At 41.3% G+C, this 60,000-nt stretch overlaps 1 long non-coding RNA gene across 2 annotated transcripts; it reads left to right on the top strand.

Annotated features, from left to right (window-relative positions):
• Positions 1-17,049: 17,049 nt before the first annotated feature.
• On the top strand, positions 17,050-46,286 carry LOC135101442 (uncharacterized). 2 transcript variants are annotated; one of them, XR_010269284.1, is made up of 3 exons: positions 17,050-17,838; positions 33,937-34,115; positions 45,794-46,286. It is a non-coding gene; the product is annotated as an uncharacterized LOC135101442 (long non-coding RNA). The 2 variants fall into 2 exon arrangements; XR_010269281.1 differs by lacking the exon at positions 45,794-46,286 and adding an exon at positions 39,699-39,859.
• The last annotated feature ends 13,714 nt before the right edge of the window (positions 46,287-60,000 follow it).

The following is a 60,000-nucleotide window of genomic DNA, read 5'->3' as shown; positions in this document are numbered from 1 at the left end:
TAATACAAAACGTTAACTGCAAAGGAAACAAAAATAAATAAGGGAAAAGGGAAAACAGAAAAGCGGGGGAAGAAAACTAATCTAGCAAACAATGTAATACTTTCTTTGTCCGTTCTCTTATACAATTACTTATTTGAACGTGAGTCAGTGGTAGGTGTGAAGAAAAACGAGCGAGAGAGGAGGTCCTTAAGCACGCGGCCATCCCTTTATCCCTCTCCCTGTACTTGAAATGAGTGAGAGAAAAGAGAAACCACTCTTCCAATCGTACATCTTGGAAACAATACATTTCTCTCTCTCTCTCTCTCTCTCTCTCTCTCTCTCTCTCTCTCTCTCTCTCTCTCTCTCTCTCTCTCTCTCTCTCTCTCTCTCTCTCTCTCTCTCTCTCTCTCTCTCTCTCTCTTCTACATCGACTCTGCAACAAATGGCTGACTGAGGAATTCTTGAGTCTTGCTTATGAGTATCTGAACATTGCCACGCTTTTATAAAGGTAAAAAAGTACTTGTCAGATCTACGTGTGTGTGTGTGTGTGTGTGTGTGTGTGTGTGTGTGTGTGTGTGTGTGTGTGTGTGTGTGTGTGTGTGTGTGTGTGTGTGTGTGTGTGTGTGTGTGTGTGTGTGTGTGTGTGTGTGTGTGTGTGTGTGTGTGTGTGTGTATGTGTGTGTGTGTGTGTGTGTGTGTGTGTATGTGTGTGTCTATGTATGTGTGTGTGTGTGTGTGTGTGTGTGTGTGTGTGTGTGTGTGTGTGTGTGTGTGTGTGTGTGTGTGTGTGTGTGTGTGTGTGTGTGTGTGTGTGTGTGTGTGTGTTTCATTTGTCTAGAGTTGGATTTCTATAATTTATGGACTGCGGTTTTGTTTTATGGATTTAAATTACCCTTTACGTAATTTGTGTTTTATACATCATGTTTGTTTTGTAGTTTTATATGAATACTTGTAACCGTGGTCAATAAGTGATGTCTCTATCTATCTGTCTGTCTATTTTATCTCTCAATCTTTATCTATTCATCACTATATCTTTCAACTTCTTTAGGGACTGGCACCTCAGTTTAAATCCTTTTTTTTTGTTGCCCTATGATAATATTCCTCTTACATAAAAAAAAAAAAAAAAAAAAAAATCGGTGACTGTACACATTATGTGAATTGAACACATGAATATACGTGACATTAAATCCAATCCCTGTGAGTGACTGTTCTTTTTAGATGAGTATGTGTGTGTGTCAAAGGGTCATGTTTGCCGCGGGTGTGGAAAACGTATAATAGTTCAAGAGAGGGCGGCCGCAGCATTATTGTGGCGAGCGTGAGTGTGTTCCGGTTCGCTAATGAGCACGGGTAGGTTGTGGAAAATACGTGCGTGTATCTTGCCGGTGTGCGTTACAGGGTGTTGTTTTATGGGGTGCCTTCTACATGACTTACCCTAACGTAACGTAACCTAACCTAACTATGATGATGTCTGCCGTGATGGTGAAGGAAGAGCCATTAGCAGCAGGTAGATGGGTGGATTGGTAAACACGATGACAAGTGATGATGGGTGGACAATAGTCATAGATGTGTATGCAGATAGATAGACAGGTAGATAGATAGATAGATAGATAGATAGATAGATAGATAGATAGATAGATAGATGTACAGATAGATAGATAAACACGTAGACAGATAGACAGAGAAAGAGATAGGCAGACAGAAAGATACATAAATTGATAGATAGATAGATTGACAGATGGGCAGACATGATAACTCACAGTGATAGACATATTATAAGAGGAATTATACAGCTACTTGCAAAATCATATATATACGACATTTTTTTTTGCAACTTACGAGCTACCTTATCTTGAGTGAACCAAATTCTAAACCGAAACTAACATTATCACGTAACTGTTGCGTAATATGTCAACAACAATAACCAAACAGCATTATCAGAAAGTCGTCTTATATTTTGCCTTTTCTTGCCCGTTTAAAGTGACTCCCGCCGGTGCCCCTGTATCGCCACACCTTTCCTGGGGCGAGTCTGTGCAATGCCTCGCTGTGCTGGCCGGTGATTACAAACCCTTAAAGATGAATTGCTGTGATTCGCTTCCTACACATCAAGTCAAACGTAAAATATTTCACACACCAGGCCTCGAAATCTGCTCAAATTGTACATTTCGTCTTTATCAGTAGAGTCCAATAACCTTTATGAACCCAGGTAGGCAGTGGTGAGGTGTGCGGGTGCCTGCCACACAGCAGAGTTAGTCCTCATAAAGCTGTGCACGGCGCAATGGAGCTCTTTCATGCATATTCTCAATACGTAATAATGGCCGAAATGTGATGGCAAATAATTAAATCACCGGGGAGGCTCAGCTGAATGGAAGCAAAACTCGCAACATTTCAAAGCGCCAATTTGTGATGTTTTTTTCCTGCACGCTTTTAACATTTATTCATTTAACTTTACGAAGAGCTTACAGGGTTTCGAATAAAGGAGAGAATGATTTTTTGGATCTGGATCACAAATAATAATGTATTTTTTTTCAGTATCTGAGGCTAAGGAATCTAAAGAAGTTGATATCAAAATGAGCGTGTACTCGATCATATGTTCTTGGTGGGTGAAATAAGATACGCCAGAATGGTCAAGGAGAGCGATGGTTCAACGGCTGCCAGTGCGCGTAACGTGACTAAAAATATCCACTTAAAACGAACTCTCACCATGGTAACTGTACTACGATTAAACAAGCAATCTACTAATTATATACCTGGATCATGTTGACTATCGTAAGGGATAAGTTTTGAAAGTAAGGCTAGAAACTACTAAACTGAGACACACCAGCATAGGGAAGGTAATTATGTAGGATGCTGTGTATGTGGGAGTGCAATACTTCATGATTCCTTTCTTCCTCTTCTTCTTCTTCTTTAAGCAGTAATATGCTGGCGGTGAATATTATTCCTAACTCATGATGTTCTTTAACTGTCACATCTCCGGGATAGTGAAGGTCTTCATTAACCGTTCGTTAGCCTCTGTAATTCCTGATTTATGAAACCAGGAAATGTTGCCTTAATGATGATTGCAGGAAAGTTGGCAATTAATTTTCTGATTAATACGAAGTTCCTCTAAACTTTCCCTTTATTATGCTCACAAGAGGCATTTCAGCAATTCAGTCGGTTCTATATATATATATATATATATATATATATATATATATATATATATATATATATATATATATATATATATATATATATATATATATATATATATATATATATATATATATTTGATCATATATGACAAACCCACATGAAGACAGCAACATTTCCAAAGGAAACATGAACATAGTTTTTGGTAAACAGGAACAGTTAAACTTCTGGTGAAATAAAACTTTATGATTTTTATGTATTCATATGTCCCCATTCTATTATTCATTGACATGGTGTTTTTTCACAGTCAATTTACTGCTCAACATTTTGCAGCGTTGTCAAATATTTACACCTTAGCGTCACCTTGTGCCTCATGTCTTTTTCCTATTCAAAACATTTTAGTGGTTAGGTTTTCGTCATTTTAAGCTGCTCACTGCAAGCCGTAGGGAGCAGGGTGCGGGACGCCTGTAAGCCCGGCGATGACTGCATGCCGCAGCACACTCACAACTTACTCACTTTTTCCGTTGCTATTACTGTTTTGAAATTATTTTAGAGATGTAGCGTTATATTCAATAGATATCTAAATGCGATAAATCTACTTCAAGCTTATAAAAGAAATAAAGAATTAACATCAACATATGCCGCATGAGTTTTGGCAGATAATGCAGGCGAAAATCATGTCATCTACTATTGTTTTGCCTCTTGAAATTGTGGTTTGAGCGTGGCGAGCTGTGCTGCAGCGTCCGCCTTGCCTGGAGTGCGGAGCAGCACTGATGAACTAGGACATGTGGACACGTATGATTGCATTACTTGACAATGAATCAGTTGAGGAAGTTCTGACATGGAAGCAAAGGATCTTTTGTACCCGGCATGCTAGTGTACTGTTGTGGAATTTTATCGGTGTAGGGCATCCGCGGGGCACGCCTCCGCCTCCCCGTGACTGTCAGTCCGTGGGGTCGTACTGATAACAAAGGCAGGTTTTCAGAACGACATCAGGCCGTGATTGGATGGCTGATGTGACCGGCATACTGTGAAAGCAACCTACCCATTACGTGGAAATTGTATTGAGTGGAAGCTTAATTAACTGATTTAATAATGACTTAATGTACCTTCCTGAAATGATGCCGAAATTTCTACGAGCTCAGCCCACCTGCACTATGGAAGGGCAGGTGGTGGTGGTGGTGGTGGTGGTGGTGGTGGTAGGGAGGAGGGGGGGAGGCAGAGAGGTAGGGAGGTGGCTGGGGAGTCTTCTGTCGGGCCCACTCCAAGATTTTCCCATTAAAAGAAGAGTAATTTTGCGCCTCGATCCTGCGTATTGGATGAGGGCAAAGTAAACGAACCCGTCACTTAGCCTGAGACGAAGATATACAAGGTATGAATTAGAAAATCTTTCCCTCTCGTTCCACCTCATGCTCCCTCCAGTGTGTGTGTGCGTGTGTAGCGGCAGAAGAGGGAGAGCAAGTGGATGGTGTGCCCTGAGTGGTTTTTGACACATTACTCAAGAGAGAAACATTCAGCTCGGATTAATGTACCTCCACACACACACACACAAGGTGGTAGTGATGATAGGAAGGTGGAAGACGACGGAAGGAGTTTATGATGCAAATTATTATGATTATCTATAACAGCATCACCACAACTACCACTACCAACAACAACAACAACAACAATTCTATTGTTTACTAAAGCCTCTCTATAAAAAAACTGAAAACCTAACAAAACACATTCGTAATAAAAAAAAATAAATACTAAAGGAGAAACAAACCACAGTAAGAAAATAAAACACACAAAAAAATACGAAAAGAAATTGCCATACAAAAAACACCCAAAGAAGAAAAAAAAAAACATCATAACACACCCATACATAACACACTTATACAAACCCTTACACACACACACACACACAGACACACACACACACACACACACACACACACACAAACACCCACACTCCTATACCTATGTACAGTCACTCGGCGATGTATTTCAATTCACACAAAGAAACCAGCGTCACACAACAAGACTCCCTCCTCCTCCTCCTTCTGCTATAGATCACCAGTACACACCGCTGTCACCGTCCCTAATCACACAGCACCATATAATACATTCCCACCAGAGCGTGACAAAGGAGAGAGAGAAAGAGAGAGAATAAAAAAATAAAAAAATCCTAGGTATTCTAAATCAGACAACCAACCCTTTTCTTATCCTGATGAAAGTCTAAGGGGAGTGGACTGAATGTATGTATAGTGATTCTGGCTTTGACGGACTGGCTGTGGGATCTGTGGCAGCGTGAAGGGGATTGAAGGGTTGGGTGTGGCTACTGGGAAAATGACAGGTTTAGGGTTATTTGCCTTCTTTATTATTGATACACGGCCTACAGGGTTTTGTACAACTCTGTGTTGAATGCCGTGTTGAGTTTGTCAGAGTTGTCTTACGAGTGCTTAGAGAAACATGGAGCGAGAGAGAGAGAGAGAGAGAGAGAGAGAGAGAGAGAGAGAGAGAGAGAGAGAGAGAGAGAGAGAGAGAGAGAGAGAGAGAGAGAACGTTGTGAAGCAGTGAGAAAAAAAAAAGAAAGAAAGGTCTCAAGGAAAGAAAGGCAGGAGGAGGAGGAGGAGGAGGAGGAGGAGGAGGAGGAAGGGACGGCGACGAGGAAGAACCTTGCCGAGCTGAGGCGGAAGGATAATAAGCCTGGAGAAAAGAAAACGGAGGAAGGGGTAGAGGAAGGGAGGGTCTTGAAGGAGAGAGAGAAAAGGAGAGAAGAAAAGAATAAAAAGAAAAAAAAAAGGAAAAGTTCAGAAAAGCTTTAGTGAAGAGACATTATGACAGGTCCACTGAGAAGAAGAGGAGGGAGGGATGTAAGGAGGAGGCTGGGTAGAATGGAAGGGAGAAGGGAGAGGAGTGTGGGGAGAGACAGAGAGAGAGAGAGAGAGCAGTGTGTGGAGAAAGAAGGTGGCGCCGACTGTCAATACTTGTTGCGCCTTCCTCTATGTTGCCTTGATGCTGTGTTGTGTTGTGGTGTGGTGTGGTGTGGTGTGGTGAGGTATGGTGTGGGTTGGCGTGTGTGCGGCAGAGAGAGAGAGAGAGAGAGAGAGAGAGAGAGAGAGAGAGAGAGAGAGAGAGAGAGAGAGAGAGAGAGAGAGAGAGAGAGAGAGACTGACTAGTGAACTTAAAATAAACGGAACGCAACAGGCGCTAGTTAAAAAAAATTGTGAAAAAAAAAATCAAACATGCTTAGAGAGGGAAGAAAACAAAGTGTGATTCTATTTTAAGCCTTTTTTTCTCACTCTTTTTTTTTTCAGCCACAGTGAATACTGAATTTCGTTTGGGTACACTCGTAATTTCGTTCTCACGAGTTAAATGATATTAGGATCTTTCACCAGAGTACCAGACAGGAAGGGAGGGAGGAACAGGGGGACGGGGAAGAGAAAAGGAGACAGAAGAGTAATAGTGCTAAGAGGAGGAGGAGAAGGAGGAGGAGAAATACAAAGGAATACAAAGGAAAGCCAAACAGCAACAGACCTTTTGGTCCTTGCAAGACTTTGGGAGGAGGAGGAGGGAAAGAAATGTAACTACAATGATGATATGTAGCAACACAATCCATTCTACATAATCAGACTCGGCCCTTCCCTGCCTAAGCTCAAACAGACGCCGTTACAGGGGCACCCTACCACTACCTCACATTATTTTATCAGAGACACACCGCACATTCCATTTTTTTCCTTCCTCTACCGTGCAAAAAGAGACAGAGGAAGAGAGCAATAGAATAAGGAGAAACATAAATGTCCTGTCTATCTACTCTCCAACTCTGTCTCTTTCTCCTCTCTTTCTCTCCTTCCAGAACCAGAACATTACTACCCATGCTCGGTACAGAGAACACTGGCGGCCGTAAGAGGCGTCCAAACAGGAGTGGGGAAAGTGGGTATTGGCTGAACAACAGTAAATAAATAAAGATTCTCACTATCTCTGTCTGGGTACGAAAGAACGAAAACGAGAACGAGAACGAGAGAGAGAGAGAGAGAGAGAGAGAGAGAGAGAGAGAGAGAGAGAGAGAGAGAGAGAGAGAGAGAGAGAGAGAGGATTAAAGATTACCGGAAAAGAGAACGAGAAAAGAGGAAGTGTTAGTGTCAGTAATGGACTACAAGGGAAACAAAGAATAACAAAGGAATATGTGAACAAAAAGGGATATAAATAACACAGAACAAAATGAAGTATGAAGTAATGGAAAGAGAGAGAGAGAGAGAGAGAGAGAGAGAGAGAGAGAGAGAGAGAGAGAGAGAGAGAGAGAGAGAGAGAGAGAGAGAGAGAGAGAGAGAGACGAAGAAAAATAAAGGATACATTGGGGGGAAAAGAACCTGGAAAATGGAGAGGGGAAGAGACTAAAAAAAAAAAAGTGGTAGTGAAAAGTGAAGAAAAAAGGCGAAGAAAAGAAATATCGGAAACGGATCTTCTTTATAACTTCGCCGATGGAACACACACACACACACACACACACACACACACACACACACAGAGAGAGAGAGAGAGAGAGAGAGAGAGAGAGAGAGAGAGAGAGAGAGAGAGAGAGAGAGAGAGAGAGAGAGAGAGAGAGAGAGAGAGAGAGAGAGAGAGAGAATTGAAAATGTTGCCCTGATTGAGGGTTAAGATTCTAATCTGAAAAGTATGAATGAATAAACGCAACAGAAACAGAATGAAAAGAAATAAAAGAAAACAGAACATGATAGCAACATATAAACTAAGAGAGAGAGAGAGAGAGAGAGAGAGAGAGAGAGAGAGAGAGAGAGAGAGAGAGAGAGAGAGAGAGAGAGAGAGAGAGAGAGAGAGAGAGAGAGAGAGCGAGAGAACTTATCCACATCGTAACTTAATAGTGCCACAAACACAAACACAAACAACACACACACACACACACACACACACACACACACACACACACATCATCTCGCTCACACAACACAACACACACACACACACACACACACCTATACTAACATGACACGTAATGCTACATAATATACTCTTATTCCTTCATTACGGTGACTCACGTGAATGGTCACCCAGACAATGCTCATCACGTGCTACAGACAGATCTCATGTGTAACGCTCACGCTCAATTACCCCAACCTGCGTGAAGGGAATGCACAAGAACACCAGAACTCCCTCACCAGCTCCACGACTCTTTCTATTTTCAAGTTTCTTAAAAATGAATCAGCGCCCTTGCTGGTAAGAACGCATTTCTTCTCTTGTCCTTCCCCTTTGTCTGATACTTCGGTGGAATTTTAAGAAGAAGGAGTGGGTGGGTGTACGTGCACGGAGAGGCAATGCTGGAAAAATGATTCCTAGTTTTTTTTTTTTTTCTTCTTTGCGGAAAATGAAATAGCACGGTGGCAAGTTTTATGCAGAATAAGAAGAGTAATGATATTGACCCAATTCTGTATCCGGAATCTTAACCTGCAAGTGCATTCATTCTATTTCATTAAGTTCCTATAAAGCTCCAGTGTATCAGCATGCCCGCTGATCCGCGTGGGGGGAAAAAGAAGTGAAAAACCTTTAGAGATCGAGAGGTTTTAAAGTAAATTTCCTCAAGCTGAGTTGTAAACTCTGAGTGTGGATCATGAATGTCATCTTTACTTAATTTAACTTCGATCGTCTCAAGTCTGGTTCTGTCTTATTTTCATTAACTATTCGCTATCTAATTTTAGTAAGATGTGAGTGAATGCTGCAGCGAAGTAACTGACAGGCTTCAGTTTGTCCGTGAAAGTTAACCAAGGGTTTTTGCATGTCATCTATTATGCAAACTCTGCTTCCCGCGCTGCATGTATCCATCGTTATAATGCAAGGGTTCACTAGCATGTAAGCTCTCTCTCTCTCTCTCTCTCTCTCTCTCGCTCTCGCTCTCTCTCTCTCACTCTCTCTCTCTCTCTCTCGCTCTCTCTCTCTATCTATCTATCTATCTATCTATCTATCTATCTATCTTCTATCTCTCCTTGTATTTGACCCTCAAGATAGACTTCCATTTTCTTATAATAACACCTTTCTTACAATTAAGTAAAGGTAACAATTTGCCTTAACGCTAATGATTTCCAAATATATGTTCACTTGCACAGCATTTCTTAAGTCCTTTTACTTGCCCACCACCTGCACAGCATCGGAAACTATTTTCTTCCTTTAATAAAAATTCCAGTGCTATACAAAGTCATCGTTACAGGGCGTCTTTTTCCTCAATCTGTAATTACCGTAGGGAGTGTAAACTGTGCACGGTGTTATTCAGTGTAGACTTCTAAATGTGGGAAACCCTCACAGCATTTTTTTTTTTTTTATTAAAGTATTCTAAAAACACCTGTAATATGTTGGGGGAGGTTCTTACAGTAATGCTCATTGAGTCCTAACCCGCGACACGTGAGGGCTGAGGCACTGCGGTGTGCAACCCTGCCATCCGCTGCCGTCACCACCACTGCTACCACTCTTAGGCCATGATTCACTTCTAATAGTAAGAGAGATGTTTGATAATTATACATGCTCATAAAAAAAAAAAAAGACAGAATTAAGTGATGTTATTTATATGATGGCATGGCAACACTGGTTTCCCGGCCCAACGCCATCACCGCGCTCGTTGGCGAATCAACAACACACGTGAACTCCGACACCTTTCACTCACTATACTCGAGAAATATCAAATCCATATACACTACTGAGCTGTTCACTATACCTTGAGGATCGTTGGCAGCAGGCTACAACACTCTTGTTTCACTCTGACTATAAAGACGCTCTCGAGAAAGCACAACCCACACACGCGTGCACTACGTGCGCGATGCGCGGCAGAAATTGCTAGCAGCTCGAGGCGCTGCGCTTCGGTTCTTGCCTCGAAGCCGCTCGGTACCTGAATGACACACAGGTTTAAGCAGCACTCATAGGTCTGTGGGGACACAAAAGTTTCTTAAGTATGAAGAAACTGACGCCACACAGCAAGCGTGAAACGTTGCCCGGAGAAGAATTAGTGTCAAAACAAGTTATGATTATTACTGTTTCTTTTCTCTGTCTTGAAGCAACGTTCCACATTTGCAGTAAGGATGTAATTTCTTCATTAGTCTTACACTATTGTGCGAACATTCCCCTCATATTTCAACTACATATAACACACACACACACACACACACATCACAAAGAACCTCATGAAACCGACCTCTGCCCCAGGCATCACTTTCATTAACTCGTCACAGTCCATGTGCATATAGACATTCAGTTGATGCGTCACTCACTTTGATAATTGTACACCGCTCCACGGGTCTCGCTGGCACGCAGGCTCGCAGCTTCTATGTGTCCCACGCACGCACCCGCGGCACTCCTCACACAGACAGACAGACAGGCAGAGTTACACACACACACACACACACACACACACACACACAGAGAGAGAGAGAGAGAGAGAGAGAGAGAGAGAGAGAGAGAGAGAGAGAGAGAGAGAATTAAGCAAAATTTACATTATTTTCCTTTATATTAAAACTTATATGACAGAGAGCGTAAGGTCAGAGGTGCAGGGAGGACGTTAGTGACCGATAAGTAGTGACTTTCAAAGAGTAGGCCCGAGGAGATGTATCACAAACAAAGATACACAAGACGCGGCCTTGCAATCTGAGCTACAAATGCTACTTCTGCGGACTAACTTAGCAAGACACCTAAAGACACTTTTCTGAGTGACTTGATTTTTTGTTTTTTTTTCGGACTATCATATTTAGGGACCGGGACTTCCACTAGACTTTCTTTTTTCCCTTTTTTGTTGCCCTTGGTTAAAGTTTTTCTTATATAAAAGAAGTCTCGTTTTTTGTGAGTAATATTACCAAAGCAAACCAGCGTGTAACTAATGACTGCAGCGTTTCCCATGCGTGGTAAAGAGCTCAGTGTCCACCTGATAGCAATTTCTAGTCCCATGATACTCCAGCATCTTTAACCCTTGTACTGCTAGGCAAAATTTTTTTCCATAATCACCTAAAACTTTTCAGGCATTTACTTTTCTACTATAGTTTCTCAAGTACTTCTTTAGTTAGGAAGAGACAAAAAATAACATCCTATTCTCTTCGTTTCTCTATTTATCGAAGCAAACAATTCTCTACACTGCTGTGAATGTTAACAATATATGGCTACAGCAGAGAAAGGGTTAATAAACTGACGCCTTTCTATTACATTCAAGCTTCTCCAGGTATCAAGACAGTACTTCTCCGTGCCGTATTGATGATGATTTTATAAGCAGAACCGTACGGAATAAGAGATGAACCCTAAGGCATTTACAGGTTTTGTCGTGAGTCGGGATCTGATAGTGTTCAGCCGAATGCCGTCAGCAATACTTCCTTTATCCTCGTTACCTGGGGCGCCGCTCCTCCTTACACCCGGAAAATTTAGAAAATATGAGAAAAACACGTGTCCTGCTATATTGCTACGATCCGGTATGCAATGGTCGCACTTGATAAACAACCTTATGACCAGGTACACAAAAAATCCGAATCCAAATATGTAAATTTCTATCTCTCTCCGCAATATTCAGGCCAGATTTGTAATTTTTTCCGGCACTGCGCGTGTTATTTTCCTCCAGTGTGCATTAATATGACGCGAATTCATTTTCAGTCCGGATCCCGAGAACCTCTGCTGATGGCTCCGCTCGCTGTGAGACTGACAGACTATGAATAACAGCTCATTCACGCCCCTCCTGACTCCTGGATCTGCCGGTTTAAAGCTATCAAAGGTGAGGCGGGTGAAGGGATGAGACGCGGCAGAGGACTGGATGGAGGGAGAGAGGCGAGGTGTTTACCAGTATAAACATATCGGTAAAAATGAATAAAAACGAGTAAATTATTGAACAGCGGGATTCCATTAGGCGCTGTCACTTTCCGCCCATGTTCGCCATTGACTCTGATGTGGGAAAATTGCCAGCGTGACCTTGCCGCTGTGTTACCAGAATTTTTATTTTTCTTATCTTTATTCGTTTTTTTTTTTTTCATCACTCAAGTTCTGTTTGTTTCACAGTTTAGCTCGGCCCACGAAACTTAAGGAAAGTTCACTTATTTCCGCATTTCTTAACATTTCCTCCGTATCATTAGAAACGAGATAGAAACCTAATGCTGAATACATAAGGAAAAAAAAAAAAAGGAGAAAAATAGAGAAGGGTCGATCTTCACCCTGAAACTTCGCTTTTCATACTCGAGATTTGTAGAGAAGGGTTTTAAAAGAACATAACATTTCCACAAGCCTGGTTTTAGTTTTCTTCCTATTGGCTTGGTCTGAAACTAACAAAGCAATTTCCTTGCCCCACTACCCTGCAGTTACAACCTTGCGTCATCACCACTAATAAAAATAAATAGTAATAATGAAAAAAAATCCTAACAAATTAATGACGAAGGACTCCATTTGAATCCAGTGGTCCTTTTCTTACTCACAGCAGTAGGATATGATAGAATCTCGTAGGGGTGGACACACACACACACACACACACACACACACACACACACACACACACACACACACACGCGTCGTGTCCGTATACCCAAAATCAGTTAGGTAATAGAAATGAAAAATATGGAGGTTATTTATAATAGTGAAATTTATTAAACGGGGGTAAAAATATAGAGCACTCAGGTAAGGGTTTAGTAATTAATGAAAACTGGAGGATGAAATGTTGAAAGGTCTCACTCGTAAAGAACTGAGAGAGAGAGAGAGAGAGAGAGAGAGAGAGAGAGAGAGAGAGAGAGAGAGAGAGAGAGAGAGAGAGAGAGAGAGAGAGAGAGAGAGAGAGAGAGAGAGAGAGACAGACATATGTATAGACAAAGCGACTAAGCCAGACAGCCACACAGACAGACAGGCACAAGTTTAGTTGTGTAAAGATAGAAAATAATATGAGGAGGAATTAGGTGGGATGAAAATACTTGGGTGAATAGCGGACAATTTTAGACCTTCTTAAAACATTATAAATTTCACGGAAAATCATTTGTCCCGTAAGATGAAACACTGAGTCTGGCCGAATGCAACGCACGTGAAGGCTGATTGTAAGTTTCGGATCAAAAGGAAATGCGACATGTATTTCAAATCTCCCTCTCCCTCTTTCCCCAACACACACACACACACACACACACACACACACACACACACACACTTGCAACCAAATACGAATGGTTTACCCTATGTAATGCCACATTATCACAAAAAAAATAAAATTACGTCCAGTTTATAATAATAATAATAATAATAATAATAATAATAATAATAATAATAATAATATTAATAATAATAATTTTTTTTTTTTATTGTTGAGGGCAGGATGAAACAGGAAAGCCATATTTGTTAAGTGCACCAAAAACGAAAGAAAAACAATAGGTGACCGTCAACTGATGTGTTGCAAGGACTTGAATCCAGCAGGGCAGAGGCGCCGGTGCGGGTTGGGTCACTGTGAACGGATGGCCGGGCGGGGGGAACAACTTGTATTTCCACATCTCGCACCAGAGGGCTAGGCGAGGGGTTCATGCGGCGGCTCCTTTATGGCGTTAGTTATGGGTTTTGCCCCCAACCGGTGGCCAGGGTGGGATTGTAGGTGTTCGGAGGGCGGCGCTACAGCTCGAGCTATGTTCTATAATAACTATAACCCGGACTACGACCTATAATAGTTCAGTATTTATGTGCGTCGTATCAATTGGGTGTAGGTGCCTGGGCGGGGAGGCTCACGGCACCGGGGCGTTTTTCAGGCGGGAATGGCGGCGTGGAGGTGAGGTGGCTCCAGACCCGCGATAATTGCAGGTTCTGATCCACTCAAGGGAATCTATCTGATTTTCAAGCGAGCGACGACTGTGGATTCACTTATCGAGGGGCCATTTAAGTTTACAGAGCTCCTCCGATGCCTGTCCCCCTGAGAATGCTTTCAAGCAATAACACTTAACTGATGAAACATGGAGCCGGGCGAGCAAGTAATCTTTGAGAAAGCTCTTTAAAACAAACGTAGCCTTCCTGACCCTGCCTCCTGCTTTCCCTCCCTCCTGTCTTCCCTTCCTCTTACCTGCCGTCCCCTCCCTAGCCTCTCCTCCCTCCTTCCTGCTATATTGTGTGTTCAACCATCTCCAGGAGTGATTTTCTTCTCAAGTTATAAAGAGCCGGGCAAGAAAATGCTTCCGCAATACGAGCCGTCATTTGGATATCGGAGATGGTGGAGGCAGTGACGGGAACCCCCAATGGCCGAGCATTGCCTAGTGTGGCTTGCAAACTGTCCCCGCCGCGCTGCCTGAAGGAATACCACTGTTTTGCTTATGAGAATTAGCCCCTCCCCTTTGATATCCACCCCCCACCTCTCTCTCTCTCTCTCTCTCTCTCTCTCTCTCTCTCTCTCTCTCTCTCTCTCTCTCTCTCTCTCTCTCTCTCTCTCTCTCTCTCTTACATTACAATATTGCCCATATACATATTAAAACGAAAACGATCCACTTTTTCTTTTGTTACTATTCAAGTGATTCATTAAACCAATTCCCCACTATATTTCATCCGTCTACATGCACCTGCACTTCTCTCCCACACCTACAGAGGCCTCGACCGTCCGTCCCTGTACTGAGTGCGGCCTAGATGTTTGAGGCTGCTTAGCACACTAATTAATGTTAAATAGGGGAAAGTCAAAGCTCATTCGCCTCAACTCTCCTCCCTACGCCCCACTCCACCACTCTCTCTCTCTCTCTCTCTCTCTCTCTCTCTCTCTCTCTCTCTCTCTCTCTCTCTCTCTCTCTCTCTCTCTCTGCCCATTTCTAGATTATCGTGTATTGATGTTTCCATGAATATACACAATGGTGTAAGAACAGAAGGCTTGTTCTCACTCCTCCGTCCCCCAGGGAGACGAGTCATTGCTCTCTCTCACTGCTCATATTATTCCTGCTTTCAGTGTCCCTTGTTGAGGTGTCTTGCGTGACGCCTTCCCTTTGTTTAGTGTCACTGGTAACGACTTAAATGCCTTAAGAGATTTTTTTTTTTTTTTAAAGTAAGAGGGGGTCTGGCCAAGTGCAATGGGTAGATCGGGAAAAGGACACACTGAAGATGCTAACTGATAAAGAAGAATTAAATTGTTCTTGTGCTTCACGGTAAATTTCCTTCATCTTTACGGATCAGAGCAATACTGGGCCTTTATTAATTTAATTTACCTTTGATGGTGTGTGCCCACATGTGTGTTGATAAAGCAGTTATGACTCAACGCAGAGTGGTTACATAAGCTTGATGTCACTGAATCTTTTGAACCCATTATTCATTTGTCATTTTAATATTTTCTTACTTATTTGTTTGTTTAGTAGATCATTTGTTTATTATTTATTTATTTATTTATTTATTTATTTACTTACTTATTTGTTCTTCGATCCACTTCCGATTATTCCTACATCGACGAAATACTTTTAAGGAACCAAGTAAATGTTAGTGATGTGATATTTCTCATGTTTGTTGTGCAGTGAAGGATAAATCGCTAAAGATTTATCCAGCATTCCGCACACACAGGACGGGGTGTGGCCTTCCATCAACTCCTACTGAACCTCGCCAATCATTAAAAAAAAAAAAAAAAAAAAAAATCAATCAATCAATAACACCTGTAAAGTACGTCACGGTAAACTTTGATCTTGTAACATCACGAAGGCTTTGTGTTTGGAAGTCATAGATTTTCTAACATCAGTGTTTTATTAAAGGTTCACCTCATGGAAACGAGCGCAACATATGCAGTGACTTTAGCTGGTGTTAATCAACAATATTGTAACTAAAACAATTACTGAGTATGCAGTAGCAATCTGCTTGCCAGTTTAGAATATTGAGAGAGAGAGAGAGAGAGAGAGAGAGAGAGAGAGAGAGAGAGAGAGAGAGAGAGAGAGAGAGAGAGAGAGAATAAACTAAATTAACCTAAGACTAACCTAGATTTTAACCTCCTAATTCTGCTAGGTAGCTGACCCCTGCAGTGCACTAATCTTATGGGGAATTACCTTTACATGTCACTAATCCAGCATGGAATTAAATGCGGGACACTAAACCTGCGGAAAAACTATGACACAATACCTTAATGAGTCCTCAGCAGGTGCCGGCTGACGCCATGGTGAAGCTCGGGCTGGGAAGAGGGTGGCATTAAAAGTCTTGGGCACCTAGAGAGTCTTGAAGTTCGATAAACGATGGCACTTGCAATATGCTTGTCTCTGTCACATGTAAGCCGTGACGTCATGCTTTACTTTCAGTTACTACACTTAATAAATGTTTCTCATCCTCAAGACGATCGGCAGTGGCCAGCACAATTACACTGGCCGGGGTAAACAGCTCAAAACATGGCGGAGTAAGAATATTTGCGATTTTTCTACAAACTAATATCTCAAGAACTAGAGATTTTACATTCGATATTGGATACTGCATCGCAAGTAACTTTACTTTGTCGTTGATACATTGCTATGCAGTTGGTATTATCGTCTGCATTTTCTCTTTTATTATTGGAAATTACGAAGTGATAACCGTAGTAATGGAGAGGCATTGCTCCTCTCCCGCACAGTAGAAAATGGCCAGGAAATCAGTTAGATTAAATTAACTAATCTGAGGGACTCGTATTATACTAACGCAGATCACAATAAATGGAAATCATGTGCAATTACTTGAACGGAAACAAGTAACACATACTTTTGAAAGATCTCCAGGTTATGCAGGCGCGCGTGAGGGTGGTTCCTATACTCTCGCCGCGTCTCGTACACATGAGCATACAATGTGACGAAAATGTCATACCCAGAAGTCTTCTCTATGCGTAAAAAATAAAATAAGCAAATAAATAATAAATCTATATATATGTATAGCTTCTATTTTTTGACAGTGAATAACAGATAACAGTTAAGAGGTCAACAAATAAGAAAGTCTTTCAAAAGACCTGAAGGGGCAGCGGCGAACGTGAGGTTGGTTCCTGTGCTGTTGTGGTCGCCTGGCACCGCTGTCACGTCATTGTTTCAGATTGTGGTCGAGGGTGTGCGTTGCTTGGACGGGATCGTCGCCTTCGATATTCAAAATGATCCGTGTGATGCTTTGCCTACTGGAGGAGTTACGTGAAACGCTGAGGTGTGCGGCGTGACCGTTAGAGAGGCTGTCAGTGTTGACATAAGGACAGGGGAGGCACGGGAAGTGTGTGTGTGTGTGTGTGTGTGTGTGTGTGTTTTGCTGTAAAAAAAAATCACGACCGCCATCTTACAAGTGTTTAGTGTTGTGATAAAGTTTTAAAATTCGTTTATGAGTTGTTTATTACTTACGCCACATGATGTAACCGTTAAGAATGCCCCAAATGTGATCCATAACTTGAGCTTGATCATAAGTGCAATGGGTGTCTTCTGATGAACTACAATATAAGGTGTGTGTTTATGGGGACCGGTGCATCAATTGGCGTGTGCTGCCATCACACCTCGGTACTTATCCTCACTGTGCACAACTCAAGCCAGTGAGGGTAGCAGCCAGGTGAGCAAACCCTGCCAGCTGTCTGCCATCCACCTGCTGGTTTCTGCTCTGTACGTTTCTGACCTTTATTTCTCCTGGCTCAAGAGAGCGTTGGGATACAGCAGAATAGAAATGAAGTAGAAGGATGGAGAGACGAGCAGAACAGCAAGAAGGCTGCGAAACCATGCCAGGATCAAGAATATATCACCACAAGGAGCTTAGATGGTTCTTAACAACTCTGTGCTCTTGTTCAGCGACTTTTTTGCTTCTGGGGGGACTAAATGTGATGAGGTGAGTGCTCTATGGTGTAGAATGCGTCTTTAGCCTTTTGTGATAGGGAGGAGGATAAATTTGCTGTTTCAACCAATACTACCCCTTCGATCCCACCCCCCTAACTTACTGGAGCCCCCCATAAGGTAAACTAACCAAATCTAACATTTTATAACCTAATCGGGATGGCTCCGCTTCCCCCTGGACCCCCCACAAGGCAAACAAATCTAACCTAACATTTTGTAACCTCCTAAGCGGTGGCCTTCGCCCTCCCTGGACACCGCCATAAGGTAAAACAAACCTAACCTAACATTTGTTAAATTACTAGATTAGCAGCGCGGCTCTATTTCCTATTTTTTTTATTTTAGCTCTCCCCACCCAAAAACCCCGCTTTCCTACCAGGTCCCCAACATTGTAGGGGGTTAGAGGCCGAAAAAAAAAAAAAAAAGGAAATAGAGCCGCGCTGCTAATCTAGTAATTTATCAATTTCCGACAGGGTAAAATGGGGCTAGAAATGCTCCAAGCAGTGAGACGTAGACCCTGTGAAGAACTATAGTTACGTACGGTGTATTAGTTGAAACATGAATACAATCAGGGGGAGGGGCAAGAGGAGGCAGTGAAGGTAGCAAGTCACGTACGAGTCGTGAGGCCAGGCAGTTGTTACGTTAATACCTCAGGTAGTATTAATTTGTTTCTTTTATCAGGATTGATCTGCCTTTTAATTTATCCATCATCATCTGTCTTGTGTGTGTGTGTGTGTGTGTGTGTGTGTGTGTGTGTGTGTGTGTGTGTGTGTGTGTGTGTGTGTGTGTGTGTGTGTGTGTGTGTGTGCAAGGGTTTCTTTTCACCATTATTATTATTGGGTGTGTCATAGTATCACCGTTTTGTGTTTTTTTTTTATATTTATTTATTTATTTATTATTTAACCTACGTAGTTGCATGCACTCCGCCTCCCACTGCCTCGCTGTACAAAATCTATTTACCATCACTCTTATTCTGTCCGCCTCATAAAAATGATCCTGTATATTATTTTTTTTCATTCCTTTCACAGGAGGCATCACATATTCCATATTTGTTTTTTTTTTTTTTAATTTCAAAGCTCGTAAAATCTTTGTTCATTTCAGCTTTCGCAGACGGTATATCAACCTTCCAACTCCCGAAACACACAACTTTTATGTTTCTGCCTGAAATTATACGAAATCTATTTTCTGTCTAGCCAAAAATTTCTTTCATCAACAAGTGTCAAAATCCAACCATTTCGTTTCCTCATGACTGATTAAATCTAGCCAAAAATATATCTAACAATTTTTCTTCACTTTTCTCGCGTCTATTTCATGTAGATAATGTTACTGCTACTACTTGTATTTCTAAAACTAAACTCTTCTCTCTGACGAATCCAAGGAATCCACACTTGATGCTTCAAGGCTTGTTCCTCCCTCATCTCCCCCTCTGACTATATTATGCCTATTGTAGAAATACTTGAATATGATGTCTTCAATGTCCTCTCTGGCCTTGATCCTTTGAGGGATTTATCCCTGATAGAGTCTTGCCCATCATTCTCCATAACTGCTTCCATGTGTGCACCTCTGCGGGTCAAGCTTTTCTGGCTATCTATGAGCATCAATCTTTCCTTCTTACTGCTAGTTTGCTATTCAGCGTGTTCCTTTATTGATTTTCTGAATTGGTTAAGTGTATGCCTCCCCCTCCACCGCTTGGGGTATGTCCAACTTGAACCATTTCCAACTCGGATCATTCTCTAAATAGCAACTCTGACCGTCATCTCAACCAACTCTATTTATTGGTATCTAGATCTGGTCCAAGTTAGTCCACTATTGTGGCCCGAGTTATTATCTTGTGGTCCGAGTTGGTGGCGGTCCAGTCCGAGTTTGCAGTGGTCCGAGTAGGCAATGGTCCGAGTTGGGGATGAACCCACCGCCCGTAGCCATGTTGCAGAAGACTTTCTACTTACTCTTACCACTATTCAGTCCACTCTGTCATACCTTTTACTAGTATACTTTGGAATTGCCTTCCTGTTTCTGTATCTCCTTATACTTATGATATAAACTGTTGATTTTACTACACTTTAGTCTTTTAGGGAACGGCATATGTTGCGCCGGCTGTGTGAGCTTTATGTTTCCTCCCCGCTATGACTACAGTACTTCGAAAGGAGTATAAAGACACGTAAATGGCAATTGAATTGGAAATAAAATCAAATTTTTGGAGCAGCAAATTGAGCGGCCTTTCTTTTAATTTTTGTGCCCATTGTTATCCTTTATAAAAAAAAAAAAAAGGTATGAATAAGTAGAGAAGTAAATAAACGAAAAGATAAATAAGTTGAACTATAAATGCTAATGAATAGACTTCTTCTTTAAGGTGGCTGGTTAGTATCCTTGGCTGTACGAGACTTTACATCTCTTAATGCTTTTCCTGTCCATTGCATTGAATGCTGTTAGCCTTTCATCCTTAGAGGCAAACTCTGTGACAAGTGATTGTCTGTTTTATTTTCCTTCTTGAAACTTTCAAAAGGAGACTGACGATAAACATTACATTTCCTAGCATATCCAAATTAAACTTCTCTTGGTAATATAGCTATATGTGAATCAAGATAAATGAAACGACTTCAACTTTGTGCGAATTCATAGCACAAGTGTTGGGATGATAAGAATACCTCGCTTATGCACAGTCATCTCATCTATCTTAAGTAGATAGGTATAGATAAGGCATGCGTACATTGAAGTGGCTGACACACACACACACACACACACACACACACACACACACACACACACACACACACACACACACACACACACACTTTGTAATCAGATTAAAACACACGTCGTCTTGGTCTTCGCTTCTTTTTATCTCCTACTCACGTGCGTCAAAGAAAGCATCGCGAGGATATACGGCGGTTGGGACTCATTTAGGACCGACGAGAGGATGATGCCGTGTGTCGCAACTCTCTCGATGTCTTACGCCAAAAGCTCCTGAGGGAGGCGGAGGAAAGGGTACAGTCAATGAAGCTTTATCACAGACTTGCAGGTGGTGAGTTTGATTTTCGTTCGTGAAGTCAATCCACTAAACTTACTCCTTTCCCTCATAGCATCGATCAGTGTGACCTTTTATAATATTTGCTCACACGTTCACTGAGAGTTTTATCATTCCTTGTATTCCTCTGAGGGTCTTAAAAGAATAGCACCGTCGGTATTTACTCTGGTATTCCAGCTTTGACGACAGACATGGTTCTCAGTCAAGAGGATGCGGTTCTGGCTCATGGCTCTGGTTCATGGCCCGTTCTCATTGATCGCTGCCTCTGCATTCCTTAAAAAGTAGTTCGGTTATTGATTTACGCTAAAAGATAAATGTCCTCCATGTCTCCCCCGCTGGTGATAGCATTCGAAGATAGACAGAGGATGGAGGGTCACGCAGTATGTCATCGAGCAGCTCACTCCTGAACACAATGGAAGGACTTCATGTGATTTCCATGTGACCCTCCAGCCACCGCCACCACCACCACTGCCACCACAGAGGAACGCAAAATCTTGCTTCTGCATATGGGTTAATCACGTGCTTAAAAATGTGCATATAAATCAAGAAATAAGTGAGCTGTGCCTGCCTTAATTTTACGCCTCATTACCGTACGCGGACGGTCATTCTTGCCTGTCTGTGGGGGTCGCACCGCTTATCCCTTTAAACTAAATAAGAGCCTTAAGATTATACTGTATATAGTTTGTGAGTTAATTTATTTCTACTGAAACTAACATTTTTATTTTACTTGTATTTCAAATTAATAAATTCTTGTGCATTACGCCGTGAACCTATATATCTGTCCTGACCTGCCGTGGAAACACTACATTGCATAAAACTGTATAAAAGAAAACTCGGCACGTGTTGGCCTCTCCGGGTAAACGGTAGTCGTTCTCACCCCTTTATCATGGTGTCTTCTCGTAAATCTCCAACGGTTGGGTATTGAAAATCCGCTCTGCTTCTGCTCGTGGCCCCATCCATCCCTGCTTTCCCTTCTCCGGCACTGCCAGCCACAAATCTTTCGAGAAACACTCCTCGTCACATCACATAATGGAACCTAGGCCATTCCCAAGCACCAATCCATATTCTTTTGGGGTCCCCGGCGTGTGGGCCTTAACTCAGGCGGAATTCCATATTGATGTTGCCAAGGCCCGTCCCTCACGGCGGCGGAAGGGGACAGGCAGAGCAGGAGGCAGGTGATTGGGGAACACTTCAGGCATGCGACTTACGACTTACATTGACTCTAAATCTTAATTTCATGAGCTTTCAGACGTTCCCTTGATGAAGGTGTCCGTGTGAATTGCCGCCGACGCTTATCACGCCGACGTGTACGTAGTTCCAATGCCTTGTCGTCTGAGGAGGAATTGTGGATTCAAATTCTTGGTTGGAAGACTTGGGATTTCATATTTCTCTAGGTACTTTTTTTTTTTTTTTTTTTTTTCATTTGTGGTTGTATTTCCGTGGGTGGTTTTCGGCCGGGCCTTGCATGCCTGCGGTGAGTGGCTCTTGGGTCGAAGTGCTCGTGTGTTGTGTGTAAATCTGTTCGCGAGGTGTGAAGGACGATCTGAAAATAGCAGGGAATTACCGTGTGTGTGTGTGTGTGTGTGTGTGTCTTGTTGGGCGGCGGGGTGGGTGAAGGAAGGGGTCAATTTGCGAGTCCCTTGGGAGTCACACCGAAGCGTTTGAAAGGCCCGCGAGAGTGAAAGAGGGAACAAGTGAACCAGTGAGTGAGTGAGTTGGTGAAAACGTCGCCTTGCAAGAAACGGTCATTAACGCCGTCTAGTGATATGTTTTTCTCACTTCTTTATCGTACCCTTTATGTGTGTGTGTGTGTGTGTGTGTGGGTGGGTGGGTGGATGGGGTATTGGGTACAAGGCTGCGCAAGAGAAAGGGGAAAGAACAAAGTGTCGTGCGCTGTGTGATAACTGCCTGACGGATAATTATCAACTTAAATCTGTGTCGTGTCTCGTATTGTACACAGTGTCCTGGCTGCTTTGTGGGTTTTCTTTGGTAATTTTCTCTCCTCTCTTTAGTTCGTAATTATATCTAAATGTTTTTTTTTTTGTCATTTAGGTGTATTTCATGCCTATAATTAATACTGCTGTCTTATTTGATTATTTTTGTTCATCTCTCTCTCTCTCTCTCTCTCTCTCTCTCTCTCTCCTCTTCTCTCCTCTCTCTCCTCTCTCTCTCTCTCTCTCTCTCTCTCTCTCTCTCTCCTCTCTCTCTCTCTCTCTCTCTCTCTCTCGTGTTGCAAATGACCTACACCAGGCAGGATTCCTTGAACTGTTGCGCTGACCTCTTATTTTCTCTCTTGACTGTGAAGTTGAGATGGACTGACAGTGATTGTAGCAGATTACCTTGGAATATTTAGTAGCGTTAAAGAATGGATTAATGTGGGCGTTGATCTTTTGTTGATATTCCTCCAGTCTCGTTGAAAAAGAGCATGGATGTGTTTATGTGGTCGCTATTGGGTTAATAGTTCTGAGGTAACCTTTTACTCCTTTTTACTATATATCCAGTGAAAACAAAGACAAGTTAAACACCGATGTTCAAAAGGGTGTCATATGTGTGCAGCTATCGCGTTTATCGAGCGCTGGATTTCGAATTTGGAAGCACTTCGGGTGAACAGATTCCTTTTTAGTGAAGTTAATTCATAAGTCGCCAGATTTAAACAAAAAAACATTAGCTGTCAATAACGAGGCTACAAAAAAAAAAAAGTCAATATAATCATAGCTCTAAAGTGTGGCCTTGGTGTGTTATTGACTGAAAACATCGTATTAATTTTCCTTGCCGTTGTTTTATTTATTTTTTTGTGAAGAGAAAAAAAAGATACCAATGCTCATTCTGTTGCCTACTTCACCAGAGAGAGAGAGAGAGAGAGAGAGAGAGAGAGAGAGAGAGAGAGAGAGAGAGAGAGAGAGAGAGAGAGAGAGAGAGAGAGAGAGACAGACAGACAGACAGACAGACAGACAAACAGCTGCAGGATGTTCAGCTTTTCAATGAAAGCTCACTCAGGAAACCAACCATGTATATACAGTTTTAATAATCTCATTGTTGATGTTATCTTTAAATTCAATTGTACACAGAAGAATTGCGTTTATATAAAGGACTCTCTCTCTCTCTCTCTCTCTCTCTCTCTCTCTCTCTCTCTCTCTCTCTCTCTCTCTCTCTCTCTCTCTCTCTCTCTCTCTCTCTCTCTCTCTCTCTCATATTATGTCTCACCTGCACCCATCAGGTATGCTCTTACTATTTAACCATGCTGAGGGAGGATGTCTTTTTGCTTAGTAATTTTTTCTTTTTTCTTTTGCTGTATAAATGTCATCCACTTCCATCAAAGGTGAAGTTTCGAGACTCGCGGCACCGCGGAACTGAGAGTGGCACCGATTGGCTGGACGGGCAGAGGCGGCTTCCAGTGTATTTATATTAGAAAAAAGTGTGGCAGTCGTGCGGTGATGGAGAGAGAGAGAGAGAGAGAGAGAGAGAGAGAGAGAGAGAGAGAGAGAGAGAGAGAGAGAGAGAGAGAGAGAGAGAGAGAGAGAGAGAGAGTGTGTGTGTGTGTGTGTGTGTGTGTGTGTGTGTGTGTGTGTGGGTGTGTGGTGGAGGGGGGACGGAATGAGTGATATCGCCTCCCCGCAGAACCGGCGGACTGAGAGCCAGTTTACAGTTGGCCAACTTCTTAATTGCGCGTGGGAGGCAGTGTTGACGACGGGATCTCTCAACCTGTCCTGGTAATGAAGGTTTCGTTTTTGTTCTGTGTGTGGAGCGACATTGGTAAGCGACGGAGAGGAGGGTGAGGAGGACCAGGAAGAGGAAGAAGGGTAAGAGTAGGAAGAGTAGGAGATGGAGGAGAGAGGATAAAGAAGAGGGAGAAGAGCAAGAGAAAGAGGAGGAGGAGAAGGAAGTGGAAAAGGAAATAATAAGCAAGAAAGGAAAGAGGAAAGAGGCTTATATCACAGTAATAAGAAAAAAAAAAGATAAGGAACAGAACGAAGAAAAAGAAACCTAATATTTAGTGGTTTACTCAGGAAAAGTTGAATGAAACATAAGGAACAGAACGAAGAAAAAAAAACCTAATATTTAGTGATTTACTCAGGAAAAGTTGAATGAAACATGACTATCAAAATACATGAAAGCTGAGAGACAGAAAAATAATGAAAAAAAAAAAAACTTAACTGGTTGAATGAAGGAGAGAAAGAAGGAGGAAGAAAAAAAAAAGGTGGAAGAAGAAAAACCTTGATACATGTAATTATGAGCAATCTAAGCTGAGGTAATGTCTGCGCTCACAAGCCATTTATTCTCATCTAGAAATGGTGAATTACGTGAGGGCTTTGAGGCTTGTTTTAACTTTGCGCACTGGTGGTGGTGGTGGTGGTGGTGGTGATGGTGGTGCGGTTGAGTTCCTGCTGTTTGGTGGTCATGGTGGTAAAAGGTGGTGGTGGTGGTGGTGGTGGATGTGATGTAGTGGTTTCAGTGGGATAGCCATGGTGATAACAGAGACATATGTTGTGGTGGTAGTGGTGGTGATTGGTTTGAGTGTTAACAGTGGTGTGTTGTGGTGTGGTGGGAGGGGATGTAGTGGAAAGGAAGTCTCTGCTATGAGGTGGAATAGTGGTTTAATGCCTTGACTTGTGGTGGTGGTGATGGTGGGGATTGTTACGTGTGTTGTGTTGGTGTTGAGTGAAGTGGTGTGGAGTTGATGTGGTGGTGAGGGTGACTGCTGTTGTGTGCAGTAGTGGCTGAGTGTTGTGACTGTGATGGTGGTGAAGTATTTGTTATTGTGTTATTGTGTTAGTAATTTGTGTTTCAGTGAGTGTTGGTGGTGGCGTGGACTCAGCTATGCAAGGAATATCATGTGTTGAGGAGTGTGTGCCTGAGATTAAACAGATATTCACTGGAAACACAAAATTAATGGCCTGATATATACTCCCTGAAACCTGTAAACAAGATCATCCTATTTTCTGGGTAAAAAGAATCGTAACTTTCTTGTAATCGCTTAATGACCACCTTGTCGCCTGCACTTACTCGAGGACTGTGTGTAATTTTCGTCTAGATAATCCCTTACTTTATAATCTTCCCCGGAATAACATGGCATTTAGAGGAAGTTAACGGATCACTGTACAATTATACGTGTAAACAATGTCCAGCACCTCTTGCCTTCTATCTTTTTGTCTATTATTTTGGGAAGTTTATTATTCGTATGTAATGCAATACGTATGTGCGTCTTTATGTATATCGTATGTAATTTTAAGTGCGTATATTCAGTCCGTTTTAGATTTGCTTCACAGGGATCAGTAGTTATGATGAAGGGAAGTTAGTGATATACATTAAATTGATCTCTGATATAATATGAGATCGTAACTCAAAATTATATGGGCAGAATTGCTTTAAATCACACATATTAATGGAACTATATTTGGTGTGGTACTTAATGGAGGCTCCTTGATTTACATACACTATAGTACGTTTCGAAATTCAGGGCATATTCTGGAGCCTAGAAAAAGAAACTAATTACTAATTCTTACCTGCCAGCATCACTCATTGCTGGCCAAAATCAATGAACGTTTAGTGACTGAAAATTTTCGTCCAACACGCTTACTTTAGTATTAATTTTTCTCAACTTTTTGTTTCGTTTCTATTCGGAGTCGCTGTTTCGGATGAACGATGTGAATGAATCAGTAACGTTGATACAGTCATCTAAAAAAAAAAAAAGAAAAAAAATGAATAATGCCCTACAACGTATTCATTCGCTGAGGTTCTCCCTACCCCAGTAAAGAACACGCCGATGCTGACGTGCTGTAACAAAGCGTTCGCAGGCGACTTACGTACTGATCAGGGTATTATGGACGGCAAAGCATCCTGAATGTTACCAGCTAAGGCTTCTCCCTAACACCAAAGGAAGTTACCGACCTTGTCTTCTCAGTGTATTGTTAAGACGGTGCCGCGAACGGAGGTGAGGAGTCTTCATTGTTTTCTGTGATATAATTCCTTTACTGGTCAAAGAGGTCCATATTGTTTACGTACGATATCGGTTCCCATTTGGTTGCCGGTGGAAACAGCGCACATTAGCGGAGTCATGAAGGGTCAGGAGATAAACACAAATCTTCACGTGAAAACACTGGATGGGTTCTGGTCCGGTGCGCTCATTATGTGGACTCCCGTTATGTATTTTTGCTTTCTCTCTCTCTCTCTCTCTCTCTCTCTCTCTCTCTCTCTCTCTCTCTCTCTCTCTCTCTCTCTCTCTCTCTCTCTCTCTCTCTCTCTCTCATTATTTTTAGCACAGTGTCCGTCACAATTTCTACGTAATTATGTGAAACTGTTAATTAGGAGGGACGTTTAAAGTCACGATAATAATTCTGATTTTTTTTTTTCTCGCAAGATGACGCATTGCCCGCCCTTCACCAGTTGGTACTCTCACATCTTCAGATTGGTGAATGTGAAGGATACTAGTAAAGTATGTCCAAGTTCTGGGCAATGCAATATGAATAACTTTTATTTAATACTTTGGTTGACAAAAGTATTCCCATTATTCGCTGCGTCCCTTATTTTCTCATGTAAGAGAGGTACTGGACAGGGCCAACAGAAATTTACGAAAGAAAAAAAATAGCCCACTGAGGTGCCAGTCCCTAGAGATAAAGGACAACCAAAAGGATTATCAAAAATTTTAGAAGTGTCTTGAGATTTCCCTCTTGAAAAAAAAACTGTTCATAGGAAGGGAGAGTTACATAAGTCACGTAGTTCTAGAGTTTACCTACCATTTTTTTTGTTATCGTCACCGGCTTCACTATTGACCTTGAGGTGAGCGTTTCTTCTGCCCAGTGATCCTGAATTTGCGCATTACATTCTTGTGTCTGCAATAACCTTGCGTCAGGCAGTACGTTGGCTGACAGCCTCGATTTCGGTTCAGAGAAAACCCTGCCATTAGTAACTCATGTTCGCTCCCTCACCCCATCACGACTCATCTTACTGCCAGCCACACTTTCCACGGAAACCTTAACCTTCTTGAAGTTGTCTTTCTCTTTTGGTCTCGGGCGCCGATCTGACAACTTTACTTGTCGGCTGTCTCTTCGTGTTCAATCAAACTTCACTACGGAGAGCAGGGTTTCCACTCCCTCCTCCTCCCTCCGGTACTCAGATGCGTGTGTTTGTTTTTTCATCACCTAGTGGCTTGATATCTCCACAGAAAAAAGACTGTTATTCTCTATTATTCATGTCCCATTCGTGAATAATTAGCATGTCTAACCTGCACTCGTTTCTCGCAGACTTATTTGCTGTTCCTTTGACAGATTCTCAAGGTGAAAGTGTAAAAACATTTTATTTGATAGCGTTTGCATCAAGGATTTGACGAATATATTGCTTTTTCTTTTCATAATAATTTTTATTCTACGTTTCTTTTGAGAATCAAATATTTCTATTTCTAGTAATTCTTTTGTAAATATTTTGTGTCATTCACTGTCCTTTTCATATTCATCTTTACTGTACTTTTTTTTTTTAAGAGTCTAATATCCCAATTTTTAGTTATTTCTATGTAAAGATTTTTCTGTCATTCAACATTAATATTAGAACCCCACATGTATCAACGCCACACACGGTAAAGGGTTCGATATAGCATAAAATTGTGCATTAGTATCTGTACGTCTCATGATGAATTCACTCTCTTCCTTCTGAGGGTGCCTGGCTTGCTGCACTACCCCGAGAGATTGGCACTGTGCCTTATCACTTCTGAAATCATCGTCTTTGTCTTAGATTAGAGACGCGTGTACGCTACATCAGCACATCATCTCAAATTACTCTCTCTCTCTCTCTCTCTCTCTCTCTCTCTCTCTCTCTCTCTCTCTCTCTCTCTCTCTCTCTCTCTCTCTCTCTCTCTCTCTCTCTCTCTCTCTCTCTCTCTCTCTCTCTCTCTCTCTCTCTCTCTCAATTTTGCTTACTCTTCACGGTATATTCTCATTACACACTTCGGTGCCGAAAATACATTGTCTTTGTCATGAATCTTCTATGTCAAATAAACCAATTACCTTTGTTCTGCCCTTACTGGAGAGTCTTTTATTTCGTGGAGCAATGAGCAGAGGGATCAGACTACCGTAACTGTCAGTCCGAACCCTCGCTTGTTCTGTTGCTTTGTAAAAACTTGCCTCACATCTACGTGGAGATGGAAAGACGGGAAGACATTTGATTAAGTTAAGTAAAAAGAAGTAACCAACCAACCAACTAACCAGTCATTTAACTAACTAACTGAATAAATTGCTAAATAAACCAGTATTTTTTAAGGGGAAGATGGTGGTTAACACTACATCATAACATAAAATGCATTACCTCTAAACTTGCATTGCCACGTCTACATGTCACAGTACAGTGTCCATAGATATAGTGTTTGCTTAGGGCAGCTTCTCGCGTATATGTACTTAGCGTGGCGGCTTTTCTTCCCCCTGACAATGATGAGTTTGTACAAGCGTCCCGTCCACTCTTGTATGGGGTGCACCTCTCATTTGTGGGGTGGCTTCATTTAAACAGCGCCCCTGGACGTCTGAACAAGCTGAAATCAGAGATGCAGCTTGTTTCAACTCGTATTCTGTGTGCAACTGTTCCTCTTGTTCCTGCAACTGTTCCTGTGCAACTGTTCCTCTGTTCCTCTTTAATCACCTTTCACCGGCATTAAACAAGTTTCTTCCCGTCAACTTCATACTTAATTTCTTTTCACCTTTCACCATTCACCTTTCATGTCATGTGACTTGAAATTTTCTAAGAAAGGTGTTGTGGATTAAACTTAATTGGCATTTTGTTTGTAACCTTAATTCAGAATATCTTTTATAAGGGGAAAAAAAATTACACCGCCTCTTTTTCACCTCTACTTTACCTTTGGTCAATCTCTTGCAGTACATGAGAAAATAGAAAAGCTTTACCTCCCTCTCCTTTCTCTATTCTCTGTTTTAATATGAAAGCATCAGGTAGGCTCAAGAAATCATATTGATTCTTAACTTTTGTCTTTATGCCAGTTAGGTGTCGCCTTTTCTATTACTTTTTTACCATTGTGTTGGATTCATGACAAAAAATAGTGTGTGTGTGTGTGTGTGTGTGTGTGTGTGTGTGTGTGTGTGTGTGTGTGTGTGTGTGTGTGTGTGTGTGTGTGTGTGTGTCTTTTATCGAGTGTGTAAATGGTCTTTTATTTTCCGCCATTTAGAACTTATTTTTTCTTTGGTCGGCCATTATTTGTATTTACGAGTTCGCCGTGCGTGTGTCGTGCTGAGCTATTACATCGCATTATTCAATTTCGTCCTGTAAATCACCGTATCTTTTATCCACACCATTTGCGTCGGAAATAAAATAAATGAAGCGCTAACGAGATTGTTTTGCGAAAGCTGGTAATTGTAAGTCTAACAAGTAATTAAGATGGTGATTTCATATTTCTTGAAATTAATGTCTTTACATGCATAGCCGGTTTGAAAATTTAGTTGAGAAACAAATATATGACTGCATTTTTTAGTATCTGATAAGGGAATACCCCAGAATAGTACATACAAGTTTAAAGGATTTTATTTTTTTTTTCATGTATTTGATGCCCTTGATATAACATTTTTTATTTATTTTTTTCATGTAGGAGGGGCACTGGCCAGGGGCAAAAAAGAAAAAAAAAGGAGAAAAAAAGAGAGAGGGAGAAGCCCACTGAGGTGCCGGTCCCTGTCCAGAGTCGAAAGCATTAGTAAAAAATACAGGGTAAGTGTCTTAAAATCTTCCTCTTGAAAGAGTTCAAGTCACAGGAAGGTGGAAATACAGAAGCAGGGAGGGAGTTCCAGAGTTTATATTAAAAAGAATTAATCTTACTTATATTTTCAGAGAATTTAGAATTTAATTGGTCAAAAATTTCTAATTCAGTCGGTTAAAAATTTCAGTCCCCAAAACTTTCCTACGTTGCATACTGTTCTCTTTCATGAACTGCAGCATGTTGGCAACCTTGAAAAGTCTCTAAAAGAAGAAGTCTTGTCTTATTGCAGTTTAAACAATATTTTGCTCTTGAAACCTTCTCTATTAAGTTAAGAGATTTGTGTCCATATATTTGATGCGCTTTACATAACAACTTGAACAGTTTTGTGGAAAAATATATTCTTTAAAAGTTGGAGTTTGTGATGTCATGGTCTTTGCAAATAGTTTAGAAAATTCCTTAATAAAAATCTTGCGATAACAGAATCATCTAAAAAAAAAATTGTTTGATGAACAGAATGTTTTTTTTTTCTAAAAAAAAAACGTAAAAAAAAAAAGTAAAAATAAATAAATAAATGAAAATCCTTAACCCAAGTGGTGAAGCCGCTGACCCGCGAATAAGGGCAAGATGGCGTGCGGGCGAACAGGCGCGTGAAGAGAATCATTCCTCGGCAGGTTGCCTTTAATAACTGACTCTTGGGAAGTTAATATTATCCTTCAGAGTTGCTGAAAAATCAAGTGATGCAAAATTTACATACAAAGCAAATTTTCCGGCGTAAAAATTGGCGGCACTAGAGGCACTACACCCCTGCACGCGTCGCGCACGCCCGGCACTACACTGGGAGGCAATCGTGTGGCGCCCGCTGGGGGATGGAAGTAATGGTCTGCCGTGTATACTTGAACAGAAATGAACAGACTGCAGTAAGAGGACGTGCTGTGCTTATAGGCGCTGTCTGTAGATAATTTTCGTTACATATTTTGTGTTCGAAGAGAAAGTCGTCCCACACACACACACACACACACACACACACACACACACACACACACACACAGACACAGTACGTCGTGAGGGAGAGTGGGAGGGGCGATAGAGTTTTAAGGTCACAAACGAATACTTAACAGGGCCTGTCTGAATTGTACAAAAATGTCGTTGACAAAGTAAGAAATGCTCCTTGTTCATGGAAGTTTGAGAGTCCCTGGTCCTCCGCTTCATGAAGAATTATTGAGCCTCGGGTTGAGATCTGGAGTTTGCCGCTGCTATTTAGCCATCAACCTCTCTCCCTCCCTAGCAACGAGAGAGAAGAGAAAAGAGAAGAAAACTGTCGTGATAAGAGGAAGGAAAGGGAAAAGTTTGTGTGGGAGTGGATGTGGGTGTGCGCGAGTTATTTTTATTCTCTCACTTACTACGCACGTATGTATCAGGTCAGCTCAGGTCAAGTTGATATTTTTATGATATGCTTTTTTATTCTTTTATTTATATTTTCATTTTTATTTGTGTGCAGAGAATTCAGGGCATCAAAACAAAACCTATTATCCTAAAATACCCGTACTGTTGATGCCCCTAGCGCCATGAACACTATTATCAAGAGTAAATGTGCAGTGATGCCTTGCTATTGTAAGGACACGAGCGAAAGAACAAGTATTTTCCACGTTCATCTTTACACAGCCTTAACGAAAGAGCATATTTTACATTTCCAGGTGTTCTGGACCAGAGGCAAGAATACCAGTGAATAATCGAGACTGTTCTCATGTCATATTTTATTTAGTTCTCTCCCTACCACTATTTTTTTTTTTCCAATACTTTCCTTTTTCTATTTGTGTTCCTTCGCTGGTGGAAGGAGGAAATGTTGGAAGTGCGTGTCCATAAATGAAAACCTGTAAAGCCAAGGATATAAACGTCTCCACACACACGCCTCAATTGTAATGCTATTTTGGTCATCCGTGCGGGCGGTAGACGAAAAACTGAGGGTGGGTAGAATTTTTCAGTGTGATTCCTTGCTTGTTAACCCTAGCCGCTCGCCACCTCTCCCCACGCACGTGTTGCTATTTGTATGTATATTACTACTAGCGGTGGCTCCAGTGTTTATTAAAGGGTTCTGAGTCTTGTGTTGCGACGCACATTGACCTTATCAGCTTCCTCACCCTCCGCCCGCTCTCTCTCTCTCTCTCTCTCTCTCTCTCTCTCTCTCTCTCTCTCTCTCTCTCTCTCTCTCTCTCATGCAAGACAAAGGTCTCCTACAGCTTCACACGCTCGCCTCAGTCCATCTGGTTCGACTTGGGCTGCTGTCCGTAATGATATAGTCTGTAGGTCAGAAGTCATTCAAGACATCAGTTTGGTATCTTGAGGCGAAAATAGGGAGAAAGGCTTGAATAATTCTTGTGTCATTGCGGGGGACATGATCCGTACCTGTGTGTATTTGTATAATAACCATGGATACTTTTCGGGGAGAAGTCAGAAGCGATATAACTTTCATCCACTTAGAATGTTGGCTATGTGGTTCAGGATTCTACCCTTTGCTCTGTATCACACGGTTCGAGCCTCAGTCAGACGCAGTAAGGACTTAGGTGTGCGATATATTTGTCTGATAACCATGGATATATTTTTCCTTCAAAGTCGAGAGGAATTTAAATGATAATCTTGGCAATGAGGTTGAAGTGAAGACGCTGCTCTGGGTCACTGGGTTGGAGCCTCACTCATACAATATAATCATGTAGCGGGGAGGCGGCGCTTTCCTTTAACTCAGTAGGGTTTTATGGCCTTAGGGGTTTGGATCTGTGGGAAGGTAGCTCTTTATTATTCCGCTGAGTTATATAAAGCATAGTAGGGTGATGGTCGGTGTTGGCGGGAGCGACGAGGAGTGTGTCAGGTGTCTGGTATGCGCGAGAGAGAGAGAGAGAGAGAGAGAGAGAGAGAGAGAGAGAGAGAGAGAGAGAGAGAGAGAGAGAGAGAGAGAGAGAGAGAGAGAGAGAACGTTAAGGTAAAACACACACACACACACACACACACACACACACACACACACACACACACACACACACACACACACACACACACACACACACACACACACACACACACACACACACACACACACACACACACACACACACACACACACACACACACACACTTACTGTTCCTTGATATTTTTTATGTAAGCTATGTAGACTCCTTATTTGGTTAGAATTATTCATGTATTTACAATTTATTTATTTGTTTATTTATTTATTTTATTTTATTTTTTGGCTGTGAAACTCATCGGGGGGCAAAGGTATAATTTTGTTTTTTAAAATCTCGGACAAGAAAAGGGAAAATGTGCCTGCGTATTAATGGTTCGCTTCGCAGGGGATGACGGACACATATTTTTCAGCAAAGTTCCGCATTTTTTCCAGGATTAAATATTAAGGGATGGACGCGTATGATGCTGTCCACTCTCCTGGCCACGCTGGTGATGGATTCATCCCTCTCACCCGACCCAGGACTCCACACAACCCAACACCACTCACCAGCTACCACCCACTACCCCACACAATCTAATACCATCCATCAACACCACCTACTACCACCCACCGTAAGTCCATTTCTGCCTAGCCCATTACTAAGCACTCCCTCACCCTTTGTTTTATTAGCGTGGCGGTGACAGGGAGGAAGAAAATTCGTAAATACTACAATCAGCGTTCGGTCAATGGTTCCTCTTGTCACGTCAGACGAGTCAAGAGTGAGGTTGGCAGCAAAACCTGTGAGACCTGACAGGGCAGTGCAGTCAGGCAGGGATGTGGATGGAATTATGGTACATAACGATTTTTCCGGATTCGCTCTCCTTTTCACGCCGTCTTGTCTGCTCTAGTCTAGTTAAAAACATAAGAAAATAGGGAAGTGTAAGGAAAGCTGCAAGATTCCGTCAGGCATACAAGTGGCTGATCGTATTCATATATACATTTTTCATCTACTTCAGGACAGTGTTAAGAATTCATTTCATTGTTTAACTAATCATCCACATTTTCTTACTTTTGGTTTCTGCCGGTGTTGTTTTCTCCTCTGCAACCACTACTGTTCTTCACCACGGTTTATCGATCGTCTTGGTTAAATAGATTGTTTTATCACCAAAGTTCTCGTCGCGTATGTGAAAAAGCGTGCTAGACGGACAAACAAATATATATAAATATATATATATATATATATATATATATATATATATATATATATATATATATATATATATATATATATATATATATATATATATATATATATATATATATATATATATATATATATATATATATATATATATATATATATATATATATATATATATATATATATATATATATATATATACATACAGACAGACACACCAACAGACAAGGAGACAAAGAAATATACATTTACAAAGACGGATGGACAGACAAACAAACGCTCTTACTAATATAGATATTTGGATTGTTCGTGAGAACGGAAGCGTAATGAGGTTCTGAATGATGTGTGAGACTATAAAGTGATTTTCTCTCTCTCTCTCTCTCTCTCTCTCTCTCTCTCTCTCTCTCTCTCTCTCTCTCTCTCTCTCTCTCTCTCTCTCTCTCTCTCTCTCTCTCTCTCATGGTGGGATATGAGCGTAAGAAAATACGCCACGCAGCAAGAGATCAAGATATACATAGGTAGTAAGGTAATACAGACGCAGTTGGTTTACAAACAGAATTTGATACGATAGTTTAGAGTAAAGGTGCCGTTTGTATTGTTCCTTAATACTCTTCCATTATATGCTAGCTTTCAAAACTCCACCCCATCACTCTATTCAGCCTTTGTGTTCCCCATTAGAAGGAAAGAAAGGAAGAAATGCAGATAAAGTATAGGTTCAAAAAGTGAATGTAGGAAGTTCAGAGCCGTTGGTTCATCAGCGAGAGAGGAGGAGGTATACATGTGGGCAGGAGGTTTTAGCAACTTCATGAAAACAGTCGACCATTTTAATAGGTAAGGAAAGAGAGCAGCAACTTTGTGTGAGTAGGAAGTTGGGCAGGGTTTGGAAATAAAGAATGTGAGCTCTGACGAATACCTGCAGGCTTTACTCTATTTACCGGAGCTGAATGCGTCGTGGTTCTTAGGGGCTGAGCGAGAAGAATCCGCCGCCACTCATAGATTCTTGGCTTAGGACTCCTTCCTCAGTACTTGGAGGCTGAGTGGATGATGCGATGAGGTCTGGGTTTGTGTGAAGGCGGGCAATATTTGGGTTTATCATTGTTTTACATAATGTGACGTATAAAGAGCAGTGTGTGATCTGTGTTTGTTTTGTTTACTTCTTGTGGTGTATAAGAAGATGTTTCTTGCCTGTGTTTGTATGATAGTGCGTAGTATTGGGGCTTAAGTTTGTTTTACTCATTGTAGTGAATAAGAAGTCAGTGGTTTGTGGGGGGGGTGAGTGTAGTGACGTAATCTGGCGACGTCCCCTCCTCCCTCTGCCTCATTATTGATAAGCGCGGCGTGCTATTTCAGGACGATTACAAAGACAGTCTAGAAAAAAAAAAGTGTGATGAATATCAACTGTTGTTCAGAATTCCTGGCTTTGGAGAGAGAGAGAGAGAGAGAGAGAGAGAGAGAGAGAGAGAGAGAGAGAGAGAGAGAGAGAGAGAGAGAGAGAGAGAGAGAGAACATATGTTTATCCTTCCCGATACGTTAGAAGAGAGAGAAAAAAAAACTGAAGGATCCAAATGAGAATCACCAAAATATACATGTACGTAAATTAATGATATCATCGTATTTGTGAAGGTCCATGTGCTGAGAAGCGTGAAGAAACTGACACAGCACAAGCAAAGAGAGAAATGAAAATCGCAGTTTCATTAATTAATACGACAGTCAGCGAAGAACCAAAAACTAAGTAACTGATAATAATGTATGAGTGTGTGGCAGGCACTAACATTGCTCCTGTGTTGGGTGAGTCAAAAAGGAATGGAAAGATGAGGTGGTACAGTCATGGTCTAAATTCGAGTAACCTTCGGCACTTACTTTTCCATTGGGTTTAGTCTTTTCCTTCACTCCAAAGTCCTCTGACGTATTAAGAATCTATCAGTAGTCAGGATATTCAGGAGACTGTCAGTTGATGAAGGGATTTAGGATTGATGAAGAAAGGTAAACATAATGGGAGTTAGTGTTCTATATTGGCTAAATCTCTTGTAGGGAACTCTGTAACTCAGGCAGTAGCGCGTCTGACTGCAATGGAAGAAGTCCCTGGTTTGAATCCTGGTCACTGCCAGAATTTTTGTTCCCACTGAGGTGCAGTCAGCCTTATTATGAGTAAAGGCGGCGGAGATAGGAACTGCCTATCCTACTCCACATACTGAGGGTCTGGAAGTGTGGTGCCATCATCCCTATGCGTCAACACTCACGGTTCAATACAACACACCTTTACTTTTATACAACACGTGAGACGGATCAGGCAAGAGTAACTGATAAATATACGCAAAGACCGAAGGAAAATGTATCCATTGCCATTGTACAAACGATACTGTGTGAAGCGATTCCGTGACCTGCGATGGAGAGGTTTTAAGATGAAAGTCGAGGGAAAGAAGCGTAACAATGCAGCCTCCAGATATTCTAGGAGAACTGTTTACTGGCGAAAGGCAATCATCTTTTGATTTACGTAGGAAGGAATGATTAATGTGAATGCTTCGTGTCGTGTTTTTTAAGTATGGTATTGTGAGTAAAACCTGTGACGTGTCATTCTGCAGTGTTCAGAGCTCGGGTTGTGGTGAGAGAGAGAGAGAGAGAGAGAGAGAGAGAGAGAGAGAGAGAGAGAGAGAGAGAGAGAGAGAGAGAGAGAGAGAGATTTTATATTAATTAATGATAATGTCAGAAACAACAGACTCCATTGGGTTAAAGAAGAGCACACTAATATAATTCAATGAAGGTAAGGTCAGGTAAAAAGCATGAATGAGTCCATGAATCCCTGCCCATTATAAAGTTGCGTCAGAGAGCTGTGACCTTAGCGTGTAATTGAGGTTTAGATAATTAATACGTAACTTACTTGTAGATGGAGATTACTAAGGCGTTCTTCCTGCCAGCCAATAAAAGTTTGCGTTCACGGTAAAAGAAAAAAAGAAAATAATAATGGTCTGATGTCCCCAGCTAAATACTGGATAGCATTTGGAACACACATGATTGCACATGTAGAGCTTTCTTGAGAAGAGAAGACATATTGCTTTTAAGATAAATAAAAGAAAGGAAGAGCTAAAGAAATATTAAATTTATCTTGAGTTGCATCTACGTCACAAGGTGTCTCACTAACCATATGAAACTCGGAAGAAAATGAAAATTATAAAGATAACATGAGAACATAAGGAAATAAAAACAAGCTATGAATCCTAGAACATAAGGAAATAAGCTGCGACAAGCCATGAGTCCTACACGTAGCAGTCCCTGCACGAAACATATCTATTTCCATCTATCGTCTCATCTATGAATTTATCTAATCTTCTTTTGTAGCTCCGTAATGACTCGGCACTAAGAACTTGATTACCGACTCTGTTCCATTCATCTACCATTCTATTTGAGAACCAATTCCTATCTCTTTTTAAATCCAATTTTATCATGCTTTGAGGAGATAGTTCACCAGGCTATTTCCAGACTGTGATGTCGCCTGATTGTCTGTAATATCTCTTGTAACGAAGACAATTCTTCACACATCTTAGGATCTACGTAAGGACTTTTACAAAAAAAAAAAAAGTGACTGCATGCTTTTCAATGTAAGTGAGTAACTTAATGAGGAAGAAAGTCAGTGAGTGGACGAAAAAAGTGTCTATGAGGAAGAAAGTCAGTAAGTGGACGAAAAAAGTGTCTATCTTTCATTTTACGTACAGCAGAACGCAGATTGTGAAACCTATCAGAAACTAGTTAGTCATATCTTGAAACATAGGTAAGGCAGTCAGGAAATCAGTCAGTCAACTGGTCATTCTATCAGTTTACGAGTACACACCAGCACATGATAAGATAATGAATAATAAGCTACAGAAAGGTATCACTTAATCAGACATGAAAACGTGAGTCAGTCAGGAAATCAGTGTCAGTCAGTCAGTCACTCACTTTATCAAAATAACTAGATAATAATAATATATATATATATATATATATATATATATATATATATATATATATATATATATATATATATATATATATATATATATATATATATATATACATATACATACATACATACATAAAGGAAAATGAAACCTATAACCGCAATTTCAGTCAGTGCTCGGCCTTATAACCCTGAACGCTGCAAAACCTGAATACTATAATATATACTTAGCCAGGCGAGCCCCCATTATAACAGCCACTTCAGTAAGTCTTCGGTCTTAGCCTAAACTTTGGGATCCCTTGCTCACAGCGCCTGATACGGATTAAAGCTATTAAACGGATACCTTATGGGGCCTGTGTAACTTGCGGAATTTAGAGGCCAGGCTTGAAGGGGGATGCTGAAATACCTTCCCTTTCCTTTTGTCATTACGGGTCGGTCGATAATGAATAAATATCTAGGGTAAGGTATAGGGAAGGTAGGCTGTAATAACCTGCGTGCCTGCGTGCCCCGACCTCCTGCCCTGTGTCCTGCTGTGGGGAGGTTAATGGGTGTTTTTTGTTCCACTGATTCTAAAGATGTGTAGGTTGAGATTAAAGGTTTGCCAGGCGGGATATGTGTGGGATGAAGGTGTGTGTGTGTGTGTGTGTGTGTGTGTGTGTGTGTGTGTGTGTGTGTGTGTGTGTGTGTGTGTGTGTGTGTGTGTGCTCTGCGTATCAATTCCCTGTTCCCATTTTATTTATGCATCACTTTATGTTATTTATAATTATTTTATTATTTATGTGTTCCGATTTTGTTATCTAGGTATCTTTTCTGTCCTGGTTTTATTATTTTTGAAGTGTAACACTTTTATTGTTTATTGTTCATGTATTTTCTTTTTATGATTGTGGCCCCGTTTTATTATTTATACGTGTGTGTGTGTGTGTGTGTGTGTGTGTGTGTGTGTGTGTGTGTGTGTGTGTGTGTGTGTGTGTGTGTGTGTGTTCCTTTTTTGTGTGTTCTGTGCGTTCAGTCCTGTTTCTGTTTTATTATTATTATTATTTGTGTTTGTTGCATTAAGTCCAGTGATCTCTTTTTTTGCAGGTACGCGCGGATAAGTGCGAAAGTAGTTTACAGTACTTAGGCGCAGTCTCCTCTTTGTGTTGTGATCACAGCGCGGCATTGAATCTTTGAGTAACAAGTGTAAATACGATCGACGTCTTACTTGCATGCCAACTTTAAGAAATAATAATTATAATGACGATGATAAGAATAGTAGTAGTTATAATAGTAGTAGTAGTAGTAGTAGTAGTAGTAGTAGTAGTAGTAGTAGTAGTAGTAGTAGTAATAGTAGTAGTAGTAATAATATAATAATAATAGTTATTATTATTATTATTATTATTATTATTATTATTATTATTATTATTATTATTATTATTATTATTATTATTATCAACAAGACGATAGGGAAAAAAAGAAAAGAAGAAGAAAGAAGAAGAAAAAGAAGAAGAAAGATAGAACTAAAGAAGATCATGAAAAGATAAAAAGATGAAGAAAAATAAGAAAAAAAAAAAACGTTATGCATTCATCCCGTGCCTCGTCACATTTTCTTGTCAGTTCATATTTGCCTTTCATAATGAACACACACCTCGCATTTATCTGACTATTCTCTCAACAGCTTAAGCCACAGTGGTACCGTGAGTCCCAGTAATCCCACTTGAATCAAAGCTCGCATCATGAAGCGCAGAGCCACGCGTCCCACAAGTCTTGACAACGCTACTCACTCTGTCAGGCAAAATAAGAACCGAATAGAGTTAGTGAAGCGTACTCGTGGATTGACCAAAAGCTGCCGGCACAAGTCCTACGCAGTTCTCTCTCCCATGCTCGTCACTCTGAATTCAATATCCTCTCACCCCTCTCCCTTCACCCACCGCTTCACTAGGACAGTTCGCCATGTTTGGAATCTGATGTTCAGTGTTATTCGTATATCTCGACATCGACTCCGGTCAGCTACCCACCATCCCTTCCTTTCTCCCTTCCTCCCTCCCCTCTCTCTCTCTCTCTCTCTCTCTCTCTCTCTCTCTCTCTCTCTCTCTCTCTCTCTCTCTCTCTCTCTCTCTCTCTCTCTCTCTCTCTCTCTCTCTCTCTCTCTCTCTCTCTCTCTCTCTCTCTTCCCCCCTTCTCCCCCTTGTTCGATCCCTCCCAGTCTCCCCTCACGTACCGGAACCTGTCGTTTGAGTTCCGCTGGTATGGAGTTTTTTTTTTTTTTATTTACTGAACTTTGTAGTTTATTTAGTTGACGGGTTTCTGATATATATATTTTTTTATTTGATTTGTTGTTCACTTTCGTTTCTAAATGGACGCTTATATATTTTTGATTAGGTTTTTAGTTCATTTCGCGGACTTGATTCCATGCATTTTTTTTTTTTTTAGGTAGATTTGTTGGTGTATCCTTGACTCTCTTCCTTATAGTTATGGAAAAATTAGACAAGTTAATCCTTTCTTAACATACATGACTTAACAACTTTCTTAACATACATCCTTTCTTAACAACATGACTGTGACTCATGGGTATGGTGTGGAGTGTCCGCCTCACCCAGTCGTTCCCTTCCTCAAGGCTGCACTGCCACATTCACCTTCCCTTCTGGATCGCTTATAATCGGATACACCGCGGCAGCCTCCCTTCACTGAACGCCGATAGAAAAATATAGGAAAACCGTCAAGCAAAAAGCATGGCAGTGTTTGGCAGCACCCTCAGGTTTTATTCTGAAAGGGAATACACTGACGAGTTTATTAAGCTTCCCAGTTTAAATGCTTCGTGTGTAAAATATTGGGGTTGTATAAAATGGTGACACGAAGATTGTCTTTACCTTTGTGGCTTTATTTTCCTCTTCTTCGATCACTTAATAAACTACGGCCGTATTCTGATTTTTTTTTCTCTCCTTTTGCCAAGCGCGTTCCCAACATGAATATGAGTACCCTTGCCTCCTGAAACCTTTGATGGAGGGATTTTGTTTTTTTTCTTTCGTGAGAGGCGTTGCGTTTGTAGGGGATATGACTGTCTGGTTTGGGCTCGTCACAGCTATATGGATGTTTCGTGTTTACCTTTCACTGGTATTTGTTACATCTTTCCTTAATTATTAATCACTCTGATGCATCGTTACTTGTTCTGCAGCCATCTCCAATATTTAAACTGGATAAAAGTTGGAAAATCTATTCCTTTTTAATCTCCTTTCATGTATATACTTATAAAAAAAATCATGCATCGTTTCTGGTGCTGTTAATTGTTTCGTATCGCAGTTAAAGGGTTAAGAGATTTCAACATGAATGTGAATGCATATCTTTTGTGTGAGCACGGTCTTGAGTAAATACTGGTGAACCAAGTTACAGGAAAACCAACACCACACAAACACCCACACACAACATAACACACACACACACACACACACACACACACACACACACACACACACACACACACACACACACACACACACACACACACACACACACACACACACACACACACACGGCAGCAATATTTTTCCAAACTTAGGTGTACATTGACGCTTGAGGCAAATTTTCCATTGGAGGAGCCGCGTGATAAATATCTCCTGACGCAGATGAGGCGAGAGATGAGTCGGGAGCTCGGGAAGAGGAGGAGGAGGAGGAGGAGGCCAGGTCAGCGTGGGCGATGAATAACAGCCGTGGCGCACTCCACCTAAGGTCACCCTCGAGGCAAGGGCTCTCACAAGCACTCTTCTGGGAAATGGCGTTATCAAAGCGTGTGGCGGCGGCGGTGTTGGGAGGGTAAAATGAAGATTATGTTGACGGTGGAAGAAGGGAGAAACCTAAGGGTCTTTGCATTAGCGGCTCGAGTATTCTTTGTGTTGCGGGTGGCCGGCGTGCAGGGCGGGGCTACGAGTGTATATTTTCCAGACAACATAACGAGGGTGTCTGGCATATATCTGGGAGATGCTTATGTTTGTAAAGCCTTGACTGTGTAAGTGTGTAATATTGTAAAATGGCAAAACACAGGCGTGGATTGAATAAACGTCCATGCTAGTGAGACTGATCCCTTTTGTCACTGTAAAACATAACGCCTTGTTTATATACGAGTAAGCTTGAGGGCTGCGTGGGGAGAATGACAGTACAGGAATAGACTCGCAGGAAAGCCACCCGTGCCACCGTGCTTCACTAGCTTTTGTTTACCATGAGGGTGACGTTTTTTTGTGGAAGTATTACTGAGAGGACATCGCCAGTGATTACAATACTGATATTGGCACAGAATAATAATGATACGTGCGGTCATCCCGTTATAGACAGAAAACGCAGATTCCTCGTTATGCCAGAAGGGAGAACAGGATGCGTCACAAGGCAGCACAAGTGACAGCACAGCGTCCTTCATAGCACTCCATTTAAGTGTGAAGGAGAGTTGTGAAATCATTATTATAGGTCATGGATGGAGTAAGTTCACGGCAAGTAAAAGGAGGCGTGTAAATTATCTGCGAGCTGTGGAACACGACGACCTGTGGCGAAAAATCATGAAAGAATGAAAAGTATAAAGCGCTAAATGTGAAATATGAAAGGATACACTAAACCAAGCCAGTAAGTTAGAGTAGCATAAGAAGTGAAATAGCAGCCAAACGTCCTGTGTCTTATTAACAGCTAAGGCATGGTTTAGTAGGCGAGTGCAGTATCCTTTAAATCGTCTAGAGTTCAGTTTTGACGGAATTGTTTATCACCTAACTCAGTATTGGTAAAAGAAAGATTGGAATATTTGACGTGGATTTTTTTATGAACGACAGTTGCAGGAGAAGTTTCCTTTGAGTCCTCTTCTTTAAGTAAAGCAATCACCAGTCATATCTGGACACAAGTACGTTCTTAGGTTACCAGGTACTGGCGGCATGTAATAAGACAATGACGAGAGTGAGGCACTTTTTGTTAACGTCTGCCAGCCTGTCCGTTTAAAGTGAGAGGGCTCTGGGATCAAAGTACGGGCAGAACCTCTACTTCACGTTTAACCAACTATGAAACCGTAGTGAAGGTGGGGTACTTACCCTTAAGGGTGCCAATCTGTTATTCTGACCTGTTTGATGTGACTTGAATCTGCTTGTGATCGAAATATGGATAAAACCAGTACCTGAAGTTTATCCAACAATAAGACCACACTTCGGGTGAAAGAGCTCCCGTTAAGGCTGCCAACCTGTCATTCTGATCTGACATGGGTCTGCCTGAAATCGAAGCATAGATAGAGCGAGTATCTTGCACTAGAGTAACGTGGCTGTCCAGATCTCTTATCATTTTCCGAAGAGCATCTGCAGGAGAGTATGGTAACGTAATACTCCAGTTAACGCATGAGGGACGCCTCCTGAATATTACCTTGTACTGTGAGAATAAAGCAAATGTAAAAGGGAAACCAAAACTGGCACACGTTTCAAGGGCGAGGAGAGAACAAGGGACCGACTACCTCCCTGCAACAAATTTAAGTTCCAAGAATAACATCGTCACACTTAGGCCGAGAATCATTTAATGCATTAACTCTGAGGGGGCGGGAGAGCAAGACCTCTCTAGTGGAGCATTGTGCCGGTGGGAGGAAGTGAGGCGCGGCGGGCCAGATGGGGAGGGAAGGAGTGTGGGGGTGGAGGGGATGGACTTCATTGTTGAAGCCACTAGTCTCTCTCTCTCTCTCTCTCTCTCTCTCTCTCTCTCTCTCTCTCTCTCTCTCTCTCTCTCTCTCTCTCTCTCTCTCTCTCTCTCTCTCTCTCTCTCAATAGGTATATAAATTAAATAATATTAAAAGAATATGTAATAATGTTTATGCACAATTCACTTCTCAAAAGGAAAGGCAGGGAGTATACAAATATTTCTTCGTCCCCTCTTACCCTTATGACACACACACACACACACACACACACACACACACACACACACACACACACACACACACACACACACACACACACACACACACACACACACACACACACACACACACACACACACACACACACACACACACACACACACACACACACACAGCACCGTGTTCTAGGGGCGGGGGAGGCTGTAATGCTATCAAGTAAGCAGCATTTTCAAGAGCAAACACCGTGTGGGCGAAGGGAACGAACCGCGTAATGTGATCGTGGCTCAGGCTTACCTTTCCTCAGCGTCTTTTTCCAGTGGGGCTCCCTTGTTTGCCCAGCACCCATCACAAACAGTGGCTGCAGGGCCTAGGTTACGTAACGCCCTCTCACCGTCTTCCCAGCGTCTTAAATCGACAAGGCTCCTGCTCCGGGCTCTTTTAAAATGATACCTAGCAGGAGTCTCCCACGCCCCGCCTCGTATATTCCAAGCAGTACAGGTGTAAGCTTTCCTTCCCCTGTCAGACGTATCACTAATTAGTCTGGCTATGTACGTCTCCAGCAGCAGCCACGCTATATCCCTGCAGCAACCCAGCCCTGCACTAACCGGCGTTCTCTCAATTCTCAGTAGTCAACTTAACTGTATATCCTTCAGTTACTCGATACTCATCTTGTAGCTAACTTGTACCTACGTGTCTCTTCTTTGGCAGTGGAATCTTCCTATAAAGAGTAATGCCTCCCCTCGCTTCTCTCTGCCATCTCGCTAACTCACAAATCACTCTGCTTGGTCGGATTATTGCTGTGTTTTCCCTCAATGTGAAAGAGAGAGAGAGAGAGAGAGAGAGAGAGAGAGAGAGAGAGAGAGAGAGAGAGAGAGAGAGAGAGAGAGAGAGAGAGAGAGAGAGAGAGAGAGAGAGAGAGAGAGAGAGAGATAAGTAGTTTCTTCTGTCCAGTGAGTTTGTATTATTTTTTTGTTTTATTATTATTTTATCTTAGTTACTAGACTGGTTGATTGAGATGCTTGTCAGGCTGGTACTCGTACATGAGCTTTTATTTTTCTTTGTTCGCTTTTTTTATTGTTCTTGTTTTCTTTATTTTTCTTTATTTTTTTATCTCTTGTCATTCTTTCTTTGTATCTTTTTGTTTTTGTTCTCGTCATCGTTGTCGTCTTCCTCCCCCTCCTCCTCCTCCTCCTCCTCCTCCTCCTCCTCCTCCTCCTCCTCCTCCTCCTCTTGCTCCATTTTTCCTTCCTTTCGTGAGTCTTCAGCATGCACAGTGTTCGGCGAAGAAAAGTCGTCTGGATCATTGTGTTGTGTTTATGTACCTCATTTCTAGTCTCCGGGAGCTGCTGGTGAAATGGACTAGCAAGAGGCTTCCAGGAAGTTCATCTTCGATTCTCCGTCTTCTCCCGCGCGTCCGTGTGCCGGAGTATCGGGATGGAGCGGCGGTAGACAGAGTGCAGAGTGCAGGCCAGCGTGAGAGGCGACCTTGGAATGAAGTGCTGCCTCTCCGTGTTTTGTGGTCTGTATTCTTAAACGCTTTGGATCTTCATCAGGAGTGTTTTCTCTGGCCAAAGAGATGGTTAGTCAGGTTCTCCAGCGTGATTTATTTATTTTTTCTATTATTGATGTAGATTCTTTGTTGAATTGACTAGAGGTATGAAAATGCCCTTGAAAGCACCAATAGCTTTCACACAAGCATATCAAAATGCTCATGGACTCTCATCAGGACTGTCTTCAAAAGCCACGAGATGATTAGTCAGGTTCTCATGACTGTTATTTTCCATTGCTGATTTAGTGTCTGTTACAATTTGACTAGAATCATGAAAACACCCCTGAATACATCAGTATTTTTTATTAAAACCTACTAAAAGAAGTCGAGATAAGACACTGTGATGTTTGAGAGTGCGAGCCTTTCACCCGGGCTGCGTGGGCCGAGCAGGGACCCCTGCGTCCCGTGGAACAAGAAAAAAACTCCAGGATAAATGGGAAAAAGAGAAAAACTGAAGGCTTCGAACGCAAATACTAGAAATGTCATCTTTATTATGCATGAAGATGAAATGCGATATTAATGAAAATAAAAATTGCCGGTGCTAGAAGCCTCCCTTTGAATATGCTTTTATGCATGAAGCTTATTTAAATTTGGTGGAGTTTCCCTTGCAAATACCATTGTAATGTTGCTGCTGTGAGAAAACATGCGACTTACTGCTTTATGTTATGGAAAAGTGTTCACTTTACAGCATTCCACCCACGGGACGCTGCAGCCAGATGCCTTCCATTATGTATTACGATCGGAAAGTTTAAATCCGGTGATTTTAGTTATTCTGTCCAGCTTATGAATTCTGTGTGCTGGGGTGGAGCGTTGGATAATGCTTTAGTTGATAAAATGCTGCACGACAAACTGTCCTCACGGTTGTCAAAGGCAACCTCGCATTACAGACAAAGTGTAGTTTTTTTTAGACGTAGGTTTGAAGGTCAAGGAGACGGAGATGCACCAATTAAATGAATAAGTGCAGCTTTACTTCTGTGCGGTCAGGTGGTGCGGCGGAAATGGCAGCGAAGACCAGCACATTCTTCAATCTCTAGAATGTGGTTTTATGTGATGCCCGCCTCGCAATTGATAAAGGCTCCCATTGAGTATCGCAGTGTACTGTTAGGTCTGACGCGCGCTGGCCAGTAATCCTTCAGAGACGTAGTTTATTACAGGAATTCCACTTTATGCTGCCCTTACATCACAACGGTGTAGTAAGCCGGGGATGGAACGACGAATTTGGTTCCCTAAAGTCAATGTTTATTTATTTATTTATTTATTTATTTTTTTGACAAATTTTGAGTGAGTGGGAAGATATACAATATTGGCAAAAGAAGAACATAAGTTTGTTTATACATAATCTTTTCATGTCTATAACGGCATCTCAAAAAACTTGCTAAGCTTGACGATGATAAAATTCAGACTATTATAAATAAGACGTGTTTGCCATACAGGTGTAGACCTGACTTTTTGATAACTATTCGGTGGTGTGGCATAGCAACTCACTTTAAAAGTTAAAGCGCTCCGCATTCTAAATTCTTGATCCTCTCCTGGGATAATGATGACGACCACCTTGATGATGTACATGAATAAAATATCACGTCCCAGGTGTGTCCCTGTCGCGTCGTCAACAGCACAGCAGAGCGAGTCTCTCCGGGAAACTCGCAGCCCAACACTCGGAAGAAACACCCCCTCACCCTTGAGGCGGCGGCCTCCTTTCAATGGCGGCTGCCGTCTTCCCGCGCGTCTCAATAACATGATCACGTAAACAGATCCACATCTTAGACGCTTTACATGCATGTGTAAACACCTGCATCCCATCCACGCTGTCACACACTTAACATATGGACACTGCATCTGTATCTACCCACACTGCTGGCTGAAGAAAATATGTATATATATATAATGATATATTGCATGTAATTCCTTAATATTATGCAGATACGCGAGTGATTATATATATATATATATATATATATATATATATATATATATATATATATATATATATATATATACACACACACACACACACACACACACACACACACACACACACACACACACACACACACACACACACACACACACACACACACACACACACACACACACACATATACTGTATGTATATATGCAGAGAGAGAGAGAGAGAGAGAGAGAGAGAGAGAGAGAGAGAGAGAGAGAGAGAGAGAGAGAGAGAGAGAGAGAGAGAGAGAGAGAGAGAGAGAGAGAGAGAGAGAGAGAGAGAGTGGAGGGAGCGGGGGATGGGACACACACACACACACACACACACACACACACACACACACACACACACACACACACACACACACACACACACACACACACACACACACACACGTGCCTTCCTATAACATGCCGTGATGTGCAGTATATTCAGCGCGCCACGTCTTAGCCGGGTCGCAGTGCCTGGGGGAGATGGGCTTAAGCCTGCAAAGGGCAGCACGGCGGATCACCAAATGCACATTCAGTTCTCTGGTGAATAAACAAGGAACAAGGAACATTGGAAAGCTTTCGCGTGCAGACAAAAAGAACTCGGGCATCAACGTGAACGGGGGAGGCTGTCTTGGGGAAGGGGTGGGGAGGAGAGGGCCGGAAAGTCGAGTATCCAGGGAAAATACACAAAGAGTATTGATCGTGGTGCTTCCTCTCTTTTCCGGAAGTCCTTCTTCAGGCTTCAGCGAGACTCCCAAACAATTAATCCGACGCTGCCTACCTGCATGGAGGAGTGTGCGCCCTTCAGCCGTGTTTCTAAACATTTCAGTCTCGTGTCTTACGTTTAACATCGTACTGGAAATTGTTTGGGTTTTCAAGGATGTATACGTAATTCTGTGATAGTTTAGTAAGGATTCTGCATCGCTAATAGGGAAAAACGTTCACTTAACCAATAATTTCCGTGGTCTTTGAAAACTGTCTCGACGATAGAACAAAGCGTTTAGGAATACAGACCTTTTTACTACTCACCCCATCATCCACACACCCACGCTCCCCTCATGCCCATGTACGTAAGTAGTTAATCAGTGAACTACACGTTTCTGCTCAGATCCTGTTCCGTGACTACTTTGTCCATAATTGTAGGTGTTTGTATTTTCTGCATTGCATCATGGTCAACTCTCAGTACGTTGTTATTCATGTCTCTAGCTCTTTAGCTCCTACGCCTTCTACTCAAGCATACTAAAATGTTGTGGTGCAAGTAAACTGTATAATTCTGAAATACATAATTGACAGCGAAAGGAACGGTCAACGAGTTAAAACCTTTTAATGCTTGTCTATTATCAATATATATATATATATATATATATATATATATATATATATATATATATATATATATATATATATATATATATATATATATATATATATATATATATATATTGTTCCTCAAAAATGTACATTAACCATTTGACTCCTAATCACAGGATCACATCTGTGATTTGAGTAAATGCAATAGCAAATTATATATATATATATATATATATATATATATATATATATATATATATATATATATATATATATATATATATATATATATATATATATATATATAATTTGCTATTGCATTTACTCAAATCACAGATGTGATCCTGTGATTAGGAGTCAAATGGTTAATGTACATTTTTAAGGAACAATGTCTGTGATTCATTATGTTTGATTGTTATGTTTTGTGCTTCTTTATCATACTGGGTTTCTTGAACTGAGTGTGTGTGTGTGTGTGTGTGTGTGTGTGTGTGTGTGTGTGTGTGTGTGTGTGTGTGTGTGTGTGTGTGTGTGTGTGTTGGGCGTTAATGCTGTGTTTATTTCCAGGAAATCGGTTCTTTGAATCGTCGTGTTTACTCACTAGCAAGCGCTCTCTTTATTGAAAGGGAGTGATTTGGCTGACTGTAATAATACTCAGCACACTTCATTCCATGAGGCAAAGAGAAAGTAAACAGCTGTAGAATATTTTAAAGCATTAAAATTTTTCCTTTTTTAAACTTTCATTGACAATAATGATTTGATACTCAAACACGTGACGAGATATTCTGCCTTCTGTTGTGTTTGTTTGCTTCACGCGGATGACCAAATGAAAGAAATATTAAAATAGAGCAAATAAAACATGCATCCACTTTCTGAATTTGTTATGAAGCAGTAAAAGCCACGTGTAAACTTCACCTTTGCTGCAAAGGGATTAAGGCTCGTATTCTTCAATCTTTGGAGCACCAATTAAAAGTATTTTCAAAGACCACAGAGATGAGCGGTCGGGATCTAATGAATGGCTTTCGCGCTGATGATGCAGCATCAAACTCACACCAAAATTATACCAACACGCTTGAAAATCCTTATAACGTCCATTACAGCCAAAAGTGGTCGAAATCAAGCGCAGGAATAGAGGAAGAATACAAACATAAAACGTTACTTACTTACCGAGTGTAGATGATGAGCTGGCAGCGTGACTCAATCCAGAACCTCAGTATAAGGAGTAGGGCGTGCAATTTTTTATTCCGCCTCCTTTAACCTTCCCACTCATTGCTACCCACTACCTATGTAAGCCCGGGTGACTCTACAAGTGGGGCGCATCAGTAAGCTGTGGGTCGAACATGGGACTTCCAGCATTGCAGTATAGGAATACATATTGCACATTATTAGGGAAAGAATTGTTTTGAATTTTTTTTTTTTACTTCACTGTTGTGGTTCTTTGGTTAGCATTCGTATTACTGTCGAAATTATTTAATATTGACACACACACACACACACACACACACACACACACACACACACACACACACACACACACACACACACACACACACACACACACACACACACACACACACACACACACACACACACACACACACACACACACACAGAGAGAGAGAGAGAGAGAGAGAGAGAGAGAGAGAGAGAGAGAGAGAGAGAGAGAGAGAGAGAGAGAGAGAGAGAGAGAGAGAGAGAGAATAGGAAGTTAATTTGATCTTTCTAAGTAACATAAATAATTGAGAAACTCTAGTATAGGAAGTAAGAGTCTAAAAAAGTTGCAAGTCAGCATGAGAAAATAACATCCACCAGGAAAGGTTAAATAAAGAAAGCTTTTCTCTTTATCCATTCACCGCTTCATTTTTTTTTTTTTCGTGAAACTGCTTTTCCTTTACATCACATGGGTAATTATGTGTCTTTTGACGGAGAAGCTAAAAATGCCTGAAGCAAAAGAAACGCATGCGTGGGGTGTACAAGAAAATGAAGTCCTTTAATGCACGAGAAAACACTTTTACTTTACGAAATATTATGTAACACACGTTTCTGAATTATAACATGACTTTTTTTTTTCAAATTTTTATTCTTGTGTTTATCTGCGTCTCGAAAGTTGGCGTCTTCAAAGCGACATTCGTCATTTATCATTTATCAGACTGGAAAAAAACATTCTGATCTTTATATTTTCTATCCTTCTCCTAACCATTTTTCCTTTTCTCTCCCTCTGTTTCTTCCTTTCTTGCTACGTATTTTTCTTGTGTGTGTCTCGAATAATTCTTATACCTCCTTTAAATTCTCTCTCTCTCTCTCTCTCTCTCTCTCTCTCTCTCTCTCTCTCTCTCTCTCTCTCTCTCTCTCTCTCTCTCTCTCTCTCTCTCTCTCAAGTTCTTTATCTTTTTACTCTCTTAATCTCTCGTTTCATCTCTTTATCCTTCTGTCCCCCTTTTTTTTATATATTTTTTGTACCCCTCACGTTCTTCATGTACGTCCATCTTTGTTCTTTGTTTTTCTGGATGTCTGCTTTGCCGTCTGTCTATTTCGCCGCGTCTGTTTCTATGTGTGTGTGTGTGTGTGTGTGTGTGTGTGTGTGTGTGTGTGTGTGTTTCTCTTTTTCATTGTCTGCTTCTCTATCTGTCGTACATCTTTCCTTCTCTTCTCTTTCCTTTCATCTGTCTGTTTCCTCCATCCCTTCCACGTTTCCTCTCTCCCTCCCTCCAATTTTGTTTAATCCCTTTCTTCCTCCCCTTTCCTTTCTTTATTCTTTCCTTCCTTCCTTCCTTCCTTCCTTCCTTCCTTCGTTCCTTCCTTCCTTCCTTCCTTCCTTCTTTTCTATCTTCCTTCCTTCCTTCTTCCTTCCACTATTTCACTCTTTCGTCTTTCCCTTTCTGTCTTCCTTCATTCATTCACTTATACGTTTATTCATTATTTTTCCTGTCTTCTCTCCCTCCCTCCTTCCTTCGTTTCAGCCTTCCGCCCTGTCAATTCCTCCTTACTCTTCTTGTACTGAAAGGGAAGATCCTATGAAAGGTTGCTTATATGGTTCCCTTCCCAAAACGTCACCTCATTAAAACACATACCCTTCTCTTTTTCCTAATTAGTTTTATCCAACATTGCTCCTTTCTTCAGTTACTAATTTTCGTATCTATTTTTCTTCCTTCTTTTCTCCTTTACCTGCTTTTCCTCTTTTCTTCACTCATTTCTTATCGGTCTTCTTTCTTTTTCCTTTTCTCGCTTTTCCTTCCCTTCCCTTCTTTCCTCATTATCTATCTGTCTTCCTGTTTTTCCTGACTACCCTTGAATCTTTCGTCTTTCCATCTTTTTGCGTGCTCCTCCTTAACTTCATCCTCTAATCCCTTGCTTCTTGCCTTACTTCCTTATTTTTCTTCTTCCTTGCTTTCTCCTCTCTTCCATCGTTCCACTCATACTTTTCTTCTATTGTCCTTCATTGTTTGCTCTTTCTTTTGCTTATTCCTGTTTTCTCTCCATTCTTATTCTTTCTTCTCTTCATGCCTCCCTCGGTACCTCCTTCGTCCCTCGCATCTTCCTTCTTTTTTTTTTATTTTATTGATATTTCTTCAGTTCCTTTCCTTTATCCTTAGTGTAGGATTTTTTTTTGCCTCTCCTCCCCCATCTTCTCCTTCTCCTCCTCCTTCTCCTTCTTCTCTTCTCCTCTTTCCTCCTCCACACACGGCAAAGAATTCCTCACTGCCAACCGTTTTTCTTTCCACGTCCTTTAGCTCTTCTCCACCTTTTCTTGCACACCTCCTCCTCCTCCTCCTCCTCCTCCTCCTCCTCCTCCTGCAGCGTCCACAGCCTCCCAGACGCTTCAAGAGGTCTGTCCTGCGATTGTTATTCTCCCCATGGCAAATCCGGGTCGCCTCCTCCCTCCTCCTGTGACGGCGGGAGGCGGGCGAGGTGGATGAAACACTCTCCGGTTGCCGTTCTTTCTTCCTCTTTCCACCACCACCACCACCACCACCACCACCACCACCACCACCACCACCACCACCACTACTGACGCTATTACTGTTGTACCTGTTTGTCTTTTGGTGGTGTGGTAGGACACGACACACACACACACACACACACACACACACACACACACACACACACACACACACACACACACACACACACACACACACACTATATCTTACTTTTCCATCTGCATATGCGTTTTAGGTTTTTCTGTTGCGTGTGTGTGTGTGTGTGTGTGTGTGTGTGTGTGTGTGTGTGTGTGTGTGTGTGTGCGTGTGCGTGCGTGCGTGCTCGCTTTGTTTGGAATGGCTACCTTGGTGTAACGTGAGTCTGGTGTTGAAAATAGCTTATTATTGTTATTATCATCATCATCATCATCATCATCATCATCATTTTATATTCATCATCATCATTATTATTCCCACCACCACCACCACCACCACCACCTCCACTATCACTAACTCAGAAATCCCAAGAAAGAAAGATGAAAGCAAGTGGAAGATCACAAGATATTTAAGATTCTAAGATATAACACACACGTATGTATACCCGAGGCACCTTTGAAATCGGCGGGGTGAGTTGGGTAAAGTTGTCGATGCCACGCCAAGCCACGCCGCCCCGCATGCCGCCGAGCCGTCAGCTGCAGAGTCGCTCCCCGTAGGCATCACACATTAATTTCTTTAAACTTTCAAGAAATATACCTCTATCCCACATTTACATGCAGAAATACACACACACACACACACACACACGCACTCTCTCTCTCTCTCTCTCTCTCTGTGCCTTATAACTTTTCCGCTTCGGCGACGTGATTCTAACCTTTGTATTTCAACGTCTAATACTGTTGTGGGTAAAGAGAAGCATAATACATAATATTAATTTTTGTGTCTGACAGTGAGATGTTCTTTTATGCTACCATTAATGAGAATATTAATCAAGCCATCACTAAGAACACTGACATTTAGTATTTATTTATTTATTTTTTTTATCTGTTAGTGATTGCAGTAATGTTGCAATACAGCCATTCGTTCACTAGGATTCTAATTTCGGAATTTTAACGAGGGCTGACACGTTCATAGGACAGAACGAGAGGCAGTAAGTCGCCCAAGTAATTAAGACTTGTGTGATATTTTGAAGTCATATGCACGCCTTTTTATCTAATTGCTATTTTTGTAATGCTCTAATGCAGCTGTTCGTTCATTGAGTTTCTAAGTTTGGAATTTGTGCAAGCGTTCACACGTTTACACGAGAGAATGAAAGGCAGCGATTCGGTCGAGTAATTAAGACGGCGCTCCTGCGATATTTGACCTGCCGCGTCCGAGCCTCAATTTCTTGTAGGTCGAGGAGGTTGAGTGCCTTCAGAAATGTGCTTAATCATTTCATCTTTAATTCTCTCTCTCTCTCTCTCTCTCTCTCTCTCTCTCTCTCTCTCTCTCTCTCTCTCTCTCTCTCTCTCTCTCTCTCTCTCTCTGTGTTTGCGTGTGTGTGCGTGTGTGTCGGTGTGCGCATGTGCATGTGTGCTTAGCAGGCTTTGTGCATGTGTGCTTGCTAGCTTGAACCAGGAATGATGAGGAAAGTTGAAAGAAAAAATGCAGCTTCTCTTTTTAACAGAGGATCACAATCTGGACGGCTGTCAGAGGGAGTACAGTACCTGGCTTGGCTTGGCGGTGTGGGGCAGGGATACAGGTAAAGGGACCAAAGGAGTAACGAGAACGGGGAGAATGCACTAGGGTGGAGCGGGGCGGAGCTGGGAGGAGAGGGATGCCTGCGTTCATACATTCGCCAGGACGGAAAAGGCAGCGGGGCGGAGAGGTGTAAGGGAAGGGGGATGAAGGAAGATCAGGGAAGCGAGATGGCAAGCAGCAGATGCAATTTGCGAATTCTTCTTCAGAGGGAGTGTTGTAAGGTGTATCGTGCCTGTGAACCCGAGTGTGATTTGTGAGGGGTTGCTGCTTGTATTTTTTTTGTGACTGCTAAGGTGGATTTGTGCTTGTGTGGAGGCAGAGGGTTGTGATGTCTGGATGGTAGAGCTTGGATGACTTCTGTTTGTCTGAATGTTTGAGTGGGCAATTTTGGCAGTTAAAAAATTGTGGTGACCGATTTAGATAAGTACATTTTTGCTTGGTGATGGAATGTAATGTAAATTTGATTTGTGACCTATTTTGTAGTTATAAAATTTGAAGTTGATTTTTTTTTCATCTGTTGGAACGTTAGGTGGTGGTATATTTCAACGGAAAGCTGAGTAGTGACGGATTTTTAACAGGAAGTCGGGTGCTAACGGATTGTAAGAAAGCTGAGAAATTACAGAACGCTGAAAGAGTTAAAAAGCTAAACTATAACACAATATTCCAATGATAAGAGTACTGAAAGACGAAGAAGGATTGTAAAACCGAAAGCCAACCGGTGACTGCAGAAGATACTCGGATACACTACGCGGAAGACCCGGCAACACGCGGGGAGTGATTGTACTCGTGGTGTTCTCTCCCTCTGAAGTAGTGCCACACACACCCCAGTGACGCGCCGGCTGCAGTGAGTGAGGGAGGAAGAAGTGAACTTGTGTGACTCTCATTACGTTATGCAGTCGTACAGGTTATGCTGGTGGTCATCATACCTTTTAATTTTGAACGCCTTTGTGTCTGTCTGTAAATGTCTTTAAGCTACAACTTAAAAGCATTCTTGTTCAGGATTATGTCTTGTTTTGCAGAGCTGTTCTTGTGCTCTGTCCAGGGGTGAACGCCAGATATCTCAGAGTTAAGAAGGACGCTGTGAATGAATGCTGTGAGCGTCACTCTCTTTGTCAGCTTATGAAACGTAATGCAAAGTTAGTAGGCAGATCCAGGAACCCGCGAAAAAAAATGACATTTATCCCCATGTACTTTGTGTTTAAAATGCCAGTAACCTTCCGTTTTATTTTATTATTGAAGGGGGGGTGGTCTGCCGAGTATTATCTGTGTGTATTGCTGAGTATCCCATCGGCTTTGTCCCTTTGTGCGCTCCTAGTTGACGGTAATGGCAAATGTAAATTCCTCAGGTAAAAAAGTGCAGCAATAATTTCCAGGGATGGAGGAAACAGAGCATAAAAGTTTGAGATTACCAAGACTGGCAGTTTTCTAGTGACATTTTTTTTTATCCTTAAGTCTGAGTAATAAAGTAATATATCCACATAAAAATATATATATATATATATATATATATATATAATATATATATATATATATATATATATATATATATATATATATATATATATATTATATAATATATATATATATATATATATATATATATATATATATATATATATATATACTCGTATATATATATATATATATATATATATATATATATATATATATATATATATATATATATATATATATATATATATATATATACTTATGATTGTACTTCGCCATATGGATAATTTTTGGTTTGTCAGACATGCGGAAGTGAGAGCAGACATAAAGCTTGCGGCGTGAGGGAAGAAATATTCCGTGTTTGTTGTACTCTAAATAGATAATAGAGACAGTGTCAGAAAAAAAAAGCCCTCTTGTTTAGCTCATATAGATTTCCCGTCCCCCCGTTTGGTTGTAACATAAATGAGTGCTGACAGCTAATGATGATCAGTATATGCATTTACTATATACTTTAAATTCATAGCCGCTCTTTCTTCATTTCCTAGACATTCTCCCAGGTTGACTCAGACGTCGTGAAGGAATACTCAGCTTAGAATCATGGGAACTCTTAAATGTGTAGGTATTCCTTACGTGACATCAACTCCTCGGTTTTAAAGGTAACTGGAGATGTAGACATTCTTAATGGCTGTGGTTATTGTCGCATAGTGGACTAGAGCGTTCCTATGAATAGTTACTTCCTTTTGTGAGTTATTGATTCATCTGTCGTTCAGTTCCAATTAAGAAAGTGTAATGCAGTGATTGTTGTGCGTCAAGAAGACTTTTCTACTGTGAAGCATACTTATCATTTGCAGAAGATAAAAAAAAAAAAAAAAAAGCTAAACTGCCTCTCTCTTCTAGAAAATAGTACAGTAGAATAAATTTCCAGATGGGTTGGTTAGTTGACGTAGTCCCAGAGTTATCGTGATGTTCCTTTCATAAAATAGTTAGCCATAGATAGACTTGCAGAATTTAACGGTGAAATAATGAAAGAGTGAGGATACCAGTGTCTGTTCTATGTATTAGTGAGATGGACAAAATAGATAGCACACGTCCATGTCACTCCCACTGTTACCTGCATCTATCTCTCTATGTAGAAGTTTATGTTGTATTGTAGTTGCTGTGCACCTTTATGTCAGGTTACCGTGATGCCTTCCCTGCCATGTTGTACGGTGTTGTGCCGTGCTGTGTTGTGCTGTGTTGTCCTCCCTCTCTCTGCCCTCATGACTCCGTTGCACCCTCGCCTATAAAGACATAAAACTCCGTTGTCATACGTTTTTATTACAGTCACAAACCACATTTTTTGCAGGAATTATATACGACGATATTCTTGTATAGAAAAGAGAAAACATTTGATGGCCCGGTTTTCAACGTAAGCACATGTTAAACCTTTTCATGTAGCAGTTTCAGCTCCTTTATTTGTGTGTGTGTGTGTGTGTGTGTGTGTGTGTGTGTGTGTGTGTGTGTGTGTGTGTGTGTGTGTGTGTGTGTGTGTGTGTGTGTGTGTGTGTGTGTCGTGTGGTCATGGTCAGAAGTCGAATAATACTCGTATCTCTCACTCCCATCCTCTGTGTTTATAGCTTTTTTGTTTTTTCTGTCATAGGTCCATTGATATCCCGACAATCTTCTAACAAAAAAACCTTACCACAAAGATTCCCAGCATATCAGATGACATGAGACTGAGGGAAAACTCCAAGCACGTTACTCGGCTTCTGACAAAGACTGAACCAATTCATTTAGCTAAATATCAGGGAAGAAAAGATAAAAAAACTTGAGAAACAATCGTTCTTCGGTACATCTGTTGACATCAGTTGTGCCTCCCCTCTCAGCCGTCAAAGAATCATAATGGCTTAGAATTGTGCCACTTTTCTGACAGCTTCGTGTGGCTGATCGGCTTGACGTGTGTGAAAAATGAAGGATGCTCGCTCGCCACTGCAGGTCACTAATAATTCATCACGAAGGCTTCAGTTTGATTATTGAAGTGCTGTGTGGGTACAGCGTGGCTTAGAGGGGAGTGCACCTGCAAGGTCTTGGGGGTTGACGACGGCGTGGCCACCTCAGCAAGACATAACGCGATTTCCGCTCGTTTCAATAAGAGTTAGAGTTTTTGACGTGAAAGTAACCCTATATTTTAAACTTTTTTTTTTTTCATGTACTAGTCTCTCTCTCTCTCTCTCTCTCTCTCTCTCTCTCTCTCTCTCTCCTCTCTCTCTCTCTCTCTCTCTCTCTCTCATCTCTCTCTCTCTCTCTCTCTCTCTCTCTCTCGCGCGCGCGCGCGCAGGTATTGCCGCACGCCAAACCTGTTAAATATATTGCCGACAGTGGGCGCATATGCAGTCCATGATAACGTAAACCTGGTGGACGGGATGGACTGGTCACAAAGAAGATACTGAGGCGTTGCGGTGTGTCCTCGTGCCTCTCCATTATGTCGCTTTAAACTTGCATAAAAAAAAAAAAAAAAAAAATCCATCCTAAATACCAGTGCTATATTGAGTGCGTTTCTCGTGCAGTATATAATGTTTTGTCGCTTACTGGTTCGGCATTCTTGTTCTGTATACACTGTTTTTTACTGCTGAAGATACATTTTTTTTAGTGTCGAGGTTATATTCAGCTGTTCAATGTACAGATAGTTATTACCTGGACCATTTACCATCTGTCTTCATCATTCATTAATTTATCCAGTGCCCATTTGAAAAGTTGACAAGTGAATAAATAAATGCAAAGAGCAAATTGACATTGTGTGAAAAGTCTCCGACAAAAAAATCAATGTCAGACAACTCCTTTCACTTATCACACATGCACTTATCACACATGCGGTTAGCTTACGTCTTTGCGATGCTTTTGATATGAATCCGTTCATTAGTCCATATATTAATTTTTATTCGAGTTATACGAAATGAAACTCCCTGGATTTCATGACATTACTTTTTGGGGAGGTTGATTGGAACACCATTTTTTTTTTCTTTTCTTCTCACACGGTAGAGTGGTTGCTCCTCTGTGCTGCCAACGACCCTTTGTGTCTCGCCATTGACTGACTCGTATGCAGTCAATAGTAAACACAAAGGAGCAAATATGTACACCTATTCAAGGTGAATTACTGATTTCTGTGTCAGTATTTCGGTGTGAAGTGATAGGCAATTTTGAGAGCAAACACAGATGATAGATAAATTGTGCTCACAGCTACATGTTGATTGATCACTGTGATATAAAAGAAGGAAACCGTCAGCAGCAGCACCTCGATAAAAGAATGCTTTTCATCATGAAGTCACCGCGGCTTAGGAATGACCACGACAAGGAGATTTGCTGCGTGAGTGGTATTTCATAACAGAAAAATAAGCTTTTTTGAGTTAAGTTTGGAGAAAAAAAAATGAGCGGATAACTATACAAGAGTATAGGAATAAAAGAAAAATTAATAAAATGAATAAATAAATAAATAAATGAATAGATAAATAAATAAATAGGACTGCAAAACGCCAGTTGACCTCCACACATTGACTCGAACATTCAGAACTTACCATCTGTCATCATTATCCATAAATTTATCCAATGTCCTTTTGAGAATTGATAAATGAATACATAAACACAGAAAGCAAATTTAAT

The sequence above is a fragment of the Scylla paramamosain genome, chromosome 1 (genome assembly GCF_035594125.1).
Source record: "Scylla paramamosain isolate STU-SP2022 chromosome 1, ASM3559412v1, whole genome shotgun sequence".
Taxonomy (NCBI): Eukaryota; Metazoa; Arthropoda; class Malacostraca; order Decapoda; family Portunidae; genus Scylla; species Scylla paramamosain.
This window is presented reverse-complemented; position numbering and strand designations above follow the sequence as displayed.